A 72,089-nucleotide genomic window follows, 5' to 3' on the forward strand; every position below is an offset into this window, starting at 1 on the left:
GTCCCCAACACACCTAATAGGTGCACTAGTTCGGCGAAGAGATAGTGAAATACAAGTGGTATGAATGAATATGAGCAGTAGTACGGCACCAGAAAAGTGCTTGCTGGCGTGCAGTTGATGATAGTAATATTGCAGGAAGTATAAATGTAGTAAAACAGTAAAAAAGCAGCGGTAGCAGTATTTAGGAACAAGGCCTAGGGATCATACTTTCACTAGTGGACACTCTCAACATTGATCACATAACAGAATAAATAAATAGATGCTAGACTCTACACCCTCTTGTTGGATGATGAACACCACTAACTGTGTAGGATTACACAAACCCTCAATGCCGGAGTTAACAAGCTCCACAATATTCAATGTTCATATTTAAATAACCTTAGAGTGCATGAAAGATCAACATAACCAAACCAAGTACTAACATAGCATGCACACTGTCACCTTCACACTACGAAAGGAGGCATAGATCACATCAATACTATCATAGCAATAGTTAACTTCATAATCTACAAGAGATCACAATCATAGCCTACGCCAAGTACTACACGATGCACACACTGTCACCATTACACCGTGCAGGAGGAATAAACTACTTTAATAACATCACTAGAGTAGCACACAGATATATTGTGATACAAAACACATTGCAATCATAAAGAGATATAAATAAGCACTTCACTATGCCATTCATAACAGTGAATAAGTATTCTGTGAAATATAGCCTAAGAGACCCACACGGTGCACACACTGTCACCTTTACACACGTGGGACAAGGAGTCTCCGGAGATCACATAAGTAAAATCCACTTGACTAGCATAATGACATCTAGATTACAAGCATCATCATATGAATCTCAATCATGTAAGGCAGCTCATGAGATTATTGTATTGAAGCACATTGGAGAGAGATTAACCACATAGCTACCGGTACAGCCCCGAGCCTCGATGGAGAACTACTCCCTCCTCATGGGAGACAGCAGCGTTGATGAAGATGGCGGTGGTGTCGATGGAGAAGCCTTCCGGGGGCACTTCCCCGTCCCGGCGGCGTGCCGGAACAGAGACTCCTGTCCCCCAGATCTTGGCTTCGCGATGGCGGCGGCTCTGGAAGGTTTTCTCTGGTTTCGTCGAACGTGGTAGGGTTTTCACGACGGAGACTTCAAGTAGGCGGAAGGGCAAGGTCGGTGGAGTCCTGGTGGGGCCACACACTAGGCCGGCGCGGCCAGGGCTTGGGCCGCGCCGCCCTACTGTGTCCCCACCTCGTGGCCCCACTTCGTTTCCCCTTCGGACTTCTGTAAGCTTCGTGGAAAAATAGGACCCTGGGCGTTGATTTCGTCCGATTCCGAGAATATTTCCTTACTAGGATTTCTGAAACCAAAAACAGCAGAAAACAGCAACTGGCCCTTCGGCATCTCGTCAATAGGTTAGTTCCGGAAAACGCATAATAATGACATAAAGTATGCATAAAACATGTAGATATCATCAATAATGTGGCATGTAACATAAGAAATTATCGATACGTCGGAGACGTATCCGCATCCCCAAGCTTAGTTCCTGCTCATCCCGAGCAGGTAAACGATAACAAAGATAATTTCTGGAGTGACATGCCATCATAACCTTGATCATACTATTGTAAGCATATATAATGAATGCAGCGATCAAAACAATGGTAATGACATGAGTAAACAAATGAATCATAAAGCAAAGACTTTTCATGAATAGTACTTCAAGACAAGCATCAATAAGTCTTGCATAAGAGTTAACTCATAAAGCAATAAATCAAAGTAAAGGTATTGAAGCAACACAAAGGAAGATTAAGTTTCAGCGGTTGCTTTCAACTTATAACATGTATATCTCATGGATAGTGTCAATGTAAAGTAATATAACAAGTTGTCGTGGATGTGACCACGGCAGATGCTACAGGGGGTAGCACTTCATTGATGCGAGGGTAAGGGAACATCGCCATCTACGGGTCGAGGTGCAAGAGACGCAAGGGTTTTACCCAGGTTCAGCCCCTCCGGAGAGTAAAAGGCCTACGTCCTGCTAGATCTTTATTGCTCAGTGGAGAATTACAATGGGGGGGGCTCAGTCGGCGAGAAGCCAAGAGCTTACAATGAGGAGATTGGATCTCAGATGATGTGTCTCTAGGGTTTAGCCCGGGGGTTTATATTTCCACCCCCGGCCTAGGGTTACAAAGGGATAACTCCGAATCGTATCAGTTACTACAAATCCGGGATACCGCACCCTTCTTCAAGTAATCTCTATCTTAAACCGAGTAGATCTTCTCCTTAGGGCTTCGGCCCAGTCGCCTTCGGGCCCAGTCGGTTGGGCGACTGGCGGTCCTCCCTGGGCCTTCATCCTCATGGCGAGTGGGACTGGCGACCCACCCCCTATGGGCATATCCCCATCAGTAGTCCCCGAGCGCGGTGGTGACGAAGTGTAGATCCGGCGCGGGTCGCGGAGAGGCACGAAGGCGGATTGAGGTGAATCGCCGCCGGGCTCCCGAAGTAAACTCCAGCGGATCGCTAGTCTTCACTCGCCTGAACTTGATGAGCCTTTCGACGCAGGACAGTCGGCGTTGTGCCAGTCATCGTATGGCAGTCGGCGCATGCCAGTCGCCGCAGGTCAGTCGGCGTAAGTCCCATGCGCGGACACGTGGAGGAGGCAACGGCTAGATTTCACGTTGACCGAGGAGCAGACCGTTTGCATGGAGTTGACCGTTGGGCCCGATGGGACTGTTAACGGCTAGTCTTAACGCCTGTTCCACTGATCCCGCCGCCGATCCTGACCGTTAATCACGGGGCGGCGATCTCGCGGCGAATCAACGGGTGGATTTGGTGCTTATCTGGGGCGAGTGCAGCGATATAAAAGGCCGAAGCCGGGGGTTAGGGCTTATCACTCCGCCACATTCTTCCTTCATTCCCTTCTCTTTTCGCCAAGAGCTCCCGAGCGCAACCATGGCGGCGAGAGCCTGGGGCAAGTCCAAGGTCACGCGCGAGTCCCTCCTTCCGTACGTCGCCACCGGGATCATCCCCGAGTTCAAACAGGAGCGCTGGCGAGTTCCTCCGGTGAACGAGGTGGAGCCGCTCCCGAGGCCGGGCGAATTCGTGCTCTTCCTCAGCTTCCTGGATCGCGGATTCGCGCTCCCCTCCTCCGACTTCATCCGCCAGTTGTTGGCCTTCTACGGCATCAAGATATGCGACCTGGGGCCGCACAGTGTACAGCAGATCTCCCTGTTCGTAGCACTGTGCGAGTGCTACCTGGGTTGCCCGCCGTACTTCTCGCTGTGGGTATCAATCTTCCACGGGCGGGTGACTCGGGCCAACAAGAGCAGCGAGGCACTCATCCCGAACAGCGGAATCACCTTCCAGGTGAAGTCCGGGGAGAGCTTCATCGACATGGCGCTCCCCAAGAAGGCGCAATCGCAGTGGCGCCGCTTCTGGTTCTACGCCAAGGAGTACACTCCCCCCCGGCGAGGTTTGCATTCCCCAGTTCAACCCCGAGCCCAGTGTCCCGCGACGTCTCAATGTCCGGTCGCTGCCGCGCGAGCAGGAGGAAGGGGTGAAGGAGATGCGCCAGGCGATCCAGGCGCTAAAGGACAATGGCCTGACGGCGGCCAACATGTACAACTGCTGGCTTGGCCGCCAGCTGATCCCCCTGCGGTGCCGAGCTCATCCCATGTGGGAGTACCGGGGGCAAAACGACTGCACCCGGTCGACGGCGACCGAGTGGGACGAGGGCGAGTATCGGAAGGCACTCGCCAAGATCACCACGGCCACCTTTACCTCCTTCGAGGACGGCCTGCAGCCCTACTCCGAAGATACCCCGGCGCCTCAGGTAACGCCTCGTGCAGTGACTCCAAACGCCTTGGCAATGTCTCTCTTTTCTGACTCGTTTCCTTGATTCGAATGTAGCGGTGGCAGAAGATTGCTGACCACCTCCCCCCCCTCGCCAGGAAGGAGCCTCCGGAAATGACCGAAGGCGAAGAAGAAGAGGTCGACGACGAGGAGGAGCGCACCGAGTCGGACTCCGAGGCGCGGGACTTCATCCGACTCCCGCGCGGGTCGAAGAGGGGCGCCGGGTCCTCGTCTCAGGGAGCAGTTGATGAGGAGGCGACCTCTCACCCGGAGAGGGAGGCGGAGCCCTCCAAGGAAGGGGCCAAGTTGTCGTCGAAGCGACTGCGCCCGACTATCCTGGAAGGTTCCATGAAGCTCCAGCGCCCTCTGAAGGACGCAATCGACGCGGAAGCTCGGGCCGGTCCGGGCGTAAAGGCAATCCCCACGGTGAAGTAAGTGCTCCCCGTCAAGCCTTTTCTCTTTATGGCGGGGTTGGATGTCGAGTCACCTTGCTCCCGTGCAGGTCCAAGAAGAAGATCTTGGCAAGGCCGGCCACGACTGGGGCGGCGGCCACGAGGGCGGCCGAGGCGAAGAAGAAGGCCGCGGAGAAGAAAGCGGCGCCTTCCGACCTCGGGGGCGCGGGGTCGGCTCCGGAGGAGCCTGTCACCGCGAGCCAGGCCGAGAAGACGGGCGCCAGCCACGCCGAGCCCACCGCCGAAGTCTTCCCCCTGCCCAGCATGGTTCGCGGGGGCACGGCGAGCGCAGCGATGGGACCGGGCGCCGTTCCACCCGTGGTGGAGGAGGAGTCGGCGGGCGTCGGGTCGACCGAGGGCCAGAAGGCGCCTGAAGCCGAAGAAAACATCGTCGAGGAGGGCGGCCTCTCGGAGCCGCTGAAGGAGCGCCGGTCCAAGGCTGCTAGGGACCGAGCCCCACCTAGCGACGCCGACACGCGGACAGGCGGGGCGCCGTCGACTGAAGCGGTGATGCAGGCGGGGGAGGCGGCCGAGTCGCGCCATCCACCGCCTTCTACCTTGACCTTCACTGAGCTCCACACGGCGCTTGGTGAAGCACACGTGGTGAGTATTTCTGTACTCGCAGTCCAGTCACCCCCAGTCCCCAAGGGTCGTCTTGGCCTGGAAGGGCGAGTTGAGTCTTTTTTTTCCCAGCTGGACTGCTTTTATCGATCTTGGCACTGTTTTTGATTTTGTGCAGGCGGAGATTAAGCGATTGACCGCGCTCATGGAGGAGGCGGCGCAAAAGAACCGGAAGCTTATTGCTCTGGGCAGTAAGTCATGCCCGCTCGCCTTCCTCTCTTGGTCGCGCTGGTCTTGATTGTACTTCTGTTCTCACCGCCCTCTTTTTTTTGTAGCAGAGGCGCAGGCGAAGGCTCTTGCCGAGGCGCGGGAAGGTTTTGTCAAGGAATCCTTCTACCGCGAAGCCGAGTTCCGGGCGCAGCAGGCCGAAGAGGCCCGGAAAAGGGCGAAAGCGGAGGTGGCGGAATTGACGAAGGTCTTGGAGCAGAAGGGCCGGGAACTGGAAGATGTCATCGCCGAGTACAAGGTGAAGCTGGAGGCCGCAACTGATGCGCGGGATTCCGCGCGTGGGGCCGCCGCGGCTCTACGGGAAGAGGTCGCGGCCTTGAAGCAGCAGCACGCCAAGGAGTTGGCTGCGGAAAAGGAGGCATCCGAAGGCATTGTCCTGGCGGTGCAGGCCGAGAAGACCAACTTCGAGGCTTTCGTCCATGAGATGTCACGGCAGCTTCTCGGTAAGTTCTTGCCTCTCCCTTGCTTTTTGATTGCCGAGGCTTCGAGTCCCCGGGTGTGGCGAGTCAACTTCGGGGGGCCAGTCCCCGAGCGTGGCGAGTCGACGTTAGAGGCCAGTCCCCAAGCCTGGCGAGTCGACTTCGGGGGCGAGTCCCCGAGCATGGCGAGTCGACGTTAGAGGCCAGTCTCCAAGCCTAGCGAGTCGACTTCGGGGGCGAGTCCCCGAGCATGGCGAGTCGACGTCGAGGGCGAGTACTTATTTCTCTTCCTTGTGTTGTTGGTTGCAGGTACGAGCGACTTCATGGAGACGGCGACTCCGCGGGAATGCCTGTCGACTGCGACCGCGCGCATCATTGCCTGCGCGGGGGAGATACTGGCTGCGCTCCAGTACCTGAGTCCGCGGGAGGTGATTCCGCGGGACACGACGTACGTCTTCAGGGCCGTGTCCAACATCCCGGCCGTCGTTGACTGGCTTCGCCGCTCCTCCTGCCGTGTTGGCATTACCATGGCTCTGAGCATGGTGCTGGCGCACTACTCCGAGGGGTTCGACGTGGAGGAGGTCACCGCTGGCTTCCCCTCAGAGACTGGTGAGTTCGACGTTGCCTAAGTGCTGCGCTTGATGGATGCGGTGCGCCCCTTTGCCGACCGGGTGCTGGCGACTGCTTACTTGGAGACTCACATCTCCAGCCAAGCGGCGCCTGGGGACACGGAGAAGGAGCCAGGCCCGGTGGACTACCCCGCGGAGCGCCTTTTCCACGCCGCGGCCACCGGCTCCTTGTCCACGTACCCGGTCGTCCTGTACAACCGAAATTTCGTCACGGCGATGGTGGCGCCGAGCCTGTCGTAGAAGGGGCTCCGGGGCCGTCCTCGTAGGTTACTGAGTCCCTGTGTAAGAAGTAACTTGAATTCCCGCGAGCGGGTGTCAGTTGTAAATAAAGTGTCAGCTTTTGCTTAACTATAATTCGATGGTTGCCTTTGAATTTATGTTATTGTGGCGGCGATGCTTTGGAGTTGGGTCCGACTCTCCATGGCCTTCAGGCCAGTCGCCTTGCGACCCCGATGAAGGCTATCGACTTGACTGTTTTCCTTGTCGAGCTGGGCGTCCCCAGTCGCAGTACGTAGTCGTTATAGTTCGAATAGCAGCCTCATGGGTGGAGTAGCGGTGAGTTTGTAGTTGCGCTGTTTGTATGTAGCGCGCCACTCGTCGTGGCTCGGTGAGCCAGTCGCTAGGCGACTCCAAAGGGGGTCTTTGCGGGCGTTTTTCCTTGGCGAGCCGCGGGTTCGTTTTGCAGGGTCCCTGGTCGAAGTACTTGGCCACGCAATTCGCCAGCCTAAGGTAGAGGAGGGCATTGGTGTGCTGTATAGCGTAGCACGAGACGGTCGCCGTGGCCCGTGGGGCTGGCCGAGCATGCGGCCCTGCTGTGGGTTCCAGTCGCCGTTTTCGCCCGACGGCGTAAGGGGTGGTGGGCGACCGGACCTGGTGTTGCGTCCAGTCACACCGCCATGCCCTTGTTAGCCCGACTACTTGGCCGATCGTGGACTTCACTCTTCCAGCAGCGGCGACCGAAGGTCTCTCAGTACCGAGTCGCTTGTCGCGGCGACTAGGCCGGTATGTACCGGGATGAGAGATGGAGATAGCTAGCGGGTGAAGGAGAGGCGATCGGAGTTGGAGATCAATGCGGTCGGCGATTTTTATTAACATCTGAATTTGCGGGCTACATTTTGTCCTTAGGTGTAAAACCGTCGGAGGAGGTTCACGTTCCAGGGGCGCTCCACCTCTCTGGTGAGCGGTTCGCCTTTGTCGTCCTTGCGGATGTCTGTGAGGTAGTAGGAGTCGTTGCCGAGTACGCGGCTGACGGCGAACGGTCCTTCCCAGGGCGGGGATAGCTTGTGCATGCCTTTCTTGTCTTGGATTAGCCGGAGCACGAGGTCTCCGACTTGGAAGGAGCGACTCCGAACGCGACGACTGTGGTAGCGACGGAGATCCTGCTGGTAGATGGCGGTCCTGGAGAGTGCGAGGTCTCTGGCCTCATCAAGGAGGTCGATGTCATCTTGGTGAGCTCGCTCGTTGTCTTCTTCGGCGTAGTTGGCGACCCGAGGCGAATCGTAAGCGATGTCCGTGGGCATGACGGCCTCGGCGCCATACACCAGGAAGAAAGGCGTGAAGCCAGTTGACCTGTTTGGTGTTGTGCGGATGCCCCACAATACTGAAGAGAGCTCTTCTGCCCAAAGCAACCGGTGCAGCGTTGCTCCAGGGGCACAATCAGGCGCGGCTTGAGTCCGTGAAGGATGCTCTGGTTTGCTCTTTCTGCTTGGCCGTTCGACTCGGGGTGTGCGACTGACGCGAGGTCGAGTCGGATGCCCTTCTCTTCGCAGAAGTCGGCCATCTCCCCTTTGGCGAAGTTGGTGCCATTGTCGGTTATGATGCTGTGAGGGTAGCCATATCGATAGATAAGCTCGCGTAGGAACTTTGTGGCTGTCTTCCCGTCGCACTTCTTTATGGGCTTTGCTTCTACCCATTTGGTGAACTTGTCCACCGCGACCAGGAGGTGAGTATATCCGCCGGGGGCCGTTTTGAATTTCCCTACCATGTCCATGCCCCAGACGGCGAAGGGCCAGGTAAGGGGAATGGTCTTCAATGCTGACCCCGGCATGTGCGACTGGCTTGCGTACTTTTGGCACCCGGCGCATGAACGGACGAGCGCGACTGCGTCTTCGTGGGCTGTTGGCCAATAGAAGCCGTGACGGAAGGCTTTGGCGACGATTGAACGCGCGCCTGCGTGGTGGCCGCAGTCCCCTGCGTGGATGTCGCGCAGGATGTTGCGCCCTTCCGTGGTGTCGACGCATCGTTGGAACACTCCCGAGACACTGCGCTTGTATAGTTCATTGTTGATGATGGTGAAAGACTTGCATCGGCGTACGATAGCCCATGCTTTAGCTTCATCCATTGGCAGTATCTGGCGCTCGAGGTAGCTTATGTATGGCTCGGTCCAATCGACGCTGTCGGCGGCGAGTGCGACTAGGGTGGAGTCGGGAGCAGGAGGCTCAGCAATGTCCAGCTCGCGGGGTGCGCGCACCGAGGGGTGGCTGAGGATATCCAGGACGACGCCCGCAGGGGGTTGGAGTCGCTTGCACCCGATTCTGGCTAGTGCATCGGCTTCCTCATTCTTGCGCCTGTCGACCCATTCGACGACGTGGCCGGTGAAGCTAGCGCCGGCTTGGTCGACGGCGCGCTTGTATGCAATCATGTTGGCGTCGGTGGCGTCACAGGTGCCGGAAGTCTGGCTGGCGACCAGGTCGGAATCGCCGAGGCAGCGCAGCCGCGTTGCGCCCATCTCTTTTGCTACTCGCATACCGTGTAGAAGCGCCTCGTACTCGGCCATGTTGTTGGTGCAGGGCTCGAATCTGAGTTGCAGGACGTACTTCACGGTGTCGCCCTTTGGTGATGTGAGGATGACTCCCGCGCCTGCCCCCTCGAGGTTCTTAGAACCGTCGAAGTGCAGTGTCCAGTGTTTGAGGTCCGCGGGGGAGCTTGCATTGGCTACTGGGCCTCTTCCCAGTCAGCGAGGAAGTCGGCGAGTGCCTGAGATTTAATGGCGTGGCACGACTCGTAGGTGATGTTGTGGACGACGAGTTCGACTGCCCACTTGGCGATCCGGCCAGTTGCGTCGCGGTTACGGATGATGTCGGCGAGTGGTGTTGAGGCGACTACCTTGATGGGGTGCTCGTGGAAGTAAGGGGCCAGTCGCCTCTGGGCCCTGAGGACTGCGTACACCAGCTTTTGGTAATGCGGGTACCGCTGCTTGGATTCGATTAGAGCTTCGCTGATGTAGTAGACCGGGCGCTGTACCAGTTGCTCCCTTCCCTCTTCCTTCCGTTCGACGACCATGACCGCGCTTATAGCGCGGTTCGACGCGGCGACGTATAGGAGCATAGTCTCTTTTGGCAGCGGGGCCGCGAGGATAGGGGCATTCGAAAGGGCGTGTTGGAGTTCTTCCAGGGCCCGCTGCGCCTCATCTGTCCACCTGAACGACTCCGACTTCTTGAGCAAGCGGTAGAGTGGCATGGCCTTGTCGTCGAGCCGGGGTATGAAGCGACTGAGGGCGGCGACTCGGCCGGCGAGTTTCTGCGCGTCGACTAGGCAGGTCGGCTGCTTGGTGCGCATGACCGCCAGTGTCTTCTCCGGGTTGGGCTCGATGCCTCGTTTGGAGACGACGTAGCCTAGCAGCTGTCCAGAAGGGACCCCGAAGGTGCACTTTAGAGGATTGAGCTTGATCTTGTATCGCCGTAAGTTGGCGAATGTTTCGGCGAGGTCATTGATGAGGTCGGCCTGGTGAGTCGACTTGACTACCACGTCGTCGATGTAGACGTGCACGTTGCGGCCGATTTGGCTTTCCAGGCAGCTGTTCATGCACCGTTGGTATGTCGCTCCGGCGTTCTTGAGGCCGAAGGTCATGGACGTGTAGCAGTAGGCACCCAGGGGCGTGATGAATGATGTCTTCTCTTGGTCTTCCTTGGCCATCTTTATTTGATTGTACCCGGAGTACGCATCAAGGAAGCATAGCGACTCGGACCCGGCGACCGCATCGATAATCTGGTCAATTCGCGGCAGGACGAATGGGTCCTTGGGGCATGCGCTGTTGAGGCTTGTGTAATCGATACACATTCGCCACGTCTTGTTCTTCTTTAGCACCAGGACTGGGTTTGCCAGCCATTTGGGGTGTTTGATTTCGATGATGAAGCCGGCGGCGAGTAGCCGGTTTACTTCTTCGGCGATTGCGCGTCGCCGCTCTTCTCCTACAGGGCGCATTGCCTGCCTAACGGGTCGCGCGGAGGGATCGACGTGTAATTTGTGCTCAGCAAGTTCTCTCGGGACACCTGGCATGTCGGACGGTTTCCATGCAAAGATATCTCGATTCTCACGGAGGAACTTGATGAGCGCGCTTTCCTATTGGGCGGACAGGCCCGTCCCAATGGTAACTTGCCTACTTGGATCGTTTTCTACAAGATCTACTTGGCGAGTGTCTGTTGCAGGCTTGAAGGTTGCTGCGGACGAGTCGAGCTCGGTTGGCTTCTCCAGGATGGCGGGGTCGTTGCGATCTACTGGGTATTTGGCGAGCTCGGCGGAGTTGTCTTGTTCGTCGGCGATGACGGCGTCGGCGAGCTTGGCGCTGACGTCCTCGCATTCCAGTGCCATCTCCGGATCACCGTGGACGGTGATGACGCCTCGGGGCCCTGGCATCTTCATCATGTTGTATGCATAGTGGGGTGTCGCCATGAAGCGGGCGAATGCCTGTCGGCCGAGCACACAGTGGTAGGAGCTGCGGAAGTTCACCACCTCGAACGTTATCCACTCGGTACGGTAGTTCACGGGCGTACCGAAGGTGACTGGCAATGTAACCTTGCCGATCGGGAAGGCCTTCCGCCCAGGAACGATGCCGTGGAACGTAACCTTGGTGTTCTCGAGGCGTGATTCTGGTAAACCGAGTCGCTGGAAGGTTTCGTAGTACATAATGTTGATGGAGCTTCCTCCGTCCATCAGGGTTTTTGGTAGCCAGTAGTCGGCGACCTTGGGCCTGACGACTAGTGCCACTCGGCCGGGGTACTCGATGCGGGGAGCGTGATCTTCGCGGCTCCAGGTAATGCTTTGCTCGGACCAGTTAAGCCACCGGGGCACGTCAGAAAGGATGACCGCGTGTACCGCCACTGCCCTTGCGAGGACTTTCCTGTCCCGCCGATCGCCGACCCCAGTGAAGGTGTGGAGCGAGCCGGCGCTGCGACCGAAGCCTTCTCCCTTGTGCTGGTCTAGGTCTTTGGCGCGGTCTTTGTGCTGATTACCGCCGTCGTTTTCCTTGGCGCGGCGGGCCTTTTCTATCTGCTTCAGGGAGTAGCAATTTCCCGTCGTGTGATTGGCGGGTTTGCCCTCCTTGCTGTGATAGATGCATGGTGCATCTAGGAGGCTGCGGGCGTCGAAGCGCTTGGGCTGAGGCCGATCCTCCCGTGGTGCGCGAGTGTCGCGCTGGAACGATTTTGGCTCGCGCTGCTCGTAGTCGGTAGTGGTGACCAGCTCGTTGTGTCCTCCCTCTCCGCGGCGCTTGCCGTTGTTAGACCGGCCGGCGAATCGGTAGTCGCCACACCGGGGCTCCGTGTGCGCGAGGCGGCGATTGCGTCGCTGGCCGTACTCGTCGTCCGAGTCGACTGTAGGATCTTCATCGGCGTAGCGGGTGGCAATGTCGAAGAGCTCGGAGATTGAGATGTTATCTCTGCTGACGCGACGGAGCTTGGCGCTTAGCGGTTCGTACCGGCAGCACCGTCGGAAGCAATAAATTGCCGTGTCCGTGCTGATGCCGCTGGAGGTCGTCCACATGTCCTGCCAGCGCTGCACCCACCGGCGGGTCGACTCGCGCGGGCCTTGGACGCAGCGATCCAGGTCTTCTATGGTTGTAGCACGAGTGTATGCGCTAGCGAAGTGCTGGATAAATGCGGTGCGGGCTTCTTCCCAGGAGTCGATGCTATTGGCGGTGAGGGTGTTGAACCAGTGGCGATTGACGCCGTCCATCATGAGAGGCAGGTAACGTGCGACGAGTAACTCGGAGTGGCCTTGGATCCCCATTGCCATGGCGTACGAATCGATCCAGACTGTAGGATCGATATGTGTGTCGTACTTCTCGATGTCACGGGGCCCTTTGAACCCAACAGGGTACGGCTCGCCTCTGATCATTGGCCCGAAGCAAGCGGGGCCGATTCGAGTGAACGCGCTCTGGCGCGGGGCTTCATCGGCGTGGCGGTCGTTCAGCCGGTTTCGCGCCCGCCATTCTTGGTCGTTGACGATGTGGGTTCGTGCGTCGACTGGCTGTCCATTGGCGGCGACCATCACCCGCGCGGGGCGCGGCTCGATTCGGTTGTTGGACGAGTGGGCCGCGCGCGGTGCTGGCGGCGGGCTGTTGTTGGCGTTGACGACTGCACGGTTTGCCGCGTCCGACGACGCCGCGCGACTGGTGGATGTGCGCGAATAGAGTCGCCCTTGCGAGTCGGCTGCGGCGTGCTGTTGCTCCAATGCCTTGGCGACCAAGGCCTTGGCGTGCTGGACAAGGATCGCGCCGTCTCCCGTTTCGGGGATTCTTGCGAGGACGGCTTGTGCAGCCGCAACGTTGTCGGCTGGAGACGAGTGCAACGGTAAGCCATTGGAGTCAACTTCTGCCCGAGGAACTTCGGGTGGTGGCGGTGGTGGTGGCGGAGGTGCTCCGTGCGCTGCTCTGTCGGCAGCAGCCCGACTTCCTTCCGGGATGTCGGGGTTCTGGATTCGGGCGACCCGGATTTCTCCATCTGGGTCGTCGAAGTTAAGGCGCGCGCTGGGGAAGTCATTTGCGCGGGCACGCTCCATGCGCCGGCGGTTCCGCTGCTGACGATAATGAGATACGGCTCTCACTTCGTCTTGCTCGAGACGAAATTTCTGCCTTTCGGCGAGCTCCTTTTTCCTCTACTCTTCGAGGGCCGCCCGGTGCGCCTCAATCTCGGTCGCGGTGGCGGTTGCAGGGAGGGGGGTGGTGCAGGCATCGACCGGAAGCTCCTCCTCGCCCCCTGCCATGAAGACTGCGGTCGGGTAGCGGTAGCGTGGGGCCTCGACGGAGTCCGGGTCGGAGTCGCTGCCGAAGAGGGAGAGGATGGAGTCGTCCTCAAAGCCATCTTCGAAGTCGCTTGGGTGAGAGACCAAGGAGATAGAGTCTTTGAACGACGCCGTGGCGACAGAGCGAGCAGTCGGGGACGCAGCGGTGGACCCAGCGACCGATGCTATAGCGATGATGTCGGTGAAGTCAGCGTCGATCGTGGCGATAACGGAGTCGATGGCCGGGACGGTGTCGATGGAGTCGGCGGCTGACGAGGTAACGATGGAGTTGGCGGTCGGCGCCACGGCCGCCGAATCGGCATCATCTTCCAGGGCCGGCTCGGCTTCTGCGTATACCTCGCCGGTGACTGGGCGAGTGGCGGTGAGGAGCTGTCCTGGCGCGAAGGGGTCGTGCGACCGACCGGGGCGAGGCTCGGCGGGGTCGCTGACGCCGGCGAGCCCAACGAAGAGGTTGATGGAGCCGATCGGCACCATCCAGGCGTGCTTGAGAGGTGACGAGGCGGGTCGGTAGGTGCTTGGCTGGATGTGGAAGAAACTGCCGGTGGCGATCATCCTGCCGGAAGCGACCGGCCGCCGCACTGGCGAGTAGGGCCTCGCCGTAGCTCGGAGGCTTGATGTCCCATGCCCCACGGTGGGCGCCACTGTCGTGGATGTGACCACGGCAGATGCTACAGGGGGTAGCACTTCATTGATGCGAGGGTAAGGGAACATCGCCATCTACGGGTCGAGGTGCAAGAGACGCAAGGGTTTTACCCAGGTTCAGCCCCTCCGGAGAGTAAAAGGCCTACGTCCTGCTAGATCTTTATTGCTCAGTGGAGAATTACAATGGGGGGGCTCAGTCGGCGAGAAGCCAAGAGCTTACAATGAGGAGATTGGATCTCAGATGATGTGTCTCTAGGGTTTAGCCCGGGGGTTTATATTTCCACCCCCGGCCTAGGGTTACAAAGGGATAACTCCGAATCGTATCAGTTACTACAAATCCGGGATACCGCACCCTTCTTCAAGTAATCTCTATCTTGAACCGAGCAGATCTTCTCCTTAGGGCTTCGGCCCAGTCGCCTTCGGGCCCAGTCGGTTGGGCGACTGGCAGTCCTCCCTGGGCCTTCATCCTCATGGCGAGTGGGACTGGCGACCCACCCCCTATGGGCATATCCCCATCACAAGTGCAATATGCAAGTATGTAGGAATCAATGCACAGTTCACACAAGTGTTTGCTTCTTGAGGTGGAGAGAAATAGGTGAACTGACTCAACATAAAAGTAAAAGAAAGGTCCTTCAAAGAGGAAAGCATCGATTGCTATATTTGTGCTAGAGCTTTTATTTTGAAAACATGAAACAATTTTGTCAACGGTAGTAATAAAGCATATGTATCATGTAAATTATATCTTACAAGTTGCAAGCCTCATGCATAGTATACTAGTAGTGCCCGCACCTTGTCCTAATTAGCTTGGATTAACACAGATTATCATTGCATGACATATGTTTCAACCAAGTGTCACAAAGGGGTACCTCTATGCCGCCTGTACAAGGGTCTAAGGAGAAAGTTCGCATTGGATTTCTCGCTTTTGATCATTCTTCAACTTAGACACCCATACCGGGACAACATAGACAACAGATAATGGACTCCTCTTTTAATGCTTAAGCATTCAACAGTTAATATTCTCATAAGAGATTGAGGTTTTATGTCCAAACTGAAACTTCCACCATGATTCATGGCTTTAGTTAGCGGCCCAATGTTCTTCTCTAACAGTATGCATACTCAAACCATTTGATTGTGAAAACCGCCCTTACTTCAGACAAGACGGACATGCATAGCAACTCACATGATATTCAATAAAGAGTTGATGGCGTCCCCAGGAGCATGGTTATCGCACAACAAACAACTTAATAAGAGATAAAGTGCATAAGTACATATTCAATACCACAATAGTTTTTAAGGCTATTTTGTCCCATGAGCTATATATTGCAAAGGCGAATGATGAAAATTTAAAGGTAGCACTCAAGCAATTTACTTTGGAATGGCGGAGAAATACCATGTAGTAGGTAGGTATGGTGGACACAAATGGCATAGTGGTTGGCTCAAGGATTTTGGATGCATGAGAAGTATTCCCTCTCAATACAAGGTTTAGGCTAGCAAGGTTATTTGAAACAAACACAAGGATGAACCGGTGCAGCAAAACTCACATAAAAGACATATTGTAAACATTATAAGACTCTACACCGTCTTCCTTGTTGTTCAAACTCTTTACTAGAAATTATCTAGACCTTAGAGAGACCAATTATGCAAACCAAATTTTAGCAAGCTCTATGTATTTCTTCATTAATAGGAGCAAAGTATATGATGCAAGAGCTTAAACATGAGCACAACAATTGCCAAGTATCAAATTATCCAAGACATTTTATCAATTACTACATGTAGCATTTTCCGTTTCCAACCATATAACAATGAACGAAGCAGTTTCAACCTTCGCCATAAACATTAAAAGCTAAGAACACATGTGTTCATATGAACCAGCGGAGCGTGTCTCTCTCCCACACAAGCATTTATTCAAACAAAAACAGAAACAAAAACAAACAGACGCTCCAAGTAAAGTACATAAGATGTGACCGAATAAAAATATAGTTTCAAGGGAGGAACCTGATAATGTTGTCGATGAAGAAGGGGATGCCTTGGGCATCCCCAAGCTTAGATGCTTGAGTCTTCTTGAAATATGCAGGGATGAACCACCGGGGCATCCCCAAGCTTAGACTTTTCACTCTTCTTGATCGTAGTATATCATCCTCCTCTCTTGACCCTTGAAAACTTCCTCCACACCAAACTCGAAACAAACTCATTAGAGGGTTAGTGCATAATCAAAATTTCATATGTTCAGAGGTGACACAATCATTCTTAACACTTCTGGACATTGCCCAAAGCTACTGGAAGTCAATGGAACAAAGGAATCCATCCCACATAACAAAAGAGGCAATGCGAAATAAAAGGCAGAATCTGTCAAAACAGAACAGTCCGTAAAGACGAATTTTAAAGTGGCACCAGACTTGCTCAGATGAAAATGCCCAAATTGAATGAAAGTTGTGTACATATCTGAGGATCACGCACGTAAATTGGCAGATTTTTCTGAGTTACCTACAGAGAATTCTGCCCAGATTCGTGACAGACAGAAATCTGTTTCTCGGCAGTAATCCAAATCTAGTATCAACCTTGCTATCAAAGACTTTACTTGGCACAACAATGCAATAAAATAAGATAAGGAGAGGTTGCTACAGTAGTAACAACTTCCAAGACACAAATACAAAATAAAAGTACTGTAACAAAATAAACACATGGGTTATCTCCCAAGAAGTTCTTTCTTTATAGCCATTAAGATGGGCTCAGCAATTTTAACGATGCTCACATAAGGATGAGAGTTGAAGTGAAAAGAGAGCATCAAGAAGCAAATTCAAAACACATTTAAGTGTAACATGCTTCCTATGCATAGGAATCTTGTAAATAAACAAGTTCATGAAGAGCAAAGTAACAAGCATAGGAAGATAAAATAAGTGTAGCTTCAAAAATTTCAGCACATAGAGAGGTGTTTTAGTAACATGAAAATTTCTACAACCATATTTTCCTCTCTCATAATAACTTTCAGTAGCAACATGAGCAAACTCAACAATATAACTATCACATAAAGCATTCTTATCATGAGTCTCATGCATAAAATTATTACTCTCCACATAGGCATAATCAATTTTATTAGTTGTAGTGGGAGCAAATTCAACAAAGTAGCTATCATTATTATTCTCATCATCAAATATAGGAGGCATATTGTAATCATAATCAAATTTATCCTCCATAACAGACGGTACTAAAAGACCAATATCATTATAATCATCATAAATATGAGGCAAAGTATCATCAAAGTAAATTTTCTCCTCAATGCTTGGGGGACTAAAAATATCATGCTCATCAAAGCCAGCTTCCCCAAGCTTAGAATTTTCCATATCATTAGCAACAATGGTGTTCAAAGCGTTCATACTAATATGTTCCATAGGTTTTTTAATTTTCGCATCAAACCATCCATGTCTTAAATCAGGAAATAGAATAAGAAGCTCATTGTTGTCCATTATGCCTAACTAGTGTAAACAAGAAACAAAAGCTGCAATTGCAGGATCTAAAGGAAATAGCTTCGAGCACTCACACAATGGCAACAGAAAAGTACTTTACCTGGGACCGGAGTACGAGTGCCTTTTACCTTTCCTCCCCGGCAACGGCGCCAGAAAAGTGCTTGATGTCTACGGGTGCTTCTATTCTTGTAGACAGTGTTGGGCCTCCAAGAGCAGAGGTTTGTAGAACAGCAGCAAGTTTCCCTTAAGTGGATCACCCAAGGTTTATCGAACTCAGGGAGGAAGAGGTCAAAGATATCCCTCTCATGCAACCCTGCAACCACAAAGCAAGAAGTCTCTTGTGTCCCCAACACACCTAATAGGTGCACTAGTTCGGCGAAGAGATAGTGAAATACAAGTGGTATGAATGAATATGAGCAGTAGTACGGCGCCAGAAAAATGCTTGCTGGCGTGCAGTTGATGATAGTAATATTGCAGGAAGTATAAATGCAGTAAAACAGTAAACAAGCAGCGATAGCAGTATTTAGGAACAAGGCCTAGGGATCATACTTTCACTAGTGGACACTCTCAACATTGATCACATAACAGAATAAATAAATAGATGCTAGACTCTACACCCTCTTGTTGGATGATGAACACCACTAACTGTGTAGGATTACACGAACCCTCAATGCCAGAGTTAACAAGCTCCACAATATTCAATGTTCATATTTAAATAACCTTAGAGTGCATGACAGATCAACATAACCAAACCAAGTACTAACATAGCATGCACACTGTCACCTTCACACTACGAAAGGAGGCATAGATCACATCAATACTATCATAGCAATAGTTAACTTCATAATCTACAAGAGATCACAATCATAGCCTACGCCAAGTACTACACGATGCACACACTGTCACCATTACACCGTGCAGGAGGAATAAACTACTTTAATAACATCACTAGAGTAGCACACAGATATATTGTGATACAAAACACATTGCAATCATAAAGAGATACAAATAAGCACTTCACTATGCCATTCATAACAGTGAATAAGTATTCTGTGAAATATAGCCTAAGAGACCCACACGGTGCACACACTGTCACCTTTACACACGTGGGACAAGGAGTCTCCAGAGATCACATAAGTAAAATCCACTTGACTAGCATAATGACATCTAGATTACAAGCATCATCATATGAATCTCAATCATGTAAGGCAGCTCATGAGATTATTGTATTGAAGCACATTGGAGAGAGATTAACCACATAGCTACCGGTACAGCCCCGAGCCTCGATGGAGAACTACTCCCTCCTTATGGGAGACATCAGCGTTGATGAAGATGGCGGTGGTGTCGATGGAGAAGCCTTCCGGGGGCACTTCCCCGTCCCGGCGGCGTGCCGGAACAGAGACTCCTGTCCCCCAGATCTTGGCTTCGCGATGGCGGCGGCTCTGGAAGGTTTTCTCTGGTTTCATCGAACGTGGTAGGGTTTTCGCGACGGAGACTTTAAGTAGGCGGAAGGGCAAGGTCGGTGGAGTCCTGGTGGGGCCACACACTAGGCCGGCGCGGCCAGGTCTTGGGCCGCGCCGCCCTACTGTGTCCCCACCTCGTGGCCCCACTTCGTTTCCCCTTCGGACTTCTGGAAGCTTCGTGGAAAAATAGGACCCTGGGCGTTGATTTCGTCCGATTCCGAGAATATTTCCGTACTAGGATTTCTGAAACCAAAAACAGCAGAAAACAGCAACTGGCCCTTCGGCATCTCGTCAATAGGTTAGTTCCGGAAAACGCATAATAATGACATAAAGTATGCATAAAACATGTAGATATCATCAATAATGTGGCATGTAACATAAGAAATTATCGATACGTCAGAGACATATCAGAGACTCACCCTTATGGATAGATATGCAGAAAGTAAAAGATCTTTATCTGTGTGGAAAGAGGATGCAAGTGGGGGATGGAAAAAGTGATGAGTTTTTGGTGTGATCCCTGGTGTGGCCTTAACCCTTTAAAAGATACTTTCCCTGGTATTTCTAATATCTGTAATGAACAAAGTATTACTGTTGCCGGTGCTGCTAGTCTTGGCTGGAATTTCACCTGTAGAAGATACTTATCTCCTGAGTTGGCTGTTCAAGTTCATGGCCTGTTGGGGATAGTGAGACAAACTGTGCCATCTCAAGAAAAAGACAAGCCTTTCTGGAAATGGTTAAAGAATGTAATTTTCTCTGTTAAGTATATGTACAATCACCTTTGCAGGAATGGGACTCACAGATCTTTCAGACATCTGTGGAAAAGCAAAATTCCTCTGAAAATAAATATATGGCTGTGGTTGATTTGGCATAATGCAATTGCTACAAAAGATAACTTGCTCAAGAGGAGATGGATTGGAAGTGCTTCCTGCCAGTTTTTCCACAAAGATGAAATCATATCCCACCTTTTCTTTGAATGTGCAGCAGCAAAATATGTTTGGAGCACAGTTGGCATGGCTATTGGAGCACCTGATAGACCTGGGAGTTTCACCCACTGGTGGTTCCCTTGGTTTTTTTCAGCCAGTAGAAACTTGCAGATTGCTGGACTGGCTGCTATCTGCTGGGCTATTTGGAAATTGAGAAATAGAGATTGTTTTGAGAAAAAATAATCAAATCACCTAATGAGCTAATCATTTTCTCTGATGTCTTTATGAATTACTGAGAAAGTCTACATAATTCATCTGATGCAGAAAACATCAAGGCTAGCGCTGATGGCCTTGTCTGCCTTGCTGCTACAGCTGCTGCTACATCATCCTCGTCGGAGAGACAAAATGCCAGAGGAAATCTTCGCCTGACTGATGAACAAAGGACAGATCCTGCTGTGGATAACATGGAGACTGATGAAAAATGATGCATAATTCGCCTACTGATGCTATTTCCCTCTTCGTCTGGAGTATACTCTCCTCGCAGTGGCCTGGTGATGCATGAGTTTGATCTAGTTGGTGGCTTTTGGTTGGCTAGTTGGTTTTGGTGCTTTTGATCAGTTGTAAAAAACGTTGCTTGTAATCATCTCTAAAACCCTAGCAGTAGGCGGCAATCCCCCTCCTGCCTTTTCTTTCTGCTTTTCCTACCAGAACAACTGCTGTTTTTCGTTATCTCAATGGTAATGAAAATCGACCCCATGTTGGGTCGCTTGGAAAAAAAGGTTAGTAGACATTGGCAGGGACAAGATCGAAAAAGAAGCTCGCCGACAGATTCATCAACGAGTGTCCCTCGACGGTGCCCTTGAGACGTGGATCGTGGAGCGCACGTTCCAGGGACGAGGCATGTCCATGCATCCTGCCGATGCTGATCAAGACCAACTACCAAGAATGGTGTATGGTGATGAAGGTACAGATGGAGGCCGATGGCTTCTTAGACGTCTTTAATGATCTCAGCGGCACCAACAACGACGATTATAGTTCCTAGATTTGCATAGAAGACCATATAAGTTGGTTACTCCACTCTAGTCCACTTCACCTCACTTTATTTTACTACATTTTACTTTTCTCATATTAGTTTTACTCCTTGCATTTTATTTTCAGCACTTATAGTTTTAAAGCAAAAATTACTTCACACACATTATAGTTCCTAGCTTTGCATAGAAGGCCATATAAGTGGGTTATTGAGTTTTAAAAATAGATAGTTTACCTTCAACTATTTGTTGATTCGATACTCAAATGATTATCGAATTATACTATGATGATCCCCTGCACTTGGGGGTTATCAGACGCGGAGTCGCTAAGCAATAAGTGATCATCTATCTAGATCTCTGAATCCCGGATCTTCATTAGACAACAAACATTATGCATAATATAGATGGAGGTAGTACCAAAAGTGAGAGTTGTTTTTTTTTGGTCTATGGAGCTTGAAAGTAGTGCCAAAAGTGCGAGTGTTTTGGTGTCGGGTTATTATGTGAGGCATTATGCCAGACTACTCAACCCTCGCTAGGGAGCATGTCAGAGATAGTATCACTTGTTCAGTGTGCAAATCTACCTTAGAAACACTAATTCTTGGTCTGTTTGAATGTTCTGGTGCCATACTGTTTAGGCAAGAGACATTCTGAATGTCAAATTATCAAAGATGGACCCAACGACATGGGCGGCAGATATTTTGACCGAAACTTGATGCTTATCAGAGGAGAGAGAGAGAGAGAGAGCAAATGCGATAACAATGGTGTGGTCTATATGGTCTTCAAGAAATAGATGGAGACATGGCGAGAGGGGATTTGACCTAGCGATTGTAGTAAAAGCAGTTTGCGATACGCTACTAGAGCTAGAGCTCCCAACTGTTCCTAGTCAGGGATTCAACCAAAGAGTGCATTGTATATTCCAGGCATATGTGTGGTTCCGTTTAACGTGGGTGGTTCTATTAACATGCAAAAGAGTGTGGCTAGAAGTGGTGGAGCTGCGAGGGAAGGTGTCGGTGTTTTCAGAGGCGCATGGTGCAAGGCGTACCCTGGCATCATCGACCCGTTGACAATGAAAGAACAATACACAACTCCGTTGTGTTTACTCAAGATCGCAACCTCAGACGAATCATCATTGGGACAGACTGTTCTGAGATGGTGAGGCTTTGGGATACTAGGAAGAAGAATCTTCTGGTGATCACCCCTCTCCTTAAAGAAATTATAGTAGGTTAAGTTTCGAAAGTGCACTTCTGATGGCATGTACATATGCTCCTATCATTGGGATTTTTTTTCTTAAATGTCAAAAATATTCCAAACAAAAATTTAACGCGTACATATTAGTGTGCGCGCACCCCAAGAATCAACTTTTTTCGTGTCATGTGTAAAAAAATAAATAAATGTCTCGTGAATAACTATTTTAAGCACCGAATTTTATCTTTTTTTACATATGACACAATACAATTCGGTTTTTCGTGAAACAACTTTACAAGCATAGGACCATACGTCCATCTATTTCTCGAAAATATAAGGCAATGACCATACGCACAACAATGTAGTGTCAAATACTCAGCCACAAATTTATACTTTAGGCACCAAGAAAATAAAGCTAACTAACAAATAGCTCGATAATTATGTAAAATGATCTTTTTGCAAGTTAATATTTCTCCTTCCCTATGTCTCCATGCAACATTCACGTTAATGAGCACAGTTCTACGAGGTAATCTAATCATCTTTTTCTGATTAATGTTAGTGACATTATATACTCACTCTGTTCTAAAAATATGTTGCGTATAATTTTAGTCGGAGCCAAACTTTATAAAGTTAGACAGATTATATAGTAAAAATATATTTATCCATACAATATATAATATATATAATATGAAAATATATTTCACCGTGAATCTAGTAATATAAATTTAATATATTCTTTTCTATTGGTTTAGTTTTACAAAATTTCATTTTCACGTAAAATTATACGAGATATAATTTGGGATGAAGGAAGCACATGAAAAATGTATTCTTTTGACTGCCTTGTATCTTAGAGCGGAGAGTAAGAAATTTCCTCGTCACTTTCTCCCATCGAGCCCTAGCTAAAGCGACCCGCCGCCGCCGCCGCCGCCGCCTTGGCTCCCCGCCCCCGCTGCCTCCCGCCGGCGCCACCCGCAAGATCCTCGCCGCCTGGACCGTTTCCCACCTCCTCCAGCCGGACTCCCCTGCGCAGAGCTCCTCCGCAACCTCCTGCCTGGAATCGTCTGCACCTAGCTCCGCCTCCTGCCCGAGCACCTCCTCCCGCCTGACGAGCTTCTCCACCCTGGCGCCTCCTGCAGCCCAAGCCCGACTTCCAGCCCGAGCACGACCTCCAACCAGGAGCTCCACCGAAACTCCCCAGCCCCCAGGCCCATCACCGACGCGCTCTCCCCAGGTGAGCTGCCGATCTCCCGTTTGGTGTTTATTTCCTGCTATGTAGCCGACTGGTATATCCCACTGTGAGCTAGCTTAGCACTGATAGTGTTTTTGTACTGTATAAACAAAGCTAGGCCATGTGCCAGTTTCATAGATATCCGCTATTCTCCAGATCTGTAGCGTTCCATAAACAAATGTCGATAAAATTTTGTTACGAGGTCAATTATGATAGTGCAGGAAAAATGACATGCATTTCTATAGTCAGCCCGACCTAACTCTGCAAAATGCTAGGCTGCTGCACTCTGTTTCTGGGGAGAAGCGGCGCCCGCGAGTGGAGGTGGTCTCAAGCAGTAGGAGGTGCCCAGGTTTGTCCCCTCAGCTCACCCATCTCAGCTCCATAACCTGGAATGTGAATGGTGACTGGATTTTGGATCTGACTCGCAGATTTCGTCATGTCATCATTCGCCGGTGTATCTATGCTCATCGGCGATGAGGTGCACACCACGCCGGCTGTCGACACCTGCGGGGACAGCGGGTACCACCTGCTTGTGGTAAATGACTACTCGCGCACCTTACGAGAGATACCCAATGGCAAGGTAAATAGCTCTGGGGATTTCATGGTAGGAGGCCATAAATGGTGCATCTGTTACTGCCCTAACGGTGCGGACCCCAGTTGTGCGGACTTCATCTCTCTCTTTTTTGCCCGTTGCTGTGACGATGATGGCATTGAAGAGCCCGTGGAGGCCAAGGTCGAGTTTAGCTTCGTTGACCAGGTTGAGCATCAAAAGCAGATGCACATTCGTGCTAGTAAATCATACAGCTTCTCTAGCAAAAGTCCATCTTGGGGCTTCCCTCGATTTGTGAGAAGAGATATCCTTGAACGATCAGGTAATCTAAAGGGTGATTGTTTCACAATCCGGTGTGACATCATGGTTTGCAAGGATCTCAACACCAAGTATGCCGGTGGCACCGTGTCTGACATACATCAACATTTTGACTATCTCCTTCAAAATAAGGTGGGTACTGATGTGACATTTGAGGTCAGCGGCGAGACGTTCGCTGCACACCGGTGTGTGCTAGCAGCCCGATCTACGGTCTTCATGGCACAACTCTTTGGCCCCATGTCAGAGGGCACTACGTCTAGTGCCATACAGATCAAAGACATGCGAGCAAAAGTGTTTGCAGCTTTACTTCGGTTCATCTACACAGATTCATTCCCGGAGATTGACAAGAACAACTACCTGGAGGGAGACAAAGCAGAAGTTGTTGAACAAAGACAAGAGGAAGAAGTAGACTATGTAATGTGGGTGCAAGACTTGTTTGTAGCGGCAGACAGATATGATCTCCAACGGCTCAAGCTCTTATGTGAAGAGCTCTTGTCTGAGCATATAGGTGTGAGCTCTGTGGCATCCACTCTTGCTCTAGCTGAGCAACACTACTGCTGCGGATTGAAGAATGCATGCTTGAAGTTTATCCAAGTCCAGTCTCCCATGTGTGTAGAAAAAATAATGGCCACTGATGATTGGGAGCATATAACTATGACCTATCCCTCTATTTTGAACGAGCTCATTTCCAAGCTTGTATCAAATCAGAAGGACAAGAAGAGGAATCACGAGAGGATGTAATGCAAGACCTGAAGTAACACCATTATGCATGTATGGGATGTAATCCTCTAGTTAGATGGTAGTCTGTGTGTCTCGCTTTTGTTTCATCATGTGGAGGCCTGTCGTTTCAGGTGTAAGCACACTGATCTGTGCAAGTAACCTAGCTAGTCGTTTCTCCGTTGATTGTCTTGTATATTGTACCTTCCTCTATCATGTAAACGCCTTTTCTAGTTGTTATCAAGAACTATGCTGATGTTTTCGTGTTTTATTGTAAAATTGCTATGAATCTTAATGAATCTGCACAAGAGTGTAAGCTACTGAACTAGTTCTTTGGTTTGAGGTTTAGTTTAAACTGGTATTGCCAATGGTGCTTTGCTTTGGGTTTGTTTGATGATAATTTATTTTATTAGCACTAATAATTGTGTTCTTAGACCATTTATAATCTCCAAAGGGTGTCATGTAGATGTGCCTTTCCATTTTTCACCAAATTAACTTGCATCATTTGAACTAGTAGGTGTCTATTTGAAACATACATCTTATCCAGTGTTATAGATAATTTAGATCAGACATCACAAGTCAATTTTAGAGTTAAGGCAGATTTAAACCAAATCCTAACCCACAGCCAAACAGGGACAACTGTTAATACACTAAGTACTGGTAGTGGTTCAGTAATTAACTAGTTGACCTTGAGCTAAATAAGTAAACATGGAAACATGATACATCTGGCAGTGAAACTGGACTATTCTTGTACCAGATTGTTGGTACATGGGGCCAACTTCTGTTCCCCAAATCATGGAAAGAATTTTGATTATGGTAACAGAAACCTATTCTTGAAGGCATGTTGAACTCTCTTATTAATTAAATTTAAATTACAGTGTGATTCTTCAGTTTATGCATTACGCAAATATCAACTAACTTACATATTTTTATTTAGTAGTAGATTAGTTTCGTTAGGATTTTATTAATGTGCATGTCCTATTAGATTTGTGAGCTTGTTAGTAACTGTTGTTCTACTCAGACCCTCTACACAATAGTAGCTAGAGCACAATAATAAACCTCTGCTTTTGACCCATGACCACGACTATCTAATACTGCTATATGGACATACTGCTGCCTCTAAATAAGGTTAATTTGCAGTTACCATTGACACTGAAAGTTTGGGACTGAAGACATGTACTATTTAGCTCTCAGAATATTTATAGGAGTTAAATGGGGAAAAGGAAAAGATACAGAAGTATTATATTAGAGGAAACAACATGGCCGATAGTATATCTCTGTTACAGTCCTTGTGATTACAAATCTGAATTCGATGCGTCAAACCAAATATCAACTTTATCGCATGGGCACTGAAAAAACGAAGAACTTATAGTCATACACATTACTAATTAAATTGTTATTTATACCCTATATAAAAGTTGGACATTTTTAGCGTCTCATGGTTGATTGAGGCACGCTCGGGCACTGTAGATGCACAAATTATCTACTCTTTCCTTCAACCATTGCTGGACACGTACCCTCTATTTTTATGGCCCATTTGATTTATTTGACCGGTGACTCTTTTTTTGTGTGGATGGGCAACCGGTTACCGGTTGCACGTCCAACGGGCCAACTTCATCAGTTTATGTTGCCACGTATTTTCTCCGGAAGTTACGGTAAAAGCGGTGGCACGATCGAGCAAATCCACTTTGACCCAACCTCTCTCTTCTTCTTTCTTCCGAGGTCTTCGTATTCATCCTCCCCATGGCCAGCGCCCACTTTTTTACGGGCCGCCTTTGCCCTACTACCACCGGTCTGCTTCCCCGTGCCACCGGCCGGCCGACACCCACGCATCATCCTTCTTCCGCATGATTCGGGGCCGAGCGGCCGGATTGAAGTGGTGGTCAGGCCTCCCTGACGTGGTTCCCACATCCTCCCGGCATGTTCGGTGAGGTCGAGGTCCAACCTGGTGCCCGGCTCCGGCGAGAGGGAGTGGTGGCCGGCCCGCCGAGCGAGGCCAGTGGCCGCCTCGCCTCCTCTGGCTGGCCTCCAGTCCCTCTCCTTTCGCTCCTCGGTCCATGTCGCCCCTACCGCCATCCATGGTTCCAGCTTCATCCAACGTATTCAGCTATCCATCCTTGCCGCTCTTTAGCAATTTTCCCATGCTGATTCGCCATATCCCCAGCCTGTCTACCTAACCGGACCACTGTTGGTCGCCGGGACCCGGGATGATATGGGAACAAGGGTTGTAGATGTTAGTCTCGCCTGCTGCCCCAGCATGATGGCAAGCAGGCTGACTCGGCAGCGTGATAGCAAGCAAGCTGGATCGGATGATAGTTTCTTAGTCTCACTCTAGATAATCTGCTCTCAAACTGAGGCACAGAATCCTGCAAAAGTAGATTACAGTAAGAATCCATGTCTTCTTCTTATGCATCAGTTACAAGTCCATCTAATGCAAAATTGATGCAGAGTTTATTTTTTAGGTTGTTGCTTCTACAGGTTCTAAAAGTTGTGTTCATGGATCCAGAGCTTCTAATGTGTGACTTTTCAGTTCTCAGGTAACTACAGATTTTGGTGTGATCGGTGCCACCTGATGATTTGGTTTGTTTCATTTTGTGCTTCTTCCAAGTCAGATGTTGCGCGTTCACTTGCATTTGCTTTTGTAGTTGTGAGAATGGATAGGGCTGACCAACATGATCCACCAGGGCGTCCCCGCTGGTGCCATGGGAGAGGCCAGACTGGGGATGTTGGTCCAATTGCTCGCTCCGGAGGAAATGTCAAAATTCAGAAAGAGGTAATTCCAACTTTCGGTGAGGGCCAACATGGATTTCTAGAGTAATGCATCCTATTTATTCAATTTTATGTTCTTCCTTCAATTTGTGCAGTCAAATTTAAGAAGCAGATACTTATCCAGCCAACAACACACATGTTACCTCTAAAGGAGTATCACTGACCTACATTTATATGCAAATCTGAATAGAACGTATTCTTCCGCTTTATCTAAAATAATCTCACAACTGTACCGAAAGGAAAATGGTAGTTAGTGCAAAATTGTGGTTGGATCTTATGTACTTTCAGTCATTACACAAGCTATCTTGAAGCTTCGATTTTTATGGTTGGATTTTATGTACTTTGGAGTGACAAGCAAGAAGATCCGTGTCGTAACTGCACTGGAATAAAACTCATCCGCATGATGATGCTTATAAGTGCCCTATGAGTTAATATATATCGGACGAGCTAACGTAGTCTTATTTTATAATTTGTTTTTACTCATGATTTTACTTAATTGTCAAAAATGTGCACAACTATTAGCCTGCTAACCTTTTGTCGTTCTGTGTGCTGTCTGTATAAATACGTGGAGTTATTTCAAGTTCAACGCTTCAGCTTGAGCACGTGGATTTCGCTTAGGAGTGTCAACTACTGAATTTATTTGTCATCATAAACATGCTACAGTTGTGTTATCTATATTTTCTATTAGTAACCATTTCCATGCTATTTTATAGTCAGCTCTCTGTTTGCTATACTTCGCGTTGTTGTATGGAATTGTGCTGAAGACTACTCTCAGTATCTTCTGTCTTATACAGTTATACTGCTTCTATCCATTTTATTCAGCTTACTCTGCAATGACTATGATCTCTATGAAATCAGCTCTTCCTCTGCTTTTGTGATTTTGATTTATTCTTCAGGCTATCAAACATAAGCTTATAGTCTATGCTTATAAGATGCAACAAATCTCAGCATTGGGAGTGAAGGTTCAGCTTTTCCAGTTACCTTCCTTAGGGGCTGTATACTTGGAGGTGCGCAGTTTTTGGCAACAGGGCCGTCAGGTCTCCTGATGGTACTGATTCTCTTCCTTTTTCTCCTACATGAGTTAACAACCTCTGCTATCAAAATTGCAAGTGTTTAGGTTTCAATTTTTTTTGCAACTGTTTATAAAAGGAGCTAGGCAGAAAATCATATAATTTAGATTAGACATGCATATCTATGTTATAGTTCTTTCCACAATGGAACTTCCATGCTTTGTTTACAAAATCCACACAAAAGCGCATGAAATACTTGGCCGAAAGTACATTCCACACAAAAGCTAAGAAAACATATTGTGTTAGCAAATCCTATGCTACAAATTTTTATGCCATGGTATTGATCAATTGCAATAAGTGTTCATTCCTTCTTGCTACAAAATAAAAGCTACGCTTACAGAAAAAAATTAGTTAGCATACATGCTGGTTACATTTTTTGACCAATTTCCTAATCAATATGGAGGCTATAAATCTTCATGCCAGTTACCTCAAGCAAAGTACACTTTACTGGGAATCAGAGTGATGCAAAGAAATAACTAACACAACACTACTTATAAGATTTAATTAGGAAGTTGCAGAGATGCCCACGGACAAAATACTACAGGTGGTTGGCAGGCTACCGATGACAGTGCACGCAAGGAGGGGTGGTGCAGGGCAAGTTGCTCTATCCAATCGACGACGTAGTCGCCTTTGTAGTTGTCCTTGAGCGCTGGTGATCTGCCGCTGCAACCCTGTGGCCAGGCTCGATGCTGCCGGGCGGGACGGGGAGACGAGCAGTAGAGGGCGACAACAGCAGCGCTCGAGGACATGCATGGACATGATCTTGAACAAGGTGGTGGCAAACGTTAGAGGATGGCTGCTGCTTTGCAAGAATGCTCATAATTTTCACTCTTCGACAGGAAAGTGGTGCTGCTGGAAAAAACAAGGGGCGGGTAGGGGTAGTTGCAGATTGCCTAGACATGAACTTTGCAACCTTTGGATATGTTGCAGTGTTCTCCTCCTCTAGATTAGCTTTTGAGTTGTTCTCTTAGAAATTATAACTGGATGATGTATAAGAACTTTTTTGGTTGTATGTCGATGGAGTCAGAGGCAGCCCCTTTTCTCTAAATAAACTATCAAATATGTTTACACACCGACCTTCATAGGTTTCTTCGTAGGTTAATCCAGTTTTTCTTCTAACCTAATATTTTGGAATAAGCTAAAAAATCTTAATTGTTTGGAAAATAAATTACAGAGATTGATATGGTTGACCATGTTTCGCAGGATAATATAGTTTCAAACATTTTTATGTTAATATTAGTAACCTCCACAAAGTTCAAAAATAGCTAGAAAAAGTAAGCTGATCTAGCATAGAGACAGTATGTAATTAGCATGAATTGATGAATGTGTACATATTTACAAAACTAGAACTCTACATCTGCATGCATATAATTCAGAATGCAACGTCTTGGATCTTAGCACATAAGATAAATTAGCATACAAGGTTTTGGAACGTATTATCTTTTATTTTGAGAAAAAATTCGTATCCACCTTCCATCTAAATTTGTATCCACCTTCCATCCAAAAATAAGTGTATGTATGAAAGCAGTGTAGTGCTGCCAGTTCATTTATACAAAAGTTCCAAGGCTTAACATGGCATGTTATGTTTTCAGATAGTTATTACTTATAAGAAACAAATTTCACAACCCAAGTAGCATATTTACTTTTTTTCAAAAGAATAGAGTACTTAGAAGCAACCAAAATACAATAAGCTGATCTCTACAACCAAGTGGCACCTACAGCTTAACATTCAAGAATTTCAAGTAAAAGAATTCGAAATCAACACATTTTATCAGCAAGAAAACTAGATCAGATACATAATGGAGAAGACAGAGGTGCAAGAGGGGACACGTACCAGCATCAGGTGTTTCGGTGCATCAGGGGAGTGCTACGCCTTTGTCCGAGCACCGCTGATGGGACCTCAGGTTCTGCCGCTCAGCGACCCCGCCGGTTGGGTGACCGTGACCGCCTTCCTTGGAGCAAAGTCTGCACGAAGCCAACCGCCGACGCAATCAGAGCTGCCGGCTTGCCTCGGTGCCCCACTCCCATACTCGGGTTAGGTTTGACGCAACGGCACAACAGACCACAAGGAGCCATTGGCTCCGAGCCAACACAACTGCAGGGTGCCGGTAGAGCGGGCTTCGGAGAGCGCCGACGAGCAGCCAGCTGCACCAATTTGGGGAGGACGACATCAAATCGGGGAGCTTGACCGCAAGGCTCGACAGAGAACGGGATAAAAGGGGATGAACGAGAGAGAGAGAGAGAGAGAGAGTTAGAGCGAGTGGGGTACGCGTGTGCTATGCTGTACAGGGTACTCGCAAGGTGCATTTGTTTTTTCCCATAATAAGAGCAACCCCTCGTGAGGTGCTGTCCTGTGTGAGCACTGTGTTAGGCTTAGGCACACAGCCAACTCTTTTTTTTTCTTTTTCTTGGAGATTCCAGCTCCTGTTAATATACGAATTTCGTACAAGACCCATTGGAACTTATTCCAAAGGCGCTTGCCTCACCCGTCAAGCCACGGTGGCACCTTAGATTTAAACCAAATATGTACCTACTCCGAAATTTAAGCAAGAAAAAAAAAGATTAGCACCCCAAAATTTAAGCCAGGGAAAAAATTAACACCACGAAATTTAAGCAATAAAAAACTTAGCACTAATAGTACATCTAATCCCATAAGATCAGTATGTAGCGATTTTTTAAAATACCTAAGAATTGGTCCATAAGTATATAAATATTGTTTATTAGATTGTTAGATTGTCGTTGTAGTGGAAGTATCGGACAAATATTTTAGTACTATGTAAATCGTGGCATGTAAAACAATTCCGGTATATGAAGTACAGCCTGCAATATGGGTGCAATAAATAGGGAAATGAAAACTAAGTAGTGTATGTGAATAAAAGTGTTAATGGTTAAAGATCTACCTTGATAGCAATCATTACTGTCTTTGACCTCACCAAAACATTTATTTCAACTTTCTACATTCTTCTTAGTTTTAAAATAGTTGAATATTCAAATACATGTTGATCCCGCCCAGCCACGAGCTCCACCACCTAAGTCTCAGGGATCTCTGCATCCCCACACTTAAAAGGCCACCTGCACTCAGGGGCGGGCCTAGGAAAATCATTTAGGGGTAGGGGGGGCAAAAATATGATAAGTGGTGCAAATATCACTTCTAAGTGCGGCAAATCAGTTTCTAGCTTAGCATATTAGTACAAGGTAAATGAAAATTGAGTGGGGGCAGCTATCCCCATTGACCGTAGATTGGATTCGCTCATGCCTGCACTGCCGCTCACGCACACAAACACTCAAGGACAGGCGCGGCGTGTCGCCGCGCCATTGCTTCCTAGTCTTCAAACCAAAGTTGAAAACAATATGGTACGATTATTTAGGGCATGCTTGATTTGTAGGATAGGAAAAACTTAGAAATAGGAAAAGCGTAGGATTGAAATGTCATGTTCACTCCATTCCTATAGGAATCCATATGAACCAGAATTTGTTTGATTCTATCAAAGGAAAAGAAAAAGATTCTGAAAAAAAAGGTACAAGGGGATGTTTGATCAGGGCCGGCCCTAGGGGGGGGGCGGGCGGGGCGACCGCCCTGGGCCCGGGAAACCAGGGGGGCCCAAATTCCTGGATAGTCAAGGTAGAAGCAGAGGTTATGTGGCGGCGCCATTGGAGCATGGCAGAGTTTTAAGATCTTGCAGTTCCGAAGAAGATGGAGAGCGAATCGTTATTTTGCCTACTGGGCTGGAAAGGCTCGTTTTCTTTGCTTATACTTACTGGGCTTTATTTGCTTGGTCAGCTAAGTAGATAGGACATGTCCGGTAATTAATTCTCAGTAGTCAGTAAAGAGGATTCACAACGTGAAAATAATTCATGCTAAGAAAATATGAATTCAAACAATACTAAGGCTGGTTTTAGTTTATTGGTCCACATGACCAAAACATCCATCGACCCTCGTCCAACCCCTAGTTCCCCTTGTGGCTTTGTGTTAATATGTGACACTAATTTGTTTAGAATATTTAAAAATCAGTATTATCCTTCCATATTGTTCAAGGTTTAAAAAATCAAATTGAAAAGTGCAGATTTCTTATTTAGTCTTGCAAAGCGAGAGTCAATGTAGGTCGACATACTTGCTATGTAATCCGCGAGAGTGCTTTCGTGTTTTCCACCGTTCATTAGACTATACATATTCATGGATAGAAGATTGCACTACACCGTCCACCATCGGCACATCGTGGTTCTTGTGAGAGTGGATGTGTTTCGGTAAGATAGATATTGACAATCCCTCGCCAACAACTTTTCATCTTGGAATGTCAAAACTTTAAGACTATAAACATTATTTGGTATCAGTATTGATTTTGTATGATTCATGAACTCTTAGCACATATGTCTTTTACAAAAAAAAATGAAGATGACGCAATGGGGTATTTTCCCACTATTTTTAGCTAAAAAATAATTTAAATATTTATTGTTAACATTTCATATGTACATATATAAATTACTATTTGAGGTTTTAGGGCCCTAGGTTATAGTTTCGCCCCGGGCCCCGAAAATCTCAGGACCGGCCCTGTGTTTGATTTCCTGTGAAATCTAGTGCACATGAATTCTTAGGAAAAATTCCAATGGGAATCAATCCTACAAATCAAACACCTATATAAGAAACTTTTCTGTAGGATGTAATCGTACAAATTGTCTATGCAAATTCTTTGAATCAAACAAGCCCTTAGAGTCCTACTGAAAATTGGGATTCTAAACCTCAAATGAGCCATCGGTTACTGAATATCGTACATAGCTATTAGAAAGTAGGCAATCGAGATTTTGACTTGTTGTCAGCTATTTGATTCTGATGCATACACACATGGGGCGAACCTTTTGTTAAGAAGCACATCGCCAGAACTTGGGAAAATGATGCAAACATTAATATGCGGAGTGAATGAATCAGTGAAAGCGGGATGTCATGCTCATTGCTCATATCCATATCTGAAAGTAAACGCATGGCAACCGTCTTTGTTTTACGCTGCACCAGTATAGCTTGCAGTCAGGGTAAGATTTCGATAAGGAGCACAACATAAGAAAATACTGAGAGGTGGAAGAATAAACAGACCTCAATATGTTAACTTGCCATGGCACAAGTGTATAGCTTCGCCGGTAGAGATTCTCTTAGAAACACCTTCTGAGCCCTCGTGTTAATCCTCACAAAAATAGAATAAAATACTGTCCAATGTATCTAATGGGCACGACCCGCTCTCTTACATACGGTAAAAATCAAGCCGCTTCCACCACCTAACATCCCAGAAGGGCACACAAATCAGCAGCGACCTTGCAGGTTCAGATAATGTATCGGTCTTTCTCTTCCGGTCAGTCAGCGCAATCAGCAAGGTGTTTTCAGTATCGGTGATATATGTCTCTCCTGATAAAAAAAATGTTGATGGATTATTGGTCCGAAAGGAAGACATTGAAGGGCCTGCACAAGTGCCATGGCGAGTTAACATATTGAGGTCTGTTTATTCTTCCACCTCCCAGTATTTTCTTATGATGTGCTCCTTATCGAAATTTTACCGTGACTGCGACCTTTAAATAAGCGCCGACAGCTGCGTTGGCAATATGCTATGGGGGCACACCAGTAGTTGCACCCTCTACTTGGGGAGGGTTGTCCCACACCGGCGACCCTAAATCGGCATTTCGGAGATATGTTTCTAAATTATTTTTTAAAACTGAAAGCACTGGTGCTCATGCAAAGGCACTTTCCGCTTTACACTCTTTTGATTTCCTAAAAAAAAAGTGAGTTGACGTAGTCATGTGAAGCCGAAGACAATCTTGACAAGGAGCCTCAAAGTCATGCAGCTACACTGTTGTGATACATCGATGCGTTATGACTTATGGCAGTACGAAGAAGACCATTGATTTGTCAACAAAGCAAGATGGTCGTGCATGAATACTCCCTCTGATGGCGAAATGATTAAAGCAGGAGCTGGTGTATCTGGTTCCCACGAGCAAACTGAAGGCGTAAACCAAGCAGCCAGCCTGAAGTGCGAACTAGCCTTGCTGAATCTTTTTGCGGCTTATGCACACCAATGATCTTGCTGAACCGTGAAACTTTGCTGAACTCGGGAGCAGGACGAGCCAGCGGCGCGCCAATGGCGTCTGAGAGGTGCGTTCGCCACCATCACTGGTCCAACAGGAGGAGGATTGTTGGAAGGTTAGCGGTGCTTGGATCTCTTCCACACGCACTGTTCGTTCCTCCGAAATTTATGCCCACCGATGGCGGAGGCGCAGCGCGTCCGCTGAAGCTCAACCTCGACTTCTCCCCGCCCAAATCGGCGGCGCTTGTCTTCCTCTTTTTCGTACTGCTCGGTGTGAGCGCCTTCTTGGCCGCCTCCGCCTCCACGGACACCATCCTCGCCGGCGAGAGCATCTCCGGGAACCAGACCCTCGTCTCCAAGAGCGGCGCGTTCGAGCTGGGCTTCTTCTCCCCGGGCCCCGGCATCCACTACTACCTGGGCGTCCGAATGAGGAACATGGTAGAAAACAGCCCCATCTTCTGGCTCGGTGACAGGGTAGTCGTCACCGACCTGCTGACCGCGTCGCTGGAGATGTTCAGCGGCAGCCTGTACATCAAGCAGAGCGGTGCCAGCCTCTGGTGGTCACCGGCTGGCAATAGGTCTTCAGCCGCTGTCGCGGTCCTCCTCGACAACGGCGATCTGGTGGTCAGGGACCAGGGGAACTCCTCCCTGGTGCTGTGGCAGAGCTTCGACTACCCCGGCGACGCGCTGCTCCCCGGCGCGAGGCTCGGGCTAGACAGGGACACCGGAAAGAACATATCGCTGATATTCAAGGATTTCTCACACAACAGCAGCCTCAGCGTCGACGCGAGCAGGAGGAACGGGTTCGTGCTCACCACCGACGGGCACGACAGCCGTGGTACCTTCCCGGACTGGATGGTGTCCTCTCAGGACAATGGTAGCTCGCTGCTACTGAACCACCCGGAGAGCCCGAACCGCCCCGAGTTCTTGGAGCTCCGTCTTGGGCAAGTCAGCTTGCTGCGGTGGTCTGAATCGGACCCCGCCGCAAACAACAGCACTACCGCGGGTTGGGTCCCTCACTGGATCTTCCCCTCCGATTGTAAATCCGGCGGGTTCTTCTGCGGCGATTTCGGCGCCTGTTCCAGTGACGGGAAGTGTGGCTGCGTCGACGGATTCGTGCCGTCGTACCCGATCGAGTGGGGACTCGGGTACTTCGTCACCGGCTGCTCGAGGTCTCTGCCGCTGAGCTGCGAGTCCGACGGCCAGACGGAGCACGACGACTCCTTCGCCCCGCTGGACAAGCTGCAAGGGCTTCCTTACAACGCCCGCGACGAGGTGGCCGGGAACGACCAAGAATGCAGAGCGGCTTGCCGCAGCAAATGCTATTGCGTCGCCTACTCCTATGGCCATGGCTGCAAGCTCTGGTACCACAACCTGTATAATCTGAGCTCGGCTGCTAGGCCTCCGTACACCAAGATATACCTCCGTTTGGGCTCCAAACTCAGCAAGAATAAAGGCTTACAAACAAAAGGAATCGTGTTATTGGTCACTGGGTCCATAGCCATTCCTTCTTTGGTAGTGGTACTGTGGCTGCTATGGAGATTTAGGAGGGATTCGTTTGCCTTCAGGAAGTTTGAGGCAGAAGGCCCTCTTGTGGTCTACTCTTACCCACAGATCAAGAAAGCCACACGGAATTTCTCCGATAAAATCGGCGAGGGAGGATTCGGAAGTGTCTTCAGGGGAACAATGCCAGGATCAGCTGTCATCGCTGTGAAGAATCTCAAAGTCCTCGGGCAAGCAGAGAAGCAATTCCGAGCAGAAGTACAGACTCTTGGGATGATTCAACACACCAATCTTGTGCGCCTCTTAGGATTCTGCACCCAAGGGACCAGAAGGCTGCTGGTCTACGAGTATATGCCAAATGGTTCTTTGGCTTCTCATCTCTTTTCGAAAGAGACTAGTGTATTGAGTTGGTGTACTCGCCGTCGCATTGCCATTGGTGTCGCTAAAGGTTTGGCGTACCTCCACGAGGAATGCAGGGACTGCATCATACACTGCGACATCAAGCCCGAGAACATACTACTGGATGCTGAATTCTCCCCCAAAATTGCCGACTTTGGCATGGCGAAGCTTCTCGGGCATGACATCGAAGCGGCGCTGACCACTTTCCGTGGAACCATTGGCTACCTCGCACCGGAGTGGGTGTATGGTCATGCTATTACTCACAAGGCAGATGTCTACAGCTTTGGTGTTGTGCTCTTCGAATTGATCTCTGGGAGGAGGACTACTGGGAACACGAGATTTGGAAATCATCGGTACTTCCCCCTTTATGCTGCATATAAAGTGAATGAAGGAGATGTCTTGTGCTTGCTCGATGATCGGCTCGGAGGAGATGGCAATATAAAGGAGCTGGATGCTACATGTAGGGTTGCTTGCTGGTGCATGCAGGATGACGAGGTCCATAGGCCGTCAATGGGGCAAGTCGTTCGCATGATGGAAGGTGTTGTCGACATTGATTTGCCTCCGATTCCAACTTCACTTCAGAATATTATGGGTGTTGATGATAGTGGCATATATTCTGAATAAGCGTGATATGAGATCTTCTTGTTGCAAGTCTAGATGCCACATTATGTAGGACCCTATGCTAGAATTGAAGTTGCATATGTATCTAGTTGTAATATTTCTGATGTGAAGCAAAGTTGTATTTGTTTTACAATCGAGATTTTGAAATGCCAGTTAGGGTTTTCTCTTGAAATAGGCTTTTGACCCGCTATATTAATATAGCAACCACACGGCACAAATGCTTGCTGGGGCCTTAGCACAAAACAAGCCCAAAAGAAACAAAAAGAAAAAGAAGAGAAAAGAATGTCGACAAAGGCGGATCGACGAAAACACTGATGAACCACAATCGATGTGCCCTTCGAAGAACTCCCACCATGCTCTTAGCCCTCCGAAGCGCCGCATACCAAAGTAATACCTTCAAGAAGGAATGCGACGATGACGACGCTGCTGCCCGGATAAATCCTAGGGTTTCCCCCGGTACGCGGGAGGGGTGTGGGTAGGGAGGACCCTGATTCCCTTCAAGAAGGAATGGTGGTGCCCGCGGGCGTCACCGCGTCGGTGCCGTCCATCCGACGGGAAATTTTCCAGCCCCCTAAGGACCACAACCCCGGACGCTTCATCGCGCTCCACCAGCCTCGCCACCCACCAACTTGCACCACCACGACCAGGCCAACCCCACCGCCGTCTCACCGTGGCCCGAGAAACAAACCGATGAAAACAAGAGGGTGCAACTAGGGTCGAGGAGGGACTAAACAACAGCCACGCGGGAGGGGACAACCTCCACCGCCGCCTACGGTAACCGGCCGGATGCAGCTACAGGAGAAAACCAGGCCCCTCTGGCCCGGCCGAGCCCGGCGGGCTCATGAAGCTCCCGTGGCCGCGATGCAGTCAGCGCGCCGCCGTCCAGCACCACCCTCAGCCCGAGCCACCCCGTCACCCGTTGGAAGCGGCACTGGAATGCCCAGGCCTAGCCTGCCCTGACCCAAATGGGCTCCAAAGGGCCCAGATCTAGGCCAGAGAAGCGCCGCCACCAGCTTCCCGGCCGCCCCGCTGCCAAGCGGCCGCGTCGCCGCCACCCTGCCACCCAGAGCTGCGCCACCTGAGAAAGTGCGCCGCCGCCTAGCCCTGGTCCACCTGGGAGCACCGCCGCCGAACGTGGAGAACCTCGCGCCTCCGCTCCGAACGCGCGGGTACGGGCAAGGCCGCTACCGCCGGCACCGCGCGGGCTTTGCCCGCGGCCTGCGCAGACGGCGGCGGTGGGGGGGAGATGGAGGGGTGAGCTTGGGGCTAGGGTCTGCAGGGGATCGCCCAGAGTCCGTCCTCGGGGGACGGACGGGGACGAATCGCTTTGAGAAACTCTATCGGCGTATCAAATTTCCCGAGTTAGGGTTTTCCGGCTTAGTTTAATTTTAAAGTAGCTCACCAATGCCATGTTAAGCCACATTTAATTTTGCCAGTAGTAAAATAACGTGAACCCTAATTTGTGTTGTAGAAACTCTGATTCTTCTTAATTTGGATAAATTGCAACGCATCATTGTTGTCATGCCATGCATACCATATCTTGACCTTATTAGTTCTTCTAATCTCGTATTAGTAAGATTTGAATCCCTTGTGTGTTCCAACATTTGCATCTTCATGGATAAGACGAAGTAGTTATTTGAGATACAATAAGTTCTTCGAAAGTCCTTCAACCATCTTTTACAGGCGAGCATTCTCCCCATCCACTTTCTTTTTTGTTCTCTATACTGGTATCCTTATGTTGCGATTCTTTATCGAGTTGTGTGTCATAATAATAATTTACCTGCAACAACAGTACACCCTTCCACTACCTAACAACTTCTGGTTGTTTGTTTGACAAGTGTTGCAAGTCGTAGCGCATGCTTAGGATTGTTGTTATATCTCATCATCTTTATCACGGTATATTGGGTAGTTGTTACATATGTTTCAATTTATGAATAATGTTGTTGGACATGACATGGTTCATAAGTTGCTACAACTAAATTTATGTGGGTTAATAACTAAATTCAGAGGCATCGGTGGGAGACACTTTTGTCGACCACTTGTGCAGAAGGAGGAGCATCCGAGCCCTCAACCCAACGAGCGTGTGCTGATCACGTCCCATGTTGTGGCCTATCGTTGCTGCGTTCAGTGTTTTTCGCAGAAGTACATCGTCACTTCGACATCCAGCCCTATCACCTGTCACCAAATAGTATTTTGTGCCTTAGCAGATTCGTCGCCCTCTACAAATGACATCTCGATATCAAGCCGAGTTTAGCGTTATTTTTCACAACTTATATGTGATCACTATTTTACAAGAATAGTTTATCCTATTATTAGAATTATTTATAAGAAACAAATATCAATTCTGAGATTTATGAAAAAATCATCTCTATAAGTAAATGTGCATGCATCACTCAAAAGTTTTTCATATTAATGGAAGAAAATTATGACATACATATCCATGTATCATAGAAAATAATTTTCATGAATAATAAAAGTAATGCTCATGTATCACAAAATCAATGGTATTTCAAGAGCACGAGTCAAAATCAGGGTATTAATACCAATTAATATACTATATCACTACAAGTACTCCAGTACGTAGTATATGCTGTACAGCTGCCAGGTTAAAAAGGAACGAATGGATGTACGAATGAGCTATGTACACAGTACACCAACGATGAAGTGGAGTACTACTCAACGAAGAACGAAGAAATGTCTTCCTATCGAATGTCCAAATTAAAATTGGACGAATGAATGAAGAAATGAGCAGTTCGAGTTCAGGGCCTTCAGGCGCTCATCATGATCTTGAACTCGTCGAAGCTGAGCACGCCATCCCCATCCAAATCAAACCTGCAGATCATGGCGCGGCATTCGCCGATGCCTCGCTCGTTCCCGAGCCTGCCGAGCATCCGCCCGAGGCTCGCCGGCGTGATGCACCCTTCACCCTCCATCTCGTACATCCCGAACGCCTCCCTCAGCCCCCTGGTCCTGTCCTCGTCCTCGGCGTCGCAGTGCAGGGCCAGCTTAAGGAACTCGGCCTCGCACAGCATCCCGTCGCCGTCCGCGTCCGCCGAGGCAACCAGCGCCTCGGCCTCCTCCGCCGTCACGTTCTCCCCCAGCGTCGCCCTCATGCACACCTGCAGCTCCGCCGCCGAGATCCTGCCGTCCGCGTCCGCGTCCATGGTCGCGAACACCGTCCTCAGCTCGCTCGACGCAACCATTCTCGCCTGTGCTAGGTGATCCTGCCTGTGTGATCCTGCCTTTAGCTAGGTGATCCTGCCTGTGCTTACGGCTTCCTCTCCTTTGATTGCTAGTGCACGTTGCTGGCTTGTTGATCATGCGCGCGCGTTGTATTTATACTCTGGGGCGGCGCGAATTTTCGAAGCTTCACGGTAAGGGGGGCTCTGGTCGTCGAGGCCATGCCGTGTTGCAGGGGCAGTAGTAGTCAACCATGGAAGCTTTTCTCCGGGAAATGAATACGAAGTTGGAATCTACTCCGCGTGGCGTCCGTGTGATAGCCTGACTTGGCGTGACGGCGTCTAGATGGTTGAGAGTTGAGACGGGAAGAGACGGGGAAATCTGCTGCTGCGTTCCGGGAAGGCAAACGTTTGAACTTTGGATGTTGTTGACTGCCGCGTTCGTGCGCTCGGTCCGACTTGGCATTGTTTCCAGTCGCGTATGTGTGTGGTTGGAGACTGGTGGCCTTGGCTTCCAGACTTCCAGGATTCCACAGCAGGCTCAGGGTAAAGGGCATCCACGCGTGCGCGCATGTCATTCTCACGCCGTGATGTCCATCGCTGTATATTGTCAAGGTTCCGCTTTTGCTTTGTTCCACAAACTTGTTCTGGAGTATCTTTGGTTGTTGACTATCGTGCTTCTAGACCCTTTTTTTTTGTACGAAGTACTATGCGACCGACCTGAAAATACGTCAAAAATATGATTATTTGTGTTTAAATATCAAGATAAATCTATTTATCTTTTTTTTGCATGGAATACAACGGATTATATTGATGCACTGTTTTTCTTCGAGTCATATAGCATTCTCCATACATGCGAATTATTTTGTCTTTTTCGAATCATGAAGTATGAAACAACCCACCAAACCTTAGCCTTGCAATTAATAGCCATTTTGCACAAAGTTTCCTTTTTTTTTACAAAAGAGCGTCAATGCTGGGACTGGGATGTTACCAACTGGAAACCTGCAAAAGTTCAACCAAAGATATGAAATTTTACTTTTAATACTCAAAGGAAATTAAATTTATTTTCTCTTGTTTTTATATGAAACAAATAGTTATGATTACTTTAGAAAATTTATATTCTCTTGTTTGCATTTTCGTACTATGAAAAAAGAAAAAACCATTATGTAATTAAATGGTTCTTAGAAAAAGTAGGTTCTAATATGGACCGCTTAACACTTTATGGTTGAATTTACCTATCATCATTGTTTATGGTTTGAACTGAACTTACCTCATAACATACATTTGTGCGAAAATTGTATTATAAACAATGTTTACATGAAAATTTTGATCATACTTTTTACACTCATCATCCCGTTTTTCTTATGTTTATCATCAAGGTCAAAAGAGTATCATTGCACACTTCTTAGAAAGTCATTCATCTAACAGCAAAGTTATACACATTTTTTAGCCTTTTAGAGACAAACATTATCGACGGGGCCAACTGCCACCTGGCATATCATCTCATCAGCACCAGCATTGTTGCATGTCATAGTGTGTCATTACTATAGTGTCAAGGTTACTCTAGAAACATCTTCCAGATACTTGCTAAGTTAATACACTCAATTCACTTTAACTACTTTGCAGATATATGTATAACAAATGTGGTAATGTAATAATGGGCATAATTTACTTTTGAAGAACGTGGTTTGGTTGTTTTTATTTAGAAAGAAATCCTTTGTAGTACAAGATTTTCTTAAATATCCCATCTTATATCTTTCGAATAATATGATATCTAGAATAAAACAAAAGGATACATTTTTTCTATAATATACAAGAATGTATTAGCGAACATAAATACTCGGATATTATGACAAACATATAACTTAATATGGTTGTGCATCAACCGATGGAATAGTAGGGGTGATACTCCTTTTTAAAATAAAATAAAATATATCTAGCATGTATACCCAGTCATCATGTGACTATTCCATCATACAAATTTCTCGACCTACCATATATTGTCCATAAAATGGCAAGTCATACATAATTATCCTTCCCTCTCATTTGAAATCCACATATCAACTATCAGTGGGACACAGAGCACCACAACTCTTAAATATTTCTTGTAACATTGGTGTAACATCCCAAGAGTAACACCTTAGTCCCTTTTACCTTTCTTGCATTTTGTTCATGTCATCATGTTGCATACATGCATATAACCACCTTGGCTTTTATAAATTGCATTTGCCTTTGGTTTTTCTTTGTTTGCTTTTGTTCCCTCTTTCTTTTTCTTGGTTCATCCCCTCCTCTTGTGATGTTCCAAGAAAGGCTCTCCAACTTTTCCTTCCCTCTCTTTAACCTTTTTACACAAAGGTCATGCCAAATTTTCTAAAATTTGGTGGCATCTTTCTTTTTCTCTTCAACCTTGCTTAGCCAAACATACTTGTGTTGGAGATACTCCATCCCAAGTGTTTGGTTTGGTTTATAACACCACCCAATTATTTTGGTACATGAAATCATGGAGCTTATTCTAGCTCTATGCATATTCCTCCTTCTTTTTCTTTTCTTTTCTCATCATCACATATATGGTGATGTACCTCTCATACTCTTCTCTCCTCTTTTCCAAACTACAACTTCTTCTCAATTCATAAAATTGTTTTGTTGTGAAAAGAAAATAAAATCAGGAAATTAAAAGAAGAGAGAAAATAAAAAAAAAAAAAAAACCTAATCTAATCCCTATCTTTTTAACCATCCGGAGGCCCAACCCTTCCTCTCTCTTTTCTCACCGAAGCCACCAGCCCACCAGTGGCCCAAGACCACCTCTCCCGAAGGGGTACGAGAACCCCTCGTCCTCTTACCTTTACACGTCGGAGAGAAGCTCCATATCGAGCATGGTGTGCTACAGACCTCCACGTCGCCCTCCTGCTCCATCCTATGGTCCTCCTCTTCCCCTTAAGTACCTGCAGCACCTCCTCCGAACCCTAGCTTCCCCCTCCCCCATCGAGCGCCGCCACTCGCTCTGTCCTCCCGAAAACCCTCCTGCAAGAAAACCCATCTGAGAGCTCCTCCACCGTCTACCTCTCACCACCGTCGCCATGTACTGTCCCGCGCCAACCTGAGTAGGGGAATCGAACCACCACTTCTTCCTCTACCTCCTGGACTACTTCACGGAGCCACCGTCGTCAAGATCTGCTCGTCCCCGTCCTCATCTGCCTCGTCTACCCCGGGCGCCTCCTCTTCATCGTCTCCGGCCACTTCTCCGACGCTTCAACCTCGTCGACGAGCACCCCAGGGTGAGGACAACCCCTTCCTACATCTCTGCATGGCTTTGTATCATCAACGCGAGACGAATCTGAGCGAGATCCAGCGAGAAACGAGATCAAGTTCACAGCAAAAACGCCCAGTTTTTCATCTCACAGCACCCCGTCTTTCGACACTTCTACTCGACAGCACAGGCCACACCAGCACGCGTTCTTCACACCGTTGGAAAGCTGAGACGAAGGGCTACAACTTTCGTTTTGGAATCACTCTTTTTCGAGGCCTGTAGACGACGCCATCTTCGTTCGAAAATCTGTCCAGAAAACGTTTTCCAGTTTTCAGATCTGTTCACCGTGACACGGCCACATATCCCGATGATCATCGCCGGCGCCACGCTGCTCCGTTTCCACTCAGATATGTCCCGTTGCAATCTACCCACATCCCTCTTGCTCAACTACATCGAAGTCCCATCTAGATCTGCACAGAGCTCTTGTTCTCGTCGCTTTAAATTTCGTGCAGAAACACGTCTACAGAAAACTGCAGCTGTCACTTCTTCAGTTTTAGTGTTCAAAATTCAGTTAACTCGCCTGTAACCTATACCTGGTCTGAAACCTGTATTTGTACAAAACTCGAACAGCAGCACACTGGCTACCCCGTTCTCCCTCACCCGCGCAGCCCTGGGTTCGAATCCCCTTGGGTGCGTTTAACCAAAACCCTTTTTATTTCTTTTGTTTGTTTTCTGAAAATTTTCAAATCTGGATACTTTTCAAAGTTTTTAAAACTGCACTTTTACAAATCCGTTTTGGACAAACCATATGTCCATTTTGATCAGCTCTTCATGATCTATCCATATATGAACTCTGTTTTGGTTTTTGGATAAATAAAATTTGGACATAATTAAAATCTGAATTAATTTGGGTAATATGGCATTAATCATATCTTAAATTCTACATTTCCAAATTCAACAAATGATATGTCCATTCTCATCAGAAAAATGAGAGGAATTCAAATCTTGCATTCTCATGCATCATTGGCATCATCTCTGAATTGTCTAAATTAAAATTGCAAAATGAACTAAATGATATGTGAGGGTGTTTATCTTTTATTGTCACTTAAAGCACCCCACTTAACTTTGCTATACATGAAACCTTGCACCTCATGCATCATATTGCGCATTGCATTTCCTTGTATTGATTTGCGCTATTACTTTTCTTGTATGTGCTATTTGGTTCTTCTCGAGTAGACGCCGACGCAGAGCAGTACGAGCAGGAGTACGAGCACCCCTTGGAGGATCGTGTCGGTGCTTCTACCTCTGATCTGACAGGCGAGCCCACCCCTTCACCTATTTTACATTTTACATGCTCATTTGATCTATTGCTATCCTTATGTTGCGATTCTGTTGTGTCACGTGTCCTATTCCACCTGTTACCTATATGTCCGAGATACACCTCCTCGCCCTACCTATTGTTTGTTGTTTGCCAGCTTTGCGAGTCGTAGGCGAGTTTAGGGTTTTTGTTGATATCTCGAAATGTTCGGGATATCTTGTTGGGATGTTGACACATGTACTACCTTTTCGAAAATGAAGTGGATAACTTTTGCTACAATTTAAAATTGCTAAGGGATATAATATGCAGAGGCATCTGTGAGCCCCTTTGCGAAAGCATCGGAACTTTGACTTGCTAATGTCCCCTAGGACCCGAGTTCTTGTTATCTGTTTCTAAGACTGAGCGCGCTAACCACTCGTGGGAGGTTTTATCGGGACCCCCCATCACCCATTACCATTTCTCAAGTCTGTTGAAAAGGGGGCCACAACCTTGGTTTTATTTGCCTATGCCATGTATGCCATGCTTTACTTACTGTTGCCTTCGGGTGTTTACTTCCTGTTGCCTTCGGGTGTTTATTTCTGTACTGTACCTTGCGGGACGTTTAGCGAAGCGTGTGGTTCGCACGCCTAGCCGCCGGCGCAAACCTCTGAGTCCGTCTCGGAGTACGGCCGAACTTCGACACGGGTAGCTTAGGCGGGTGGCCCCCCTAGACTTTCTTGTTGATTTGGGAACGGTCTTGTTGTGAGACTCCGCACTTGCTATGCGGGTTCGAGCATGCGTGTATGGTAACATTGGTGCACCCCTGCAGGGTTAAATCTTTTCGGAAAGCCGTGTCCGCGGTTATGGACGACTTGGAGCTGTTTAACTCGATCATAGAACAACTTACACCTAATGTTATCGCTAATAACTTGCTAATTATTTGCGTAGTAAGTTAGCCCTATTATAATGGAATGGATATAAAATTGTCAACTGTGTGAGTGCCTTGTTAGTACCTCTTGGCTAAGGGGGATCGCACTGGCTGGGTTGTTGTTTGCAGAGTATAGAATTGCTAGATTATGCGCTCTCTCACCTTCTCTATTAGACGGATGTTGTAGCGTGTCTCTATTGGTTAGTGCTTTGCTGCCGCTAAACTCCACATAAAGCCGGGCGAAGTTTACACCGCCCACCAGCGAGCATAGCTGGTCTTGTCTCGCAAGTACGTGCCATTGGTACTTACCCTCGTTTTTCTTCCTCTTTTTCCGGAACACGCTTTTCGACAAACAGGTACGACAGATGATGAGCAGTACTCAGGTGGCTACTTTGTCGAGTTCACGGACGACGACTTCGTTGCGTAGCTGGATCGTTCCTAAGGCAGCAGCCTGTGGCATGTTGGTTATGGGAACACCGCTTGATTATCTTCAGGACTCTTAGTCCCATTTGGTTCTTGTCTGTACCCAGACTATTTGGCTATCTTATGTATGATGTAATGATGGGACATGTGTCCTCTGAGTGTCATTTGGATCTTGCTCATTAGAGCGTTGCTATATATATGAACCTTATTTCCATCTTTTGTGTCATACATAGTCATGTTGTGATATTCAAGCTGTATTCTACCCTCGTATCCTGTGCACAGTGTGTGTATGTGTGAAGTGCACAGGAAGGTGAAGCACTCAGGCTTGGAAAGCCTACCGTGAGCCTTTGAGGTGGGTGTTGTGTGCATGGGCGTGTCGAGCTGTCGCTTGGCCTACCCATATGCTTGGGAATACGAGGCGACCTCACGGTCCTTTGTAGTGACCTCATGCACATAAACCCCTCTTACCTGCGCGCTCTGGGTTTTCCTACTCCTGGGGCTTACAGACTTGGTATCAGAGCAGGACTGCCTTTAGGAGCCCCTTGCAGCGGACGAAGTTGAGTCTAGAAACTAATATTTTAGTAGCTACATAGGAAAAATTGTGCGCGAGAGTAGGAATTCTGCTTTTATTTCTTACCCCACCCACCCTCCCTCTGGTAAGGACGTGCAACGGTTTTACTCTATTCTTATCTTGTTTCATCTAGGATTGGACGTGTTTGTGGGAAACCATAGTGCCATAGGGAAAAGTGTTTTGAAAATTTTCTGTACTATGGTTGCTTCATTATCATCCTTTCTCAATCTCCACATATAATCTCTTCCTTTGCAATTGTTAGTATTTTCATGCTAACATGTTCTTTCGTTGTTCCGTTGCTATCTTGGTTCATCTGTTGTTCCGGCGCAAGCCATCTACGTGCCTCGTTCGAAGGTTTTGTTTCCCGCCCTCCCACCCCTCTTTCCGTTCCACGGAGATCTCAAGTTCAGCAAAAGTTCTGTTTTAGCTTTACAAGACTAATGGTTCCTCCCCCTTTTTATCAACCCTTTCTCAGCTACATTTCTGTTTGATACCGGAGCGTCACATTCTTTCATCTCTCAAGTTTCGCACATGCACGAGTTTATTGTGTTTTTCTTGCCGTCTAATCTCGTGGTTCACTCTCCCGGAGGACAAATAATATCTTCGAAGATAAGCCATGGTAACCAAATTCAAATTCGAAACCATATCTTTCTAGCCTCCTTGATACTCCTTCGGAACTCTGGCATTAATGTCATCTTTGGCATGGATTGGTTGAAGGCCAACAAAGTCGTCATTGATTGCGCCAACCATTTAGTTTCTTTTCCTACTTCATCAGGAACCTTGAACTATACACCTTCTCAAACACCTTCCGTTCAGCTCTTTGCTTTGAATCCAAGTTCTCTTCCGGAGCTTGAGTCTATACCGGTGTTTTGCGACTTTCCTGATGTCTTTCCTGAAGAACTTCCAGGTATGCCACCTGACAGGGCTGTTGAGTTCGTCATTGAACTAGAGCCTGGAACAGCCCCTATCTCAAAGCGGCCATACAAAATGGGTCCAAATGAGTTGGCTGAACTCAAGAAGCAGCTTGACGAGTTGCAAAAACTTGGTTTCATTCAGCCAAGCACTTCTCCATGGGGATGTCCTACCATCTTCGTGAAGAAAAAGGATAAAACTGATCGATTGGTGGTTGACTACCGTCCTCTCAATGAGAAAACGATCAAGAATACATATCCTCTTCCTCGCATCAATGAGCTCTTTGATCAGCTTGCGGGTGCAACTGTGTTCTCTAAGATGGATTTGAGAAGTGGTTATCACCAAATCAAAATCCGCAAGGAGGATGTACCCAAAACAGCCTTCAAAACTCGTTATGGTCTCTACGAATACACCGTCATGTCCTTTGGCCTCACTAATGCTCCTGCCACTTTCTCCCGGTTGATGAACTACATTTTCATGGAGTACCTCGACAAGTTTGTGGTAGTCTATCTTGATGATATCCTTGTCTACTCCAAGTCCAATGAGGAGCATGAAGAGCATCTTCGCCTCATCCTCCTGAAGCTTCGTGAACACCGTCTCTATGCCAAGTTCTCCAAGTGTGAATTTTGGCTTCCTCAAGTCGTCTATCTTGGCCATGTTATTTCGGGAAAAGGCATTGCTGTCAATCCTGAAACCGTCAAGGCGATCGTTGAATGGCTTCCTCCGAAGAATGTCAAGCAAGTGAGAAGTTTCCTCGGTTTGGCAAGTTCTTGCCGCCGCTTTGTTGAGAATTTCTCCAAGATCGCCAAGCCTCTTACCGAGTCTCCTAAAGAAAGACAAGAAGTTCCTTTGGTCTCCTCAATGCCAAGAAAGCTTTGACCTCCTCAGCGAAGCTCACTTCCACACCTGTCCTTGTTCTTCCGGATACTTCTAAGCCTTTCGGATATTACGTGATGCCTCTCTTCATGGTCTAGGTCTTTGTCCTCATGCAAGAACGTCAAGTTGTGGCGTATGCTTCTCGTCAGTTGAAAAAGCATGAACTCAACTATCCCACACATGATCTTGAGCTTGCAGCCGTGTTACATGCTTTAATAACATGGCGCCAATACTTGTTGGGCAACAAATGTGAGATCTTCACCGACCACAAGAGTCTCAAATACATCTTCACACAACCCAACTTGAACCTCCGTCAAACGAGATGGATGGAAACCATCAAGGACTTTGATCTCTCTATCAGCTACACTCCAGGCAAAGCTAATGTCATGGCTGACGCCCTTAGTCGCAAGTCCTATTGCAACAACCTCATGATTCAAGAAAGTCAACCTGCTCTTTATGAAGAATTCAGGAAATTGAATCTTGAGCTTGTTCCCCAAGGCTACCTTGCAAACTTGGTGATCACGCAAACTCTTGAAGATAAGATCCGAAAAGGACAGTTGCGAGATATTTGCAGCAAGAATATCAAAGAGAATATGCACAAGCCCAAATACAAGTCTTTCTCTCTCGACGATCAAGGAACTCTCTTCTTCCAAGGTCGTTTTGTTGTTCCGAATGATCCAGACCTGAGAAACCTCATTCTCAAAGAAGCTCACGACACTCCTCTTTCTATCCATCCTGGCAGCACAAAGATGTATCTCGACATCAAGTCTACCTATTGGTGGACTAGGATGAAAAGGGATGTTGCTCGCTACGTCTCAGAATGTGATGTCTGTCGCCGTGTCAAAGCAGAACATCAGAGACCTGCCGGTGTCCTCCAACCCCTGAAGATTCTTGAGTGGAAATGGGATAAGATTGAGATGGACTTCATAACTGGTTTTCCAAAGTCTCGGAAAGGCAATGATGCTATCTTCGTGGTGATCGACCGTCTTTCCAAGGTTGCTCACTTCCTTCCTGTCAAAGAAACAATATCTGCTAGTCAGTTGGCTGAGCTCTACACTGCAAAGATTGTTTCTCTTCATGGTGTTCCCTTGGAAATAAGCTCTGATCGCGGAAGCATCTTCACTTCCAAGTTTTGGGCAAGCTTTCAGAAAGCTATGGGAACTAATCTGCTCTTCAAAGACTGACTTACCATCCGCAAACGAGTGGGCAAGTCGAAAGAGTCAATCAGATTCTCGAGGACATGCTCCGTGCCTGTGTTATCTCCTTCGGCATGAAATGGGAAGAATGCCTTCCATTCGCTGAGTTCTCTTACAACAACAGCTATCAAGCCAGCTTGGGCATGGCACCCTTCGAAGCTCTCTATGGTCGCAAATGCAGAACACCTCTGAACTGGTCTGAAACTGGCGAAAGGCAAATCTTTGGCCCCGATGTCATCAATGAGGCTGAAGAAAAGGTGCGAATCATTCGTGACAATCTAAAGATAGCACAATCTCGGCAGAAAAGCTATTATGATAGCAAGCACCGTGATATGTTATATCAGCCTGGTGATCAAGCCTACCTTCGTGTTACTCCTATGAGGGGCACTGATCGCTTCGGTATCAAAGGCAAGCTGGCGCCAAGATACATTGGTCCTTTCAAAGTTCTAGCAAAGCGTGGTGAAGTCGCTTACCTCCTTGAACTCCCTGAGAAGCTCTCCAAAGTGCACGATGTCTTCCACGTGTCACAGCTCAAGAAGTGCTTCAAAGATCCGGGCCGTGCAGTTGATCACGAGTCCATTGACCTCCAAGAAGACCTCTCCTACAAAGAGCATCCCGTTCGGATTCTTGATGAAGCTGAACGTCGAACTCGCAACAAGTCTGTCAAGTTCCTCAAGGTGCAGTGGTCGCACCATTCCGATAAAGAAGCAACTTGGGAGCGGGAAGATCAACTCCGTTCCGAGTACCCGTCCTTCTTCTCTTCTTCCTGAGAATCTCGGGGCGCGATTCCTTCAAGGGGGGGCGTTTGTAACATCCCAAGAGTAACACCTTAGTCCCTTTTACCTTTCTTGCATTTTGTTCATGTCATCATGTTGCATACATGCATATAACCACCTTGGCTTTTATAAATTGCATTTGCCTTTGGTTTTTCTTTGTTTGCTTTTGTTCCCTCTTTCTTTTTCTTGGTTCATCCCCTCCTCTTGTGATGTTCCAAGAAAGGCTCTCCAACTTTTCCTTCCCTCTCTTTAACCTTTTTACACAAAGGTCATGCCAAATTTTCTAAAATTTGGTGGCATCTTTCTTTTTCTCTTCAACCTTGCTTAGCCAAACATACTTGTGTTGGAGATACTCCATCCCAAGTGTTTGGTTTGGTTTATAACACCACCCAATTATTTTGGTACATGAAATCATGGAGCTTATTCTAGCTCTATGCATATTCCTCCTTCTTTTTCTTTTCTTTTCTCATCATCACATATATGGTGATGTACCTCTCATACTCTTCTCTCCTCTTTTCCAAACTACAACTTCTTCTCAATTCATAAAATTGTTTTGTTGTGAAAAGAAAATAAAATCAGGAAATTAAAAGAAGAGAGAAAATAAAAAAAAAAAAAAAACCTAATCTAATCCCTATCTTTTTAACCATCCGGAGGCCCAACCCTTCCTCTCTCTTTTCTCACCGAAGCCACCAGCCCACCAGTGGCCCAAGACCACCTCTCCCGAAGGGGTACGAGAACCCCTCGTCCTCTTACCTTTACACGTCGGAGAGAAGCTCCATATCGAGCATGGTGTGCTACAGACCTCCACGTCGCCCTCCTGCTCCATCCTATGGTCCTCCTCTTCCCCTTAAGTACCTGCAGCACCTCCTCCGAACCCTAGCTTCCCCCTCCCCCATCGAGCGCCGCCACTCGCTCTGTCCTCCCGAAAACCCTCCTGCAAGAAAACCCATCTGAGAGCTCCTCCACCGTCTACCTCTCACCACCGTCGCCATGTACTGTCCCGCGCCAACCTGAGTAGGGGAATCGAACCACCACTTCTTCCTCTACCTCCTGGACTACTTCACGGAGCCACCGTCGTCAAGATCTGCTCGTCCCCGTCCTCATCTGCCTCGTCTACCCCGGGCGCCTCCTCTTCATCGTCTCCGGCCACTTCTCCGACGCTTCAACCTCGTCGACGAGCACCCCAGGGTGAGGACAACCCCTTCCTACATCTCTGCATGGCTTTGTATCATCAACGCGAGACGAATCTGAGCGAGATCCAGCGAGAAACGAGATCAAGTTCACAGCAAAAACGCCCAGTTTTTCATCTCACAGCACCCCGTCTTTCGACACTTCTACTCGACAGCACAGGCCACACCAGCACGCGTTCTTCACACCGTTGGAAAGCTGAGACGAAGGGCTACAACTTTCGTTTTGGAATCACTCTTTTTCGAGGCCTGTAGACGACGCCATCTTCGTTCGAAAATCTGTCCAGAAAACGTTTTCCAGTTTTCAGATCTGTTCACCGTGACACGGCCACATATCCCGATGATCATCGCCGGCGCCACGCTGCTCCGTTTCCACTCAGATATGTCCCGTTGCAATCTACCCACATCCCTCTTGCTCAACTACATCGAAGTCCCATCTAGATCTGCACAGAGCTCTTGTTCTCGTCGCTTTAAATTTCGTGCAGAAACACGTCTACAGAAAACTGCAGCTGTCACTTCTTCAGTTTTAGTGTTCAAAATTCAGTTAACTCGCCTGTAACCTATACCTGGTCTGAAACCTGTATTTGTACAAAACTCGAACAGCAGCACACTGGCTACCCCGTTCTCCCTCACCCGCGCAGCCCTGGGTTCGAATCCCCTTGGGTGCGTTTAACCAAAACCCTTTTTATTTCTTTTGTTTGTTTTCTGAAAATTTTCAAATCTGGATACTTTTCAAAGTTTTTAAAACTGCACTTTTACAAATCCGTTTTGGACAAACCATATGTCCATTTTGATCAGCTCTTCATGATCTATCCATATATGAACTCTGTTTTGGTTTTTGGATAAATAAAATTTGGACATAATTAAAATCTGAATTAATTTGGGTAATATGGCATTAATCATATCTTAAATTCTACATTTCCAAATTCAACAAATGATATGTCCATTCTCATCAGAAAAATGAGAGGAATTCAAATCTTGCATTCTCATGCATCATTGGCATCATCTCTGAATTGTCTAAATTAAAATTGCAAAATGAACTAAATGATATGTGAGGGTGTTTATCTTTTATTGTCACTTAAAGCACCCCACTTAACTTTGCTATACATGAAACCTTGCACCTCATGCATCATATTGCGCATTGCATTTCCTTGTATTGATTTGCGCTATTACTTTTCTTGTATGTGCTATTTGGTTCTTCTCGAGTAGACGCCGACGCAGAAAGCGATTTAGCAGTGAGTACGAGCACCCCTTGGAGGATCGTGTCGGTGCTTCTACCTCTCGATCCGACAAAGTAGCCCACCCCTTCACCTATTTTACATTTTACATGCTCATTTGATCTATTGCTATCCTTATGTTGCGATTACATTTGTGTCACGTGTCCTATTCCACTGTTACCTATATGTCCGAGATACACCTCCTCGCCCTACCTATTGTTTGTTGTTTGCCAGCTTTGCGAGTCGTAGGCGAGTTTAGGGTTTTTGTTGATATCTCGAAATGTTCGGGATATCTTGTTGGGATGTTGACACATGTACTACCTTTTCGAAAATGAAGTGGATAACTTTTGCTACAATTTAAAATTGCTAAGGGATATAATATGCAGAGGCATCTGTGAGCCCCTTTGCGAAAGCATCGGAACTTTGACTTGCTAATGTCCCCTAGGACCCGAGTTCTTGTTATCTGTTTCTAAGACTGAGCGCGCTAACCACTCGTGGGAGGTTTTATCGGGACCCCCCATCACCCATTACCATTTCTCAAGTCTGTTGAAAAGGGGGCCACAACCTTGGTTTTATTTGCCTATGCCATGTATGCCATGCTTTACTTACCGTTGCCTTCGGGTGTTTACTTCTGTTGCCTTCGGGTGTTTATTTACATGTTTGTACCTTGCGGGACGTTTAGCGAAGCGTGTGGTTCGCACGCCTAGCCGCCGGCGCAAACCTCTGAGTCCGTCTCGGAGTACGGCCGAACTTCGACACGGGTAGCTTAGGCGGGTGGCCCCCCTAGACTTTCTTGTTGATTTGGGAACGGTCTTGTTGTGAGACTCCGCACTTGCTATGCGGGTTCGAGCATGCGTGTATGGTAACATTGGTGCACCCCTGCAGGGTTAAATCTTTTCGGAAAGCCGTGTCCGCGGTTATGGACGACTTGGAGCTGTTTAACTCGATCATAGAACAACTTACACCTAATGTTATCGCTAATAACTTGCTAATTATTTGCGTAGTAAGTTAGCCCTATTATAATGGAATGGATATAAAATTGTCAACTGTGTGAGTGCCTTGTTAGTACCTCTTGGCTAAGGGGGATCGTGACCGGGGTTGTTGTTTGCAGAGTATAGAATTGCTAGATTATGCGCTCTCTCACCTTCTCTATTAGACGGATGTTGTAGCGTGTCTCTATTGGTTAGTGCTTTGCTGCCGCTAAACTCCACATAAAGCCGGGCGAAGTTTACACCGCCCACCAGCGAGCATAGCTGGTCTTGTCTCGCAAGTACGTGCCATTGGTACTTACCCTCGTTTTTCTTCCTCTTTTTCCGGAACACGCTTTTCGACAAACGCAGTACGACGGATGATGAGCAAGACTCGGGTGGCTACTTTGTCGAGTTCACGGACGACGACTTCGTTGCGTATTTGGATCGTTCCTAAGGCGGCAGCGTGGCATGTTGGTTATGGGAACACCGCTTGATTATCTTCGGGACTCTTAGTCCCATTTGGTTCTTGTCGTACTCGGACTATTTGGCTATCTTATGTATGATGTAATGATGGGACATGTGTCCTCTGAGTGTCATTTGGATCTTGCTCATTAGAGCGTTGCTATATATATGAACCTTATTTCCATCTTTTGTGTCATACATAGTCATGTTGTGATATTCAAGCTGTATTCTACCCTCGTATCCTGTGCACAGTGTGTGTATGTGTGAAGTGCACAGGAAGGTGAAGCACTCAGGCTTGGAAAGCCTACCGTGAGCCTTTGAGGTGGGTGTTGTGTGCATGGGCGTGTCGAGCTGTCGCTTGGCCTACCCATATGCTTGGGAATACGAGGCGACCTCACGGTCCTTTGTAGTGACCTCATGCACATAAACCCCTCTTACCTGCGCGCTCTGGGTTTTCCTACTCCTGGGGCTTACAATTGGTCTTTAGTATTTAATCAACATTAATGTAATCCTTTCTTAAGGTTATTCTTGAAACTGTTTTGAACATAATATTCAAGATCTTAATAAACTTTCTGAAGCAAATGTACTCTAAAATTAATATGGGACCTCGTGATGAATTACAAAGATTGAAAGCTCCATTGTAGACTCATCTTGGCTAAAATTGTAATGATGATGTTGATTGTAGAGAGAAAACATTTTTGGAACCATCTCATGCATGCTTCTTCTCATCACACGTGTTTTAGATATCTATGCATGTAGTTAGTTCATGAACCTTATGAGGCAGGAAAGCTTTCATGGCTTACTAAGGGTTCTTTACCTTTTGTGAAACATTATGTGGCCTGAGGTATGCATAATTTTGTTTCATTATCCAGCATCAAACAAGAGAGTGGATTTGGTGTTCAGGGGGTTACGTGAGCACCCCCTAGCCACCGTTGGATCAACGCTGAGATTCAATTTCTCACTCACGGCCACCATACGGCGTTAGCATCTTTTTTAGCTGTCATCTGCATCTTGGGGATATCCCCAAATCGAGTGCCCCCACAGCGGCCCCTTGCTGGCCCCGGCCGTCCCCACGCCCTGGTAGTGCTCGTCCTTCTCCATCCTCAGCTGGATGAGCGCCTTGACCTCCTCCTTGGGCCACCGGGACATCCCCCCGCTGCCCTCTCCTCCTGCCCGGCCGCCCACTTCCGCCTTGGGCGGCGGCGCGACCACCAGCTGCAGCGAGCCGACGTGAGCAGGCAGCGCCTGGACCGGCGGCATTGGCGACGGCAGCACGGAGGTCCCGCCGACGTGCTTGAGGAAGGCGATGAGCGCGGCGTCGCGGCGGCCGAGGCGGCCCACTCCCGTGTGTGCCGCTCCCGTTCGCTGCGATGCACGGCCATGATCGGGTGCGATTCAGCGCCGCGCATGGCCGCCGCCTCCCGTCCGATTCAGGTCACCGGTCGTTCGATTCAGGCCGCTGGCCGTCCGATTCAGGCCACCGTCATCGCGGCCGTCCGCCGCCGCCCCGGCCGTCCGATTCCGGCTGCCTGTTCTCTCCGGGCCGCCGCCGTCCCGACTGTCTGTCGCCGCCCCGGCCATCCAATTACGGCCGCCGCCCCAGCCGTCCAATGCCGCTGGTCCTCTCCTGGCCGTGCGCCACCCGCGTCCCGGTTCCAAACCTGCATACACCGGCAAACCAGCCCGCACCAACCCGCTGTATGACCTCCTAACTAAACGGTGTAAACCAAACCAATCCAATTAAACCTGCCACTGACGGGCTGGTTTGAGGAACCAGTCTAAACCATTCTAAACCGGGAATGCTCAGGTTGATTGCTGCTGCTCTTTCTCCACTTGCTGCTGCTGTTGCGCGATGCAGGTTGAGCGTCTCGCCTCCAGTGATGCAGCGGCAGTGGCGGCGCTTAGCAGGCGAGGCTAAGTTGCGGGCGAACAGTGCAGGGGCAAGAGCAGGATGGACGACGCGCAGCTAGGGAGGATGAAGGAAGACAGCAGTGGAGGAGGAGGGGGCGTGGTGGTGGGGCACTATGGAGAAGGACCTAGTTCTAACGGATTAATTGACGGCGTTAGACACGTGTCGAGCAGCTAGGGGTGCTCACGTACCCCCCCGATCACCGGGCTTCATCCGCATCAAACAATATGTACTGGTGTATATATTTTGTGAAACATTGTCATTATTCATTACATGCAAAATAACTGCAGATTCCTTAATGGATAAACCAACATAGAAGCAAACCTTTTACATTTTTAGAGTGCATAAACTTAAGATACAAGCTAGGTACATGTTCAAGTTGGCTTCATGTTGCATATCCTCATATACGGTTTTTAAACAAGCTCTGCATCCTCACAATGTCTCCTTCAAATTGTACTGGTTGCTAGTGTGACGCACTTGGAACTTTGTTGAAGTCTCTATGACCCCTAAATTGGAAACTTAAGTACTACCTCTGTACACATAAAAGGATCTCAGAACTTTTTCTAAAGCCAAATGTGTGTTCAATCCAACATGGACTTCCTTGACCACTTTAAGACATATCGATTAATTTTAAGAAGGGTTCAATGCTGGTAAATAGTCTTTTGAGCTAAAGATAGCCTGGCTTCTCCACCAACCATATCTCAACTTGGATTTGCCCTCTAGACAACAATCTTTAGTATGTAGATAATCCGATTTTGGACATACGTCTGACATCCTTTTGTGGACGGAGGGCGTATATAAAAGTTCAACTAGGGGAAGATGAGTACCAAACCTAATAATTCATAGATTGACAATTTAAGTTAATTACATGGAGAAATGGACAAATAAACTCGTGGTCTATGTGCATCCTTATCGAGCATCACATAAGCCCCAAAAGGAAAAGCTTAGGGCTAGAGTTCCATTCGTCTGTGTCTCGTACTTGGTTCAGATCCCCTTTTCCTTACTTCAGTTATCTAAATTCCTTAACAATAAGGAATCTACTAGGTGATTTCAGAAATATTAGCAAACAAAATCGATGGCGTTAGTACCAACTACTAGCATGTATGATTTCAACTATTGTTTTCTTTTGAAAATGAGCGAAAGCCCCCCCCCCCCCCCCACACACCCCACCCACCACAATGGACCAATTGGGGCACATATGTACATTCCTTATTGCATGGTATAATTGGTTGAACTAGAGTACACTCAAAGAGACATAAGTCACTCGAACCATCTTCCCTATATCTCTATCGAAACTTGACACAATAGTCACAATTTTCAATAGCTTGGACTCAAGGGTTGCGGTGTTAATGCCTCCTGGTATACCATGACAAAGTAAGAGAGTGGATTTGGTGATCAGGGGGATACGTGAGCACCCGGTTATCACCGTTGGATTTGGTCCATCACCGTTGGATTCTGCTACTCACTAACGGCCACTCACTAATGGCCACTACCTCGCCGGCCTCCACCTCGCGCATCTGAGGTCGCGCCAGTGTCTCCTCGGCCAAGCGCGTCGCCGTGCACCTTTCCCGCGCCTCTCCGCCCTTCCACTCGATGCGCTAGACCGCGTCGATGCGTGTACAATGCTAACGTCGCTAGGCACGTGTCGAGCAGAGAAGGGGTGCTCACGTATCCCCCTGAGGCTTCATCTAGACAAAGTAATACATGACATAATTAGTGGAGGCCACCATTGATATTGCGCAAAGTTTGATTAGAGAATTTTGATCTTTCTATCTCCAATAAGACGAGATTATCCTATTTATACCCTCGGACTGAATGAACAAGAAAACAATGTTTGGCCACATTAGAAAGGGCTTCACTATTGCAAACATAACTATCACCCCATTAACTAAGAAGACTCTTTTCGATCGCCAAAAGCTATAGCATCTACCTCAAATCAGGATTTTCTACTATGCACAGTAGATACCATGCATTGATTTTTAGTTTTTGGGTGCTTAAAGATTCGTGGAGCATTTCATATTCTCATGTTTCCAAATGTATCGGCGTGTTTCAGTTTTTTTTCTGTACGAATCTACGAACATGATACATGGTGGATACATACCCTGTATCTAACGGGGAGTGAGATGTGGAATTACATGCTTTACCCAGTTCAACCAAAAGATCGATCTGATGGAGGAGGGTTTAGACAATTATATTCAATACTTCCCCTCACGTCTAGGCTGGTGAGATTTTTTTAGATCTCGCACGGACATTATATGTGTATCCTTGAATTTGTTTTTAGGAAGGTCACAAATATTAATTTCAAATACTGCGTTGGCTAGCATAGACGTGAGGGGGAGTGTTAGAGTGTAATGACCGATGCTTTCTCTTAGTTCGGATTTTTTGTTTACTTGGCTAGTGCAGCAATCTTTCTTGATGAGCAATGTCTTCCTCAACTAATAACAACATGGGTTTACTTTAAGGGCTGAAATAGGAACACTAGTAGAAAAAGGGCCTTTAGTCCCGGTTCACAAGGGGCTTTAGTCCCGGTTGTGCAACCGGGACTAAACAAGCGGGACTAAAGCTCCCCCTTTAGTCCCGGTTGCTTACGAACCGGGATTAAAGGTCCATCCATGTGGGCTGGCTGGAAGCTGGGGCTGGTGCACCCTTTAGTTCCGGTTGGTCTGACCAACTGGGAATCAAGGGCTCTGCAGGTTTAGGGTTTAAACCCTAAATCTGGTTTTATTTTGTTGTGTTTCCATTTCTTTTATATATTATTTTGTGTTTTATTTTAATTTTAAAGAAGTTTCAGTACACATATTCTACGCTAGTATATACATGTTACACATTGATACATATTAATATACAATTTTAAACAAGTTTGAAATTTCAAACAAGAAGAATTCAAGAGAGGTCTCTTGACCATATATACAATTTCAAACAAGTTTCCATATACAACTGTTTAATTAAATTTTCGGCACTATTAGAAGTTCTTCGTCCTCGAAATATTGTTGTCCATAAGGATGGAGGACCTCCCTCATCAGAAATCCAGCAAATTCCTCTTGAATTGGTCGGAAGCGAGCTTCTGGATTAAGCTTCTCTCGCAAGTCATACACCCGCAAGTTGATATCGGCAGCCCTCCGCTCAGATGTGTATGTCCGGATGAACTCACAAACATAGTATCCACATAGATTGGTCCCCTTTGGCTGCCTTGGAACATTAGCTAACCTTCTAAATGATAGCACCTTTTTGAATTCACCGGTTACATTCTTTATGAACCGTTTCCAAACCCTGCAGGGCAAAGATAATGAACGGGGAAGGTATTAATTACTTGATATCAGGATATGAACGAAAGAGGTCGATATAGTGCGCAAATGATTGAAAATAATTACTTTTGCAACATTTCTCTTATGTCGCACCAATGCTTTGGGTCCATATTCAGAGAGTCCATGATTTCAACTCTGGAGTTGTCAACTTGAATTATTAGCAGAATCCAGTGGAACCTGCGAACACATTACATGCACAGTCATGCATAACTCATCGATTACACATAACATGGAGTAAACAAAAAAGAATGTGTACAAGACATAAACACTCACCCAAAATGGTAAGGAAATAAAATGTCACTTTTGAGTTCCTGGTTCTTAAGAAACATGTACAAGTCACTCTCCATGTCTTGGGGGTGATTTTGTAACACATGTCTGATGTCTACGCGCGCTTCTATTCCTGTAGACAGTGTTGGGCCTCCAAGAGCAGAGGTTTGTAAAACAGCAGCAAGTTTCCCTTAAGTGGATCACCCAAGGTTTATCGAACTCAGGGAGGAAGAGGTCAAAGATATCCCTCTCAAGCAACCCTGCAACCACAATGCAAGAAGTCTCTTGTGTCCCCAACACACCTAATACACTTGTCAGATGTATATGTGCACTAGTTCGGCGAAGAGATAGTGAAATACAAGTGGTATGAATGTATATGAGTAGTAGCAACGGCGCCAGAAAAGTGCTTGCTGGCGTGTAGTAAGTAAAGATGCAGCAGAACAGTAAATAAGCGATGATTGCAGTATTTGGAAACAAGGCCTAGGGATTATACTTTCACTAGTGGACACTCTCAACATTGATCACATAATAAAACCACTCTACACTCTCTTGTTGGATGATGAACACCACTATTTGTGTAGGGCTACAAGAGCACCTCAATGCCAGAGTTAACAAGCTCCACAACATTCGATATTCATATTTAAATAACCTTAGAGTGCATGATAGATCAACACAATTATACCAAGTACTAACATAGCATGCACACTATCACCTTCATACTATGAAAGGAGGAATAGATCACATTAATACCATCATAGTAATAGTTAACTTCATAATCTACAAGAGATCATAATCATAAACTACGCCAAGTACTACATGATGCACACACTCTCACCATTACATCATGAAGGAGGAATAGAGTACTTTAATAACATCACTAGAGTAGCACATAGATTAATAGTGATACAAAGCTCATTGCAATCATAAAGGAATATAAATAAGCACTCCACTATGCTATTCTGAATTACTCTCTGGCAAGATAACATCTAACTCAAATCATAACTCAGTGAATAAGTATTCTGTGAAATATAGCCTAAGAGACCCACACGGTGCACACACTGTCACCTTTACACACGTGGGACAAGGAATCTCCGGAGATCACTGCTTGCGCACAGTTGATGTGGCGTAGTAGCTTCCTTGTGACGGTAAAGCACTCATCCGTTGGGAACCCCAAGAGGAAGGTATGATGTGTACAGCAACAAGTTTTTCCTCAGTAAGAAACCAAGGTTTATCGAACCAGTAGGAGCCAAGAAGCACGTTGAAGGTTGATGGTGACAGAGTGTAGTGCGGCGCAACACCAGGGATTCCGGCGCCAACGTGGAACCTGCACAACACAACCAAAGTACTTTGCCCCAACGAAACAGTGAGGTTGTCAATCTCACCGGCTTGCTGTAACAAAGGATTAGATGTATAGTGTGGATGATGATTGTTTGCAGAAAACAGTAGAACAAGTATTGCAGTAGATTGTATTCGATGTAAAAGAATGGACCGGGGTCCACAGTTCACTAGAGGTGTCTCTCCCATAAGATAAATAGCATGTTGGGTGAACAAATTACAGTTGGGCAATTGACAAATAGAGAGGGCATGACAATGCACATACATGATATGATGAATATTGTGAGATTCAATTGGGCATTACGACAAAGTACATAGACCGCTATCCAGCATGCATCTATGCCTAAAAAATCCACTTTCAGGTTATCATCCGAACCCCTTCCGGTATTAAGTTGCAAGCAACAGACAATTGCATTAAGTATGGTGCGTAATGTAATCAATAACTATATCCTCGAACATAGCATCAATATTTTATCCCTAGTGGCAACAGCACATCTACAACCTTAGAACTTTCTCACACCGTCCTGCATTTAATGGAGGCATGAACCCACTATCGAGCATAAATACTCCCTCTTGGAGTTACTAGCAAAAACTTGGCCAGAGCCTCTACTAACAACGGAGAGCATGCAAGATCATAAACAACACATAGGTAATAGATTGATAATCAACATAACATAGTATTCTCTATCCATCGGATCCCAACAAACACAACATATAGCATTACAGATAGATGATCTTGATCATGTTAGGCAGCTCACAAGATCCGACAATGAAGCACATGAGGAGAAGACAACCATCTAGCTACTGCTATGGACCCATAGTCCAGGGGTGAACTACTCACTCATCAATCCGGAGGCGACCATGGCGGTGTAGAGTCCTCCGGGAGATGAATCCCCTCTCCGGCAGGGTGCCGGAGGCGATCTCCTGAATCCCCCGAGATGGGATTGGCGGCGGTGTCTCAGTAAGGTTTTCCGTATCGTGGCTCTCGGTACTGGGGGTTTCGCGACGGAGGCTTTAAGTAGGCGGAAGGGCAACGCGGGGGGCCACACGAGGGCCCCACACGCCAGGGCCGCGCGGCCTAGGGTTGGGCCGCGCCGCCCTGTTGTGGCGGCGCCTCGTGGCCCCACTTCCTTTCCCCCTCGGTCTGCTGGAAGCTTCGTGTGAAAATAGGCCCCTGGGCGTTGATTTCGTCCAATTCCGAGAATATTTCCTTACTAGGATTTCTGAAACCAAAAACAGCAGAAAACAACAACTGGCTCTTCGGCATCTCGTTAATAGGTTAGTGCCGGAAAATGCATAATAATGACATATAATGTGTATAAAACATGTGAGTATCATCATAAAAGTAGCATGGAACATAAGAAATTATAGATACGTTTGAGACGTATCAAGCATCCCCAAGCTTAGTTCCTACTCGTCCCGAGTAGGTAAACGATAACAAAGATAATTTCTTAGTGACAATGCTACCAACATAATCTTGATCAATACTATTGTAAGCACATGTAATGAATGCAGCGATTTGAAACAATGGTAAATGACATGAGTAAACAATTGAATCATAAAGCAAAGACTTTTCATGAATAACTTAAAGACAAGCATCAATAAGTCTTGCATAAGAGTTAACTCATAAAGCAATAATTCAAAGTAAAGGTATTGAAGCAACACAAAGGAAGATAAAGTTTCAGCGGTTGCTTTCAACTTGTAACATGTACATCTCATGGATATTGTCAATATAAAGTAATATAACAAGTGCAATATGCAAATATGTAGGAATCAATGCACAGTTCACACAAGTGTTTGCTTCTTGAGGTGGAGAGAGATAGGTGAACTGACTCAACATAAAAGTAAAAGAAAGGTCCTTCAAAGAGGAAAGCATCGATTGCTATATTTGTGCTAGAGCTTTGGTTTTGAAAACAAGAAACAATTTTGTCAACGGTAGTAATAAAGCATATGAGTTATGTAAATTATATCTTACAAGTTGCAAGCCTCATGCATAGTATACCAATAGTGCCCGCACCTTGTCCTAATTAGCTTGGATTACCGGGATTATCATCGCAATACACATGTTTTAACCAAGTGTCACAAAGGGGTACCTCTATGCCGCCTGTACAAAGGTCTAAGGAGAAAGTTCGCATTGGATTTCTCGCTTTTGATTATTCTCAACTTAGACATCCATACCGGGACAACATAGACAACAGATAATGGACTCCTCTTTTATGCATAAGCATGTAGCAACAATTAATGTTCTCATATGAGATTGAGGATATATGTCCAAAACTGAAACTTCCACCATGGATCATGGCTTTAGTTAGCGGCCCAATGTTCTTCTCTAACAATATGCATGCTCTAACCATTAAATGAGTGGTAAATCGCCCTTACTTCAGACAAGACGAACATGCATAGCAACTCACATGATATTCAACAAAGAAATAGTTGATGGCGTCCCCAGGAACATGGTTATCGCACAACAAGCAACTTAATAAGAGATAAAGTGCATAAGTACATATTCAATACCACAATAGTTTTTAAGCTATTTGTCCCATGAGCTATATATTGTAAAGGTAAAGAATGGAAATTTTAAAGGTAGCACTCAAGCAATTTACTTTGGAATGGCGGAGAAATACCATGTGGTAGGTAGGTATGGTGGACACAAATGGCATAGTGGTTGGCTCAAGGATTTTGGATGCATGAGAAGTATTCCCTCTCGATACAAGGTTTAGGCTAGCAAGGTTATTTGAAACAAACACAAGGATGAAGCGGTGCAGCAAAACTCACATAAAGACATATTGTAAACATTATAAGACTCTATACCGTCTTCCTTGTTGTTCAAACTCAATACTAGAAATTATCTAGACCTTAGAGAGACCAAACATGCAAATCAGATTTTAGCCTGCTCTATGTATTTCTTCATTAATAAGTGCAAAGTATATGATGAAAGAGCTTAAACATGAGCACAACAATTGCCAAGTATCACATTATTCAAGATATTATACCAATTACCACATATATCATTTTCCAATTCCAACCATATAACAATTTAACGAAGAAGAAACTTTCGCCATGAATACTATGAGTAAAGCCTAAGGACATATTTGTCCATATGCAACAGCGGAGCGTGTCTCTCTCCCACACAATGAATGCTAGGATCCAACTTTATTCAAACAAAACAAAAAACAAAAACAAACAGACGCTCCAAGTAAAGTACATAAGATGTGATGAAATAAAAATATAGTTTCAGGGGAGGAACCTGATAATGTTGTCGATGAAGAAGGGGATGCCTTGGGCATCCCCAAGCTTAGACGCTTGAGTCTTCTTGATGTATGCAGGGGTGAACCACCGGGGCATCCCCAAGCTTAGAGCTTTCACTCTCCTTGATCATAGTGTATATCATCCTCCTCTCTTGATCCTTGAAAACTTCCTCCACACCAAACTCGAAACAAATTCATTAGAGGATTAGTGCATAATTAAAATTCACATATTTAGAGGTGACACAATCATTCTTTATACTTCTGGACATTGCACAAAGCTACTGAAAGTCAATGGAACAAAGAAATCCATCTAACATAGCAAAACAGGCAATGCAAAATAAAAGGCAGAATCTGTCAAAACAGAACAGTTCGTAAAGACGAATTTTTAACAGGCACCAGACTTGCTCAGATGAGAAAACTTAAAACTAATGAAAGTTGCGTACATATCTGAGGATCACTCACGTAAATTGGCATAATTTTCTGAGTTTCCTACAGAGAATTTTACCCAGATTCGTGACAGCAAAGAAAACTGTTTCTGCGCAGTAATCCAAATCTAGGATCATACTTCTATTAGAGACTTTACTTGGCACAACAATGCAATAAAACTAAGATAAGGAGAGGTTGATACAGTAGTAAACAACTTCCAAGACTCAAATATAAAACAAAAGTACTGTAGTAAAAACATGGGTTGTCTCCCATAAGCGCTTTTCTTTAACGCCTTTCAGCTAGGCGCAGAAAGTGTGTATCAAGTATTATCGAAAGATGGAGCATCTACAGTGGGGTGTGGAGTTTTCTCAACCATGCATAGTATTTTGGATACATAGGTTTCAGCGGCTCCCTTTTCATTAGTCTTGGGCTTGCTACTCTCATCAAACAAATTTTCAGGAACAAGCCAAGCATAATTATCATCTAGAGCTTCATGCATCGCTAGGAGCTTACATGGTATTGGTGCTTTAATCTCCCCACCATCATTAACATTATCAGTGTACTTAATTCTATCCATATCCATCTTTTCAAGTGTTCTTTTAAAATCGGTGATCATACCAAGCCTATCATGCTTACTAAAAACTTTCCTACCTTCTTTGGCTACATCCTCAAATTCTCGCACTAGGACTTTTAAAACAAAATCTCTCTTCTCTCCCCTCTCCATATCAGAAAGTGTAAAAAACATGTGTTGTATCATGGGGTTGAGACTAATAAATCTAGCTTCCATCATGCGTACCAAACAAACAGAAGCATCTTCATAGGTAGGGTCAGCCTTTGCAAGGGGTATATCTTTAAGATCTTCATGCATACTAACATGGGTGAAAAATTCTTCTATATTATCTCTCCCAATTATAGACCCTTGTCCTACCGGTATATCTTTTTCAGTAAAATTAAAGGGAAACATGATGAAATAAGTAAAACAGATGCAAGTAACTAATTTTTTTGTGTTTTTGGTATAGCAAACAAGATAGCAAGTAAAGTAAAACTAGCACTAATTTTTTTTTTGTGTTTTGATTTAGTGCAGCAAACAAAGTAGTAAATAAAATAAAGCAAGATAAAAACAAAGTAAAGAGATTGCGATGTGAAGACTCCCCTTGCAGCGTGTCTTGATCTCCCCGGCAACGGCGCCAGAAAAATAGCTGCTTGCGCACAGTTGATGTGGCGTAGTAGCTTCCTTGTGACGGTAAAGCACTCGTCCGTTGGGAACCCCAAGAGGAAGGTATGATGTGTACAGCAGCAAGTTTTCCCTCAGTAAGAAACCAAGGTTTATCGAACCAGTAGGAGCCAAGAAGCACGTTGAAGGTTGATGGTGACGGAGTGTAGTGCGGCGCAACACCAGGGATTCCGGCGCCAACGTGGAACCTGCACAACACAACCAAAGTACTTTGCCCCAACGAAACAGTGAGGTTGTCAATCTCACCGGCTTGCTGTAACAAAGGATTAGATGTATAGTGTGGATGATGATTGTTTGCAGAAAATAGTAGAACAAGTATTGCAGTAGATTGTATTCGATGTAAAAGAATGGACCGGGGTCCACAGTTCACTAGAGGTGTCTCTCCCATAAGATAAATAGCATGTTGGGTGAACAAATTACAGTTGGGCAATTGACAAATAGAGAGGGCATGACAATGCACATACATGATATGATGAATATTGTGAGATTCAATTGGGCATTACGACAAAGTACATAGACCGCTATCCAGCATGCATCTATGCCTAAAAAGTCCACTTTCAGGTTATCATCCGAACCCCTTCCGGTATTAAGTTGCAAGCAACAGACAATTGCATTAAGTATGGTGCGTAATGTAATCAATAACTATATCCTCGAACATAGCATCAATGTTTTATCCCTAGTGGCAACAGCACCTCCACAACCTTAGAACTTTCTGTCACATCGTCCTGCATTTAATGGAGGCATGAACCCACTATCGAGCATAAATACTCCCTCTTGGAGTTACTAGCAAAAACTTGGCCAGAGCCTCTACTAACAACGGAGAGCATGCAAGATCATAAACAACACATAGGTAATAGATTGATAATCAACATAACATAGTATTCTCTATCCATCGGATCCCAACAAACACAACATATAGCATTACAGTAGATGATCTTGATCATGTTAGGCAGCTCACAAGATCCGACAATGAAGCACATGAGGAGAAGACAACCATCTAGCTACTGCTATGGACCCATAGTCCAGGGGTGAACTACTCACTCATCAATCCGGAGGCGACCATGGCGGTGTAGAGTCCTCCGGGAGATGAATCCCCTCTCCGGCAGGGTGCCGGAGGCGATCTCCTGAATCCCCCGAGATGGGATTGGCGGCGGCGGCGTCTCAGTAAGGTTTTCCGTATCGTGGCTCTCGGTACTGGGGGTTTCGCGACGGAGACTTTAAGTAGGCGGAAGGGCAACGCGGGGGGCCACACGAGGGCCCCACACGCCAGGGCCGCGCGGCCTAGGGCTGGGCCGCGCCGCCCTGTTGTGGCGGCGCCTCGTGGCCCCACTTCCTTTCCCCCTCGGTCTTCTGGAAGCTTCATGTGAAAATAGGCCCCTGGGCGTTGATTTCGTCCAATTCCGAGAATATTTCCTTACTAGGATTTCTGAAACCAAAAACAGCAGAAAAGAATCGGCTCTTCGGCATCTCGTTAATAGGTTAGTGCCGGAAAATGCATAATAATGACATATAATGTGTATAAAACATGTGAGTATCATCATAAAAGTAGCATGGAACATAAGAAATTATAGATACGTTTGAGACGTATCAATCACATAAGTAAAATCCACTTGAATAGCATAACGACATCTAGATTACAAAGCTCATCATATGGATCTCAATCATGTAAGGCAGCTCATGAGATCATTGTATTGAAGTACATAGAGAGAGAGATGAACCACATAGCTACCGGTAGAGCCCTCAGCCTCGATGGAGAACTACTCCCTCCTCATGGGAGACAACAGCGTTGATGGAGATGGCGGTGATGTCGATGGAGAAGCCTTCCGGGGGCACTTCCCCGTCCCGGCGGCGTGCCGGAACAGAGACTCCGGTCCCCCAGATCTTGGCTTCGCGATGGCGGCGGCTCTGGAAGGTTTCTCGTACCGTGGCCTTTTCGTATCGAAGTTTTAGGTCAGGGACCTTTATATAGGCGAAGAGGCGGAGTCGGAAGGCTGACGGGGCGACAACACAGTAGGGTGGCGCGGCCAGGGCCTGGGCCGCGCCGCCTGCATGTGTGGGGCCCACAGGGCCCCCCTCTGGTGGCTCTCGGGTGTTCTGGAAGCTTCGTGGAATTCTAAGATGCTGGGCGTTGATTTCGTCCGATTCCGAGAATATTTCCTTACTAGGATTTCTGAAACCAAAAACAGCAGAAAACAGGAACTGGCACTTCGGCATCTCGTCAATAGGTTAGTTCCGGAAAACGCATCAAAACGATATAAAGTGTGAACAAAACATGTAGGTATTGTCATAAAACAAGCATGGAACATAAGAAATTATCGATACGTTGGAGACGTATCAGCATCCCCAAGCTTAGTTCCTACTCGTCCCGAGTAGGTAAACGATAACAAGGATAATTTCTGAAGTGACATGCTACCAACATAATCTTGATCATACTATTGTAAAGCATATAAGATGAATGCAGCGATTTAAAGCAATGGTAAAGACAATGACTAAACAATTGAATCATATAGCAAAGACTTTTCATGAATAGTACTTTCAAGACAAGCATCAATAAGTCTTGCATAAGAGTTAACTCATAAAGCAATAGATTCATAGTAAAGGCATTGAAGCAACACAAAGAAAGATTAAGTTTCAGCGGTTGCTTTCAAATTTTAACATGTATATCTCATGGATAATTGTCAACATAAAGTAAAATAATAAGTGCAATAAGCAAGCATGTAAGAATCAATGCACAGTTAACACAAGTGTTTGCTTCTAAGATAGAGAGAAATGGGTAAACTGACTCAACATAAAAGTAGAAGAAAGGCCCTTCGCAGAGGGAAGCATTGATTGCTATATTTGTGCTAGAGCTTTTATTTTGAAAACAAGAAACAATTTTGTCAACGGTAGTAATAAAGCATATGTATTATGTAAATTATATCCTACAAGTTGCAAGCCTCATGCATAGATTACCAATTGTGCCCGCACCTTGTCCTAATTAGCTCGGATTACCTGGATTATCATCGCAATACATATGTTTTAACCAAGTGTCACAATGGGGTACCTCTATGCCGCCTGTACAAAGGTCTAAGGAGAAAGTTCGCATTGGATTTCTCGCTTTTGATTATTCTCAACTTAGACATCCATACCGGGACAACATAGACAACAGATAATGGACTCCTCTTTAATGCATAAGCATTTAGCAACAAATAATATTCTCATATGAGGTTGAGGATATTTGTCCAAAACTGAAACTTCCACCATGAATCATGGCTTTAGTTAGCGGCCCAATGTTCTTCTCTAACAATATGCATACTCAAACCATTCAACTCATGGTAAATCGCCCTTACTTCAGACAAGACGAACATGCATAGCAACTCACATGATATTCAACAAAGTGTAGTTTATGGCGTCCCCAGGAACATGGTTATCGCTCAACAAGCAACTTAATAAGAAATAAGATGCATAAGTACATATTCAATACCACAATAGTTTTTAGGCTATTTGTCCCATGAGCTATATATTGCAAAGATAAAGAATAGCAATTTTAAAGGTAGCACTCAAGCAATTTACTTTGGAATGGCGGAGAAATACCATGTAGTAGGTAGGTATGGTGGACACAAGTGGCATAGTGTTTGGCTCAAGGATTTGGATGCATGAGAAGTAATCCCTCTCAATACAAGGCTTAGGCTAGCAAGGTTATTTGAAGCAAACACAAGTATGAACTGGTACAGCAAAACTTACATAAGAACATATTGCAAGCATTATAAGACTCTACACTGTCTTCCTTGTTGTTCAAACCCTTACCAGAAAATATCTAGACTCTAGAGAGACCAATCATGCAAACCAAATTTTAGCAAGCTCTATGTAGTTCTTCATTAATGGGTGCAAAGTACATGATGCAAGAGCTTAAACATGATCTATATGAGCACAACAATTGCCAAGTATCAAATTATTCAAGACATTATACCAATTACCACATGTAGCATTTCCCGTTTCCAACCATATAACAATTAACGAAGCAGTTTCAACCTTCGCCATGAACATTAAAAGCTAAGAACACATGTGTTCATATGAACCAGCGGAGCGTGTCTCTCTCCCACACAAGCATGAATTTATTCAAACAAAACAAAAATAAAAACAAACAGACGCTCCAAGCAAAGTACATAAGATGTGGCCGAATAAAAATATAGTTTCAAGAGAAGTGACCTGATAAGTTGTCGATGAAGAAGGGGATGCCCAAGGCATCCCCAAGCTTAGATGCTTGAGTCTTCTTGAAATATGCAGGGATGAACCACGGGGGCATCCCCAAGCTTAGAGCTTTCACTCTCCTTGATCATATTGTATCATCCTCCTCTCTTGATCCTTGAAAACTTCCTCCACACCAAACTCGAAACAAACTCATTAGAGGGTTAGTGCATAATCAAAAATTCACATGTTCAGAGGTGACACAATCATTCTTAACACTTCTAAACATTGCACAAAGCTACTGGAAGCTAAAGGAACAAAGAAATCCATCCAACACAGCAAAAGAGGCAATGCGAAATAAAAGGCAGAATCTGTCAAAACAGAACAGTCCGTAAAGACGTATTTTTTGGGGGCACTTAGCTTACTCAGATGAAAATGCTCAAATTGAATGAAAGTTGCGTACATATCTGAGGATCACGCACGTAAATTGGCATATTTTTCTGAATTACCTACAGACAGGGCGACTCAAATTCGTGACAGTAAGAAATCTGTTACTGCGCAGCAATCCAAATCTAGTATCAACTCTACTATCAAAGACTTTACTTGGCACAACAATGCAATAAAATAAAGATAAGGAGAGGTTGCTACAGTAGTAACAACTTCCAAGACTCAAATATAAAACAAAGTACTGTAGTAAAATAAACACATGGGTTATCTCCGAAGAAGTTCTTTCTTTATAGCCATTAAGATGGGCTCAGCAGTTTTAATGATGCACTCGCAAGAAATAGTATTTGAAGCAAAAGAGAGCATCAAGAGGCAAATTCAAAACACATTTAAGTCTAACATGCTTCCTATGAAAGGGAATCTTGTAAATAAACAAATTCATGAAGCATAATGCAATAAGCATAGGAAAACTAGACGAGCTCAACTTCAAGATTTTTAGCATATAGAGAGGTGTTTTAGTAACATGAAAATTTCTACAACCATATTTTCCTCTCTCATAATGACTTTCAGTAGTATCATGAGCAAACTCAACAATATAACTATCAAGTAAAACATTCTTATCATGAGTCTCATGCATAAAATTATTACTCTCCACATAAGCATAATCAATTTTAGTTGTAATGGGAGCAAATTCAACAAAGTAGCTATCATTATTATTCTCATCGTCAAATATAGGAGGCATATTGTAATCATAATCAAATTTATCCTCCATAACAGGCGGCACCAAAATACTACTATCATTATAATCATCATAAATAGGAGGCAAAGTATCATCAAAGAAAATTTTCTCCTCAATGCCTGGGGGACTAAAAATATCATGCTCATCAAAACCAGCTTCCCCAAGCTTAGAATTTTCCATATCATTAGCAACAATGGTGTTCAAAGCGTTCATACTAATATCATTACTACTAGCATGCAAATAAGGTTCCATAGGTTTTTTAATTTCCGCATCAAACCATCCATGTCTTAAATCAGGAAATAGAATAAGAAGCTCATTGTTGTCCATTATGCCTAACTAGTGTAAACAAGAAACAAAAAGATGCAACTGCAGGATCTAAAGGAAATAGCTTCGAGCACTTACAACGGTACCAGAAAAGTGTTTGGTTACCTGGGACCAGAGTGTGAGTGCCTTTTACCTTTCCTCCCCGGCAACGGCGCCAGAAAAGTGCTTGATGTCTACGCGCGCTTCTATTCCTGTAGACAGTGTTGGGCCTCCAAGAGCAGAGGTTTGTAGAACAGCAGCAAGTTTCCCTTAAGTGGATCACCCAAGGTTTATCGAACTCAG

General features: G+C 46.5%; 3 protein-coding genes and 2 long non-coding RNA genes across 10 annotated transcripts; 3 read left to right on the plus strand and 2 right to left on the minus strand.

Moving 5' to 3' along the window:
* The first annotated feature begins 22,770 nt into the window (after positions 1-22,770).
* Positions 22,771-25,011, plus strand: LOC127345837 (BTB/POZ and MATH domain-containing protein 1). The gene is made up of 3 exons (XM_051372375.1): positions 22,771-23,158; positions 23,431-23,504; positions 23,584-25,011. The coding sequence occupies exon 3, from the start codon at positions 23,592-23,594 to the stop codon at positions 24,762-24,764; it is 1,173 nt and encodes a 390-aa protein (XP_051228335.1). The 5' UTR covers positions 22,771-23,158; positions 23,431-23,504; positions 23,584-23,591; the 3' UTR covers positions 24,765-25,011.
* A 959-nt stretch (positions 25,012-25,970) lies between these two features.
* On the minus strand, positions 25,971-29,828 carry LOC127345839 (uncharacterized). Its single transcript, XR_007879032.2, has 2 exons — positions 28,491-29,828; positions 25,971-27,106 (listed from the first exon to the last, which is right to left on the minus strand). It is a non-coding gene; the product is annotated as an uncharacterized lncRNA (long non-coding RNA).
* LOC127345838 (uncharacterized) lies at positions 26,990-29,591 on the plus strand. 6 transcript variants are annotated; one of them, XR_007879031.1, is made up of 3 exons: positions 26,990-27,124; positions 27,219-27,277; positions 27,386-29,591. It is a non-coding gene; the product is annotated as an uncharacterized lncRNA (long non-coding RNA). The 6 variants fall into 6 exon arrangements; XR_007879028.2 differs by having other exon boundaries at positions 26,991-27,124; positions 27,203-27,513; positions 28,406-29,591; XR_007879027.2 differs by having other exon boundaries at positions 26,991-27,124; positions 27,203-27,277.
* A 4,648-nt stretch (positions 29,829-34,476) lies between the features above and the next one.
* LOC127345840 (G-type lectin S-receptor-like serine/threonine-protein kinase At2g19130) lies at positions 34,477-37,230 on the plus strand. Its single transcript, XM_051372376.2, has one exon. It carries the CDS (start codon positions 34,636-34,638, stop codon positions 37,168-37,170), a length of 2,535 nt encoding a protein of 844 aa, XP_051228336.1. The 5' UTR covers positions 34,477-34,635; the 3' UTR covers positions 37,171-37,230.
* Positions 37,231-39,687: 2,457 nt separating this feature from the next.
* Positions 39,688-40,477, minus strand: LOC127345841 (probable calcium-binding protein CML31). Its single transcript, XM_051372377.2, has one exon. It carries the CDS (start codon positions 40,368-40,370, stop codon positions 39,936-39,938), a length of 435 nt encoding a protein of 144 aa, XP_051228337.1. The 5' UTR covers positions 40,371-40,477; the 3' UTR covers positions 39,688-39,935.
* Positions 40,478-72,089: the final 31,612 nt, after the last annotated feature.

The sequence above is a fragment of the Lolium perenne genome, chromosome 3 (assembly GCF_019359855.2).
Source record: "Lolium perenne isolate Kyuss_39 chromosome 3, Kyuss_2.0, whole genome shotgun sequence".
NCBI lineage: Eukaryota > Viridiplantae > Streptophyta > Magnoliopsida > Poales > Poaceae > Lolium > Lolium perenne.

Coding starts and splice junctions, on each gene's coding strand:
- LOC127345837 (XM_051372375.1), top strand. CDS start 23,592: ATGTCATCATTCGCCGGTGTATCTATGCTCATCGGCGATGAGGTGCAC.
- LOC127345840 (XM_051372376.2), top strand. CDS start 34,636: ATGATCTTGCTGAACCGTGAAACTTTGCTGAACTCGGGAGCAGGACGA.
- LOC127345841 (XM_051372377.2), bottom strand. CDS start 40,370: ATGGTTGCGTCGAGCGAGCTGAGGACGGTGTTCGCGACCATGGACGCG.